Below are 72,089 nucleotides of genomic sequence, written 5' to 3'. Positions count from 1 at the left end.
TCCGCATCTTGTTTGTCTCCTTAGTGATAAATTCCCTCATTTCCTTCGTAGCTATCTTCTCATCATGCTGCCTGTTTATCTCTGTTTCTTGCATCTTCTTCTCCGCTTCAGCTCCGCTTCTTGCACGAATCGCATAAGGGCCTCAAACTGAGAGCCTCCGCTAATACCTCCAGGACAAGACGAAGACGGTTCCATCGCTCCGCCTCGCCGTGCCTGCAGATACTACATGGCGCTCTGCTGCGGTTTCGCCTTCTCTCTGGTTGTCTTACTGAATTAACACGTCATAATCAGAAATTTCTGGGTTCGATATATCCGCAAGGTCAGCTACTACATTCGACCGAAATTTCTCCGCAATTTTATCTTGATCAATGCTACCGGTCTGACATTGATCCATGTGTGGAAAGATACGAATATTCTCACCACTTAGAGCAAGCGTGCCTTGCTTCTAGTGAGCATGCATTCAGTTTCCTACTCCCGAGAGGTTCCAATTGCTCCTCATCGCAATGCCACACAATTCTACCCTATAATTTTCTCTAGTGGGCCACTAATTCTAAATTCCTGACAACGCATATAAATTGAAATCAATCCTAATCTACGGTAATATACATGAGCCTCAAATAAGCTACCATCCCACACGTTACACAACGTCATTCAGAAACAATCAAAAAGTGACACACAAATCACAACAAATGAACAAATATACGAAAAAAACGACTCACACAAATTTAAAAATCATCAATCTGTTTAAAGCCAGGTATTCTTATGGTTTCGTGAAACTAATGTACTTTGTGCACCAAATAAATTTTAACAGAAGAAAACAGAAGCCATCTAGCGGCAGTTGCATCTGACAGTCACAGAAGGCGCCACCAGTTCAGGACCCTAGGTAACAGTCGCCAAATTGATACACTACACGAGTTTGCGGTTTGATTTGAAACGCTACAAGCAACTGTAAGGATAACCCTGACAGCAATCACTTTAACTTGTAGCCCTTCCACGTGTCTACGTGACCATGTGTCTACTAAATTGATTCTGCTCTCTGGCAGTTGTTAGCCTGCGTTGGAGGTTATCACTTTTATCAGAATCTTAAATAAAGTTCGAATGCTGAAATAATTTAATGATATGGTGGCCCTGTCGTTACTGTAGACAATTACTGATGGATGCTTAACATATCAACGTATAAAAACATTGCAAAAGTTTATTGATCATAAAATAAGACAAACAACACAAGTTAAGCGAGTTGATAAATAAGTCATGAACTGTTGGCAACAAAATTTGAAATAACAAATAATTATCACTCCATTGGGTTGGCTTTTTCATGGTAAAGACTTAGGTTTATTTGTTTAATCTCTTTACTCTGGCTCAAAACGTGGGTAACACTATCTGAAATTATTTAACGCTGAATTATTTTGATTTTATTCTTCACAGAAGTTATACTAAGTTGGTGCAGCTGAGAATAAGTGGCGAGACTATGATTCTGTTTGCCCTAACAAGCCGGAGCAGCAATATTATACCCATTTCTTGATGCATAGCACTGTTGCAGGTGATGGTCATGGTGCAAGCGTCTGCAGAGTAGCGATGTGTGGCGCCTTTAATTAGTTATCACAAGCATGAAATATGTGTTATAAGTCGTGGGGAGGCGATCTGTTAGATAACTGTCTGATGGAGCCCTGAAATCTTGGCAGATTCCAGCGTGTGACACTGCAGTTCACTGAGAATTTGACTCACTCATATGGTAGTGTGCACAAGGAGATCAAACGTCAAGGTGGCCGATCTGATACAAATAATATTGTCCTTAGCACAGCGAGTTGTCGGAGGGGACTGAGGTCTAAACTGTTACTACAGCTAAGACTTCACCACATGCTCCCCAGTCAAGACCAGGTTCAGGATGAATGCCACAAGAGCAACCCACTCATAACAAAAGTCTGCACCAGTATCCCCTCTCTAGAATGGAGTCTGAATCAGAAAGCCCCATTTCTCTACTCCTCCCTTTCCATAAAATCTCAGTTAACTAGGAAAATAGCACCTGTGCAACCATCCCCACAAGGGTTTTGTGCCAATCACAAGACTTGACGAGCGCCATGGCTTCCCTCTCGGTTGTCTGCTCTACCCTCCGGCCTATCTTAACCAAGGTTAATAACATTCTTTTCCCTTCTGGAGAAGCAGTTGATCACTGATTCGTAAATTCCCCACAGGGAGGAGAGGACGTTACGCTCCTGAATTGTTTGTCCTGTAGCCACTATAGGCTGTGGATTTTGAATTTCTGTTTAGACCTAAAGTGAACAACATGTTTACCAAAGAGATTTTAATCTGGACAGGCCGAAACGTTACAGCATATCCAAGCAGGCGCCTCAGCTAAACTAAGAAATTTTTGTGTCCCAAAATAGACCATTTCAGAGCTGCCATAAATTTTGCATTCTGTCCTAAAATTCTTCGGAAGGCCTAAGGCTTCCCAAAAAATTCGGCAGACAGAGAGACGACACTACCTGGCAGTTCCACCGATAGTGTCCGTTTCAAGATAAACGTGGAATCTCGAAGATTTCGTGGCCATCGTGTCTTACACAATGGGGATTTAAGACACTTTCGAAATGTCTTGCCCGGGCCACCCACTTCTCTCCTGCCTGCTGCAGTCAGAACAGGTAGATCCAGGTAGGCAGTTTTTCGCCTCTTTGGTCGAAAACACTGCCCCCACACTGGTGTGTGAAGTTCTTGGGAAATGCGTTCTGTCCTCAGTAAGCACTCTGAGATGTTCCTTTCGCTAATGGCTACACATGGCTTCCAAGCCCCAAATGTCGTCTGCAAGATTTACTGTTAAATAAACAAAACAGCTTGCTTGTTCTCAGCTCCAGGAAATACTGTTCAAAGGGGAGCTACCATAAAGGTCCTGCACGCATTAGCAATATACATGCTCCTATCAGTTCCTGCTCACATTGATAACTCCTGGGGTCTCACAAAATGTGATGCCTAAGGTGTGATAATGACATTAAAGTGTAGTCTTGGATATGAAAATAATTGAGAGAGTGACGTGTCCTCTCTCAATATCCTTAGTGTTACCTTGGAAGCATTTGAGGTACAAGTTTGTAATCCTTATCACCATGCTTTGGCCAATAAAGTTGTAAATGTTCTCAGCTGTTTCTAAATACAAGGCAGCTTCTTGATAAGCCTCTTATCCTCTACAGCGCCTTTAAGGATCAAATTTAATTTGTGACTCGTTTGTTTTTTTTGCACACCATTTTCTGTGCCACTCATGATTGATGGTCAGTCATAGCCTTGCCCAAAACATTTGTTCACATTTAGTCTCTTTCATTCTGTATATTCAGTTAACTGATTTTCGTACTTAATGCTGACAGATCTTTGACCTCGGTAAAGATGGTAATAGATTCATATATCTTTAGGGCAAAATGATTTCAAAAACAATATTTCATTATTTTAAAATAGTGAAAGGCTTCTTTTGTCCGATTTTATTACTTTTCCACTTTTCCCTTACATTTTAATTTTTTTTTCTTCCCACATGCACCTTTTTCTCTTTGCGATTGCTCCTGTCATCATAGTATAACTATGCCCCTGCTGCTATCACTGTATAGTTACCCTAATTGTGAGGTGATTATTTTTCACATTTCCTGTTACAGTGTAACAACACCAACTTAAGTCAAAATTTTAAGGAAATAAAACACCCTTACAAGATATCAGCACAGAAATCGATTCCACATGAAAATTTGGGACATTGTTCTGGCAGTTACGAACTTTTAATCATGCTTGAGCAAAAGTTGTCACTCACTCCACCCTTCAGCAGCTGTCTGATGCCTGAGACTGAAATGACGTTCCATGTCAACGTTTTTATATTTAAATTTAATGTCTAACATTGGTTTGTTTACCGTCTAACTTTCGTTTGTTTAACGTCTTACATTTCGTTAATGTTCGTTTTCTTGTTGTTCAATCTCTTATTGCCACATTCTTTTAATGTTTGTCTAATGTTGCTTTAACATTTAGTAGGTTATTTTTTCATGTTATCTTCATTTCGAATTTAATAAATATAATTTTCATATATATAATTTTAATTAGATTAACTTTTTAGTATACACAATTTGAATTAGATTAAGTAGAAAAACTAATTACTCCTAAAACTATAGTTCCCTGGCAAAAAGATGTAGAAGTTATTATAACAAAAGAAATTATAGGAAAAGAATGATGTTATTATTTAATTATTTAGGATATAATATTTACCATATTTATTGTGCAGAAGATGAAAATTTAATTTGTCCTTGGTATACATTCGGAAATTATTGTATTAAAAAGTATTAGAAAGTTTGGTTGAAACAAATTAAAGCTATCCATGACTAATATTTTGATATTTTAAAGAAAATAATGTAATTATTGCAGAAAAATTTAAAACAAGGTACAAAAACAAACACAAAAATTTAACAAATTTGTAATAATATAAAAATTAAACACCATGAACCATTCTTTCTTGATGTTTATTTGGAGTTGTTTAATTTTATCTAATTTAACTTTTATAATTTAGATCAGTTTTCTAATCTTCCATTTCTTTTTCCAACCAATATTTACAACAATAACAACTTATTAAATTATCAGATTTAAAAATATATCTCTCCTCGTCAAAATAAGTTATAACAGAAATATTGGAAATAATTAAATATAATCCTTCTTCTAAAGTTTTTAATTTTTACAATTTTTATTTGTACTTTCTCAGTTATTTCTCCCACTTTTATGTTTTCTGTTGTTTCTTTGTTCTTGTCGTTGTTCAACAAATTCAAAATAATTTAGTGTATTTAAGTAACCTGTTCTTGGAAAAAAAATTCCCTCAAATGTAATACCATCTGGATTTATTTCCATAAATGTTGTCTGCCTGCTTAGCTGGATGGTAACATGCTTGCCTCCCATGGAAGCAGGCCCATGTTCACTTCCCAGCTGAGTTGGAGATTTTCTCAAGTCATTGACTGGGTGTTGTGTTGCCCTCATCATCATTTCATCTTCATCACTGGCATGCAAGTCGCCCAATATGGCATCTAATGAAATAAGATTTGTACTTGGTGGCTGAACTTCCCTGTTTGGGGCCTCACAGCCAAAAATGCCATATGCTACTTTCCATTTCCATAAATGGTTCTTCTTTAAAACCATAAAAAATTATATTTCTTGTCTAAGAGTTGTATATGGAATACAAATAAATCTTTCTTTTCCTGATCTGTATAAATTTGTTTTTATTTGTACCTTTAACAATATAAATAGATTTTATTTCATTTTGTCTCCTAAATCACAAATGTATGCAAACTTATTTTTGTCATTTACAACTAAAGCATAAATTTTATAACTTTCATTTGCTGGAAAATCAATTTAAAATAATTTTTTATTTTCCTTCTGTTTATTTTATTTTTTGTGCTTTCTCTAAAATATTTTGTACTATCTTTTAATGCCAAAGTTTGTTTCAAATATTCTAATTTTCTTTGTTGTATGCTTATATTTTATAATTCTTGTTTCCTTTTATTCATAGATTGTAAATATGTTGTAAAAATTGGTTTAATTTCTTTAATAGGGTATGGGTTAAGTGTACTAGTAATATTTATTCTTTTTTGAGACACAAATTTGAAAATATTTGAGTTTTTTTAAGACTAATTCTTCTATATTTATATCTTTGGGTATGGAAGAAAATAAGGAGTCAGATATACAAAAAATGTTTCTCTAGATTTTATAAAATAAGTTTGGATTACAGAAATTATATTCCCTGTTTCTTCTAAAATTTCTATGTAATTAATGCGTAATAAATTAAAACTAAAGGCATATAAAACACATAATTAATTTTCCCTTAATTCTTTATTTTCTGTTAATTTTATTTGTATTATTGTTAATTTTTAGTAAGTTTACTGCTCCAATAAACATATTGTAAAAACAAGACAGCAAGTATTTTCTAGACAATTTGTTAATTTTGCCCATATTTTAGAAATTGAAATGGAATAAAAATGACATTTTTCAAAATATTTTCTCCTGTTTTTTATCAAATCTAAACAATATTTTAATGGTTCAAAAACTTGGTATACTTTGTAAACTTTGTAAGCATAATTATAAATTATTGTTTCTAATCTTGTAAATCAATGATTTTTAGCTAAAACAGAAGAAAATGTTCCTCTTGATGTTTTATCTGGGCAGTTTAAAATATATGTAATATGGTTATCTAAATTTTATTTAAATATGGACTTGTTATTTGGCAAATAAATTTATTTTAAATTTTGATTCTACAATTTGAATTTATCCAAGTTAAGCGACCTTTTCCAACAGAATACTTGTTACTAACTGTTATGATATATTTTTCTCTATATTTCTCTCCTTGTAAATGAAAATGAAAATTATTTGTTAATTATTTAATCATTTCTTCTTTCTTAAAAATTCCTCCAAAATCTTGTGTTATTTCTGAATCTAAGAGATATTAATCTTCTTCTTTAAGTTTTGTTAAACTTTCTGGTAATCCCTTCATAATGTATCTAATTTACACCTGCTAATTCTGTTTCATAAGGAATGGCAATAGGATTTTTATATTTTTCTTCAATTATGTTTAGATCTTTACTAATAATTTATTTCATCCCATAAATTGTTTTCTCATTAGAATATGATAAACAAAGAATTTTTGCTTTATCTCCATCTCCTGTTAAATCAAATTAGATGACCTAGTTCTTAAAAAACTATTAATACTTACATATGCTGATTGTTTTTACAAGAAATTTTTCATTCTTCATTTCTCCTTCACAGTCTATAAAATGTTAGTTTAACAACCATTCTATTATCCCAAAAAGGTTCTGTTATTGGATTAAATTCTTTTAAGTGTGTTTCTCCATTTGTATAGATAATACCTCCAATATCTGTAATGAGATTATTATTATTTAAATTTTCTGTAAGTAACCTTAATCCTAATCTTTGTTGGTTGGTTTTACTTTATTTCTCAAAAGTTCTGTTATGAAATATTTTTCGTTTGTAGCACACATTTAAATTTTAGCTCCCATTTATAGAGGAAATGTGGTAGCCAGAATTAGAAAAGATTAAAAAATAGAAAAATTAAAAAGTAGCTAACACTTGGTATCTAAAAGTTAAGTGAAGAGATTTTCTTACCTATCTGGTTTTATTGTTATTTTTATTGGGGTTCGACAAAAGATCTAGAAGATTCAGTTCTTCATTGAACTACATAAATGATACTTTCACTGTTCCTAACGAAGGTAAAATTGTTGTAAAAGGTATGGAACTTCATTTCCTTTTGTTAAATATGAACCAGAATATTCACTTGACTTAGAACAACAAAGTTGGAAAATCCAAACATTTCAATTTCTTTCTTTGAACTTCAAAAAATTGAATTTGCTGGATTAGAAGGAAAAAGAAATTTTGACTTTGATGTATTATTATTATTATAATTCTACAAAATTTGATATGTGTTACTTTATTTTCGATGTTTTTCAAACTAATCAATAAAATAATCAGTTAAGTGATTCTTCTTCATCTGATAATTTTAAATTCCAAAATATATATGTTAAAAATCGAAGAAATGAATTTTCCCACCAAAGAACTTCTTAAAAACTTACAATTCTTTTAGAGATTTTAAAAGAATAACCCATTTAGATAATGATATAAATGTAAGTCCAGTTAATTTTATTCGAAATTATCAACAATGCTGTTATGTGTATTCCTTGAAGAAAATATTCCAAATGATAAAATTGCTTATGATATTATGTATGGTAAAAAGAAGTTCATTTATTATTCACAACACAGAAATGAAAATTTCTGATTATATAAATGAATGAAAAATTACAAGAAACTAAAGAAATTTTAACTTCATGTTTTCTTTTCCTTTTGAAATATTTTTGGAAAACTAGAGAAGATAAAAACTGAAAACTTAAGTTCTTCAAAGATTAAAAAGGTTTCAATTTTTTATTCCTTAATTTTTTCTATATAAATAAATATCTCTGTGAATGGCAGCATTGAAAATCTATTAAATGAACTGAACAATTATAGTAATGCTTGCTCAGAAGTGTTCAGTAAATTATCAGAACTTAAAAAACATAATTCTTATAATAATTCAGAGAGTGTAAATGTTACCAACTAAATTTGGTAAAAAAAATTTACTACTTTTAGATGATATATATAAAATTACTCTTCCAGACCAACATACTAAAATCTTTACAAATGATAGCAATAAATTAAATAAAATTATTGGATTACAATTTATTTATCATAGTAAAAGCACAAATAAAGGTTATCCAATTCATGTTATTAACTTGAATAAATTTTAAAATGTTTGTATTTTTCTTTTAATTTAATTAATATTTCCTTTACTATAATTTTCTAAGTTCTTAAATAGTTCAAATTTATTTCCATTTTACTTTTTGTAGTTTTTATGTAGGATCTGTTTGGGCAATACAACAAAATTAGATTCTTGGGTTGCAACCCAGGAATTTTATCTCGAAAATGCTCTTTGGTCCAGAACTCTCATCAATATACTACTCTCGCTGATGGAGACAATGGAGTGCCAGATTCATCTGAACAGCAACAGCAGCAGAATGAAGTCAGCATACAGACACACTCCATGATGTTGAAGCAGAAATCAAGTGAGCATGTACAATTGCTTCCAGACATCGAATGTCCACTACATCCATCCTGGGAACCACTAATCAGCATGTAGACGAGAGACGAGCTCTCTAAGTCAGTGCCCAATATATCAGCGCAGGACATGGAACTGTGTTCAGACTTTCAGTTCCCACTATACCCAATGCCTGCACCACTCATCTAGCCTCAACTAAGTCGATTCAGAAAGCTGTTTTTCAGAACTGCTTATCTGCTGCCCATCTGTGGATCGAAGTGTGTTAATGTTGGTTTAGCACCTGACGTTGACTTCGAAGTTATTGTAGAAATAGAGACTATCCATTGAGCTAAACAGCTGCAGCTCAGTGATACGGAGTCGGATAAACTTTGCAGCAAATTGAAACATCCAAGTGTTACGAATCTGTACAGTGCAATATGGACCCACATGGAGGGACTCATTTTGTGGTGAAAGTATGTTAAACCGCTCTTCAATGATGTTGTCAAGTATGTATAGGAATACAGAGTTCATGAAATGAAGGAGAAATTTGATGTGCTTGTATGTGTTCCGTACTTACTCCTATAAATAGAAATTCCATTAGTCTGTGATGCACAAAGTTATGCAAAATAACGCGCTGTTATAATATCTACTGAAAAATCAGGGTCTAAGCTGAACGATTCTGAAAAATTTTCCTTTTGTTGCACAATATTAAGTATAAATAGACGAAAAAATTGCTTTTGAAACTTTTGAATAACATATTTCTCTCTTCCCCCATTCCCGCTGTAATTAGTACCCAATGTTTTACGATATGCTGAGTAGAAATTATCAAGATCCTGCCATGTACTGAAATAGTATTTTTTATTTTATTTCATTTATCTGAGAGCTACACCCAGGATTGGTATAAGCTGAATAGATTCTTTGAAGAAGGTACTCTTGCGTTGTAGTAAATGCTTCAGTAATCAATGTACTTCATTGAATGTTGATACAATCATTTTAACGTATAACTTCTCAATATCCCTACTCAGCTCTTGAAATAGGAGTGAAATACCGCGATCCCTTCCTTTTCAAATTAATTGAATGAATGCAGTTTCTCCCTCTCTTTACGCAATGGTAAACTGAAACACATTCTAGCATTTCCCTTTGAGGGGGGCTGGGAAAGAAGAAAATGAAGGGAACTGCCGTGCTGTGAAGCGCACAACAGGAATCGAATAAATGGGAAACCACCACGACGGCGTGCCTTGTATACGGTGACGTTTAGATCGCTACTAGACATGTGTGTAGGGGCTGAGGTGCGTCTTCTCTGAGCCGCAGCTAAAGTAGGAATATGCCGTCTAATCACATAACTACCCTTATGATTTTGTTTCGTCGGTCGATGATTCAAGCGTAACTATATTCGGGCACAGCTGATAACCGAAACGCTATTTATTACTGCTTTCTAAAAAGCGAATACGATCAATGTTTTCAACTCCTTTTTCGATACTTCTCCTTCATAGGAATTTAGTTATTGAAACTGAACCTTACGTTGATGAAAACAGAACTTCGTATTTTTACTGTTAGAACTGGAATGGGAGAGCAATGTGATCTTAAGCAATCGCAAAAAAGCAGGTCACATATTCAGTGGTGGGGAACTCTTACTATGCAGTTGTCTAATATATTTCACTTACCTGCACGTGTTCGTATGGAAAGTTTAATTTTCAAGAAATTTTTTATCATGTAGATTGAAGCAGGAATGTCATTTCGCATTCATTCCTGTATAAGGGGCATCGACCAGCTGTGTTCATAGAATTTTAAGAATAATATGCAACGCTGTATCGCATAGATAAGATATATGAATTGCACATGAACAAGGAAGCTCCCATCAGTTAGTAGAATAAGCTTATTATCAGTGCCTATTGATGATACATTTATTCCTATGACAATTTCATCCTCTCCCAGTAGCTGTATAATATACTTCAACTTGATGAGTGCGTTTCATTTGGACACAGTATAGTCGATAAACATTTTTTTTCTTTTTTGCTACTTGAGCGGAAGACAGCTGGAGGGTGTCATGTTATGCGTTAGAGGTCAAATGTTTTCAAACAAGAAGTAAATTACTTGGAAGGTTTCAGGAATTTTATGTTTAATTTAAAAACCAAAGTTTGGAAACACACTTAACCACTTCGGGTCTGAAAGTCTCAAAAAACATTTCATCCTGCAGTCCCTGCTTCTAGAAAGACCGCCAAACACAGTTAGAGGTAATGTCAAGTCGCCGAACGTGTGACAACCCATCTAGAATGGCAAAGAGAATGTTATGGGCCGTGCCATGCTGTGATACGAATCTGTATAAATTTTGGTGGAATAGCTCTGCGGAACAACTTTAGCCTACAACTTCAGTAATCTATCGGTTGTTCTGTTGGACTTTGATGGAATATCTGAAACAGATTAGTTCTAGCTGGTTTAAATATCTATGTTCCCAGTCAGTGGGGAAACTGATGTAAATGTTGCTGGTACTTAGTCAAGAAACGTTCAGCTTATGACGTTATTGTCACATCTCACTATGTGATATTAATTTATTTTCTCCCGGTATTTCCTGAGTATTTTAGTGAGAAAAAATGGAGCTTCGCAAGGTAGCCTTGCGCCTTCCACGCCGAGATTTTGTGTCACCGGAAATCTCTCTACTCTCCCTTTTTTGAACAGAAGGCAATCTGTGATTCTCATTAGGTGAAAAGAGCCTCACTGGAGTATACGGGCAATTTTTGCAGAAGTCGGGTAGCGACCCACTCCACAGCTCTTGACTGATGGACTGGAGCCTGCACCTCAATGTAGTCAGTAAATGCTGCGGCCACCCTACATTCTCCAGAGAATAATTGAGCGTGACATATTTGCAGTTCTGCGTGAATATCAAAGAGCAAGATATCGGAGAACCATCCGACCAGCTTGGGAGAGTCATCTTCGCTCTCTCCAAAAATTTGGTTCAGCCAGTAGAATTGGCCCAAACGGCTGACCAATCGTAAAGACACGACTTCGGCCCAGTACCAACTTTGTGTTTAAAAAATGGGTGCCGTGTACACAAAAGGAGGAAAGTTACGTGTGCTTTCCTTCGCTTTTTTCATGAATTTAGCTACAATTATAGCCTGTCAATTGGTAGGAGCACACAGTCGTTGCAAGTAAGAGCGGGAATCAACGGCTGGCGACTTTCTGGAGATGTACGTTTGAAAGGATTGCATCTTAACGGGCGTCTGGTGCTGTTCGTCACACTTCGCTGTTCTTGAGGAAATTTAAATTCGCAGTCTGGGGTAGAGAGCTCGATATTCTGAGAAGGTCTTACTTGTTTGTTTGGACTAAGCATCTTATATTGCCGATCTATTTTATTGTCAACTGTAATTTTGGATTGTTTAACTTTGAATTCACGAGCTGCACAAATAAGAATGTTGGTGCATGCGATCTTCTAGGTAACTTTAGCACCTCCCACAGTGTTAGCGAAATTTAAATCAACTCTGCATGTACCAGGAGTTTATTTGCTCTGTATGCTTCTAGAAATTAACAAATAATTGACAGAGAGCACAGTTATGCGAATATTTAATTAAATTGACCAATTTTAATGAAATATTGACATAACTGTGCTCTCTGTCAATTTTTTGTTAATTTCTTGAAGAATGCAGAGCAAATAAACTCTTGGTATATGCAGAGTTGATTTAAATTTCGAGACCTTTTAAATTGTCCTACAACTTTTCCTGTTTAGTCGACCCATTAATAATAAATACAACCTGTTGTGTACCCAGTAGGTTATCTTCAGTGTGTCGTCATTGTCGTTGTGCACAGTGTCCAAGTATAAGAATGGTTTCCTTATTATTTTGTGAAAGGAACGAACATTGCACTCGCTCGTCCGGTATCCGTAAGATTTAGTTTCACTCGTTAGTCTGTGACAACAAGGGACGTTCTACTCGCTCGTATTGTATCACTACGAATTGGTTTTGTTAGCTGGGGAGAGTTGAGGAAACTCCACTAGATGTATAAGGTGATCGAGGGCAAGCATTAGTTCACAATTCAACTAACGGACATTCAAGCTATATTCTCTCTCGTAAAATAAACAAGAATTATTTTGCATACCACAACTGTGTACCAGAATTGTGACGAACATATCCTAGCAGAAACGCTCTGTCCACATATTGGATGGGGAAACGAACGCTGCTACGCTTCAAGCGGCAAACAGCGCAGAGTGGCGGTGCGAACGTGATGAGCTGCGTTATCTGGCAGCGAGCGGCGCGGCTGATTAGATTGAAAAGCGATTACCCGGCCAGCCGGAGCCGCTGATAATTTCCCCCTCCGATTAAAAGCGAGGACGTAATATCCGCTTCGCGAGAGTGCTTCACACCGAGGCTGCAGTTGATTCGCAGCTGCGAGAAGAAATAGCGCACATCGCAGGCGCGGTGATTAAAAAAAATTGTTCCAGCAGTCCCTTCCGACATCCAGTTTCTACAGTCATTGTGACTGTAACGTATCAATGCTCTCTCACTTCAGTTCAGAAACACGTAATGTAAATCGCGTCATGCTTCTAAGGGGAAACAAATAGCAATATGTGTGCTCTTGCCAGTTTGTGGTAGCGGGACAAGCAAGCGGTGCAGTCAACCGAGCGGCCTGAAATGAAGTACGATGGATGTCCAGTGACTAATTCAACTGTTTCTTTTTCTCGGCCAATTTTGGCTTTAAAAAAGCCAATTTGTTGTGGGACATCGTTTTTCGTTGCGACGGGATCTTATCATGAAATTTCAATCACCAGTTTTCTCCTCCGATTGCGAAAATATTCTGTTGGCACTCACCTACTTAGGGAAAAATGGTCATCACAATAAAATAAGAGAAATCAGGGCTCGCACAGAGAAATTTAAGTGCTCGTTTTTCCCGCGTGCCGTTCGGGAGTGGAACGGTAGAGAGACAGCCTGAAGGTGGTCCATTGAACCCTCTGCCAGGCACTTTAATGTGAATAGCAGAGTAATCACGTACATGTAGATGTAGATCGTGGGATATTGCCACTTCTGTCCCTATAGTTTCATGAAGTGGCGCCACTATACGTAGCCTTCAAAATACCGTCTGTGACGGAGGTGCGTTCCAAACAGAACGCTGTGATTGTCTTTTGGCCGAAGATAAGAGCATTTTAGATATTCATAGACTCTGGCAGAATATCTACGGAGACCCGGCAATGAACAATAGCACGGCGAGTCGGTGGGCGAGGCGTCTGCTATCATCGCTACAAGCTTGCAAAAACGTGTCCCGTGTGGAGACTGGTCGAGCACGGCAGTGACTCCTGCACGGTTGGAACTTGGGGACACTCTCATTCGAGATGATCGACGGATCACTATCAAACACTGCGCTGCACAACTGGACTCTGTTGGTAATGTTGACGCACTCACCCACAAGTTGGGGCACTCAGAGGTTTGTGACCTGTGCATTTCACGCAACGAAGGGCCATCTGTGGGGGAATTGCATGCTCGCTACGATGCTGATGGTGACAATTTTTTGTCGAACATCGTCACAAGCCATGAAACATGGGTTCATCACTTCGAACCAGAAATAACACAAAAATCCATGGAGAGGCGCCACCCACCTCTCCTCTGAAGGAAAAGTTCAGGGCCGCACCTTCCGGATGTAAACTCGTGGCGACGGGGTTAATCTGTTTGATGCTCCCTCATGACGCAAGGATCAACTGTGAAATGTATTGTGCTGCCCTCAGGAAAGTGAAGAAACGAGTTCAGCATGTTCGTCGCCACAAAAATACTAATGAACTTGTGCCTCTCCATAACAATGCAAGACATCACACAAGTCTGCCCTCCCGAGAGGCGCTCAAGAAACTTAAGTGGACTGTTGCCCCTCAACCACCTTATGGCCCGGATCTCGCACCATCTCTCTGGCTCAATGAAGGAGGCATTCATCGGGAAACAGTACGTGGATGAAGGAGAGGAAAACGTAGTCTCCGACGTCGACCAGTAGAGTGCTACCACGTGGGCGTAAAGGCCCTCTCAGTAAGGTGGCTTAAGGCCGTCTCATTGAACGGGAATTACGCTGAAAAATAAGGTTTTGCAAAAACGATGGGGAATAATATGGTGTATTTAAATCCTCAATGAAAGCAACCTACTTTACTACGTTACTTACTGAAAGCCCCTCGTACATTTGGAGCTAGCCATACGTAAAATCAATATGGCTGGGCGAGAATATGTTTGTCATATTTTAAATATGTGATCTTATTAAGGATTTTATTAATGTGTGTCAAAGAAATATTATGCTTTGTATTTTAAAGTTCTAAGTCTTCTTTGTGCTCAAATCTATGTATAGTTTTTGGTGTTGTGAGACTGTAATAATCTCGGGAACACACTGTATTAGAATAATTTAAAAAATGCTGCGAAGGGTTTCGCGGACGGGAAAGCTCCGTTTGTAGGCGCGGAGTTCTAGTGTGGGAAGGGTTCATGAAAAAACGTTCCAAAGACTCGGCTGGTGCTCCCTGAAATTTAGTCCAAATTCGACATATGAACTATCGGAACAAAAGCGATTTGAGTGAGGTAAGCATGTAAGTAGGTTGTCTAGGATTGATAATCACTGACTGTGCTGTGTGCAATCTGTGGCTGGTTGGCATTGTTGGAATATTTGCTACTGTAGTGTTGGGCAGTTGGATGTGAACAGCGCATAGCGTTGTGCAGTTGAAGGTGAGCCGCCAGCAGTGGTGGATGTGGGGAGAGAGATGGCAGAGTTTTGAGAGCGGACGAACTGGACGTGTGTCCGTCAGAAAAAGGAAATTTGGAAGACTGGATGTCATGAACTGATATATATATATATATATATATATATATATATATATATATATATATATATATATATATATACTCCTGGAAATTGAAATAAGAACACCGTGAATTCATTGTCCCAGGAAGGGGAAACTTTATTGACACATTCCTGGGGTATATATATATATATATATACTCCTGGAAATTGAAATAAGAACACCGTGAATTCATTGTCCCAGGAAGGGGAAACTTTATTGACACATTCCTGGGGTCAGATACATCACATGATCACACTGACAGAACCACAGGCACATAGACACAGGCAACAGAGCATGCACAATGTCGGCACTAGTACAGTGTATATCCACCTTTCGCAGCAATGCAGGCTGCTATTCTCCCATGGAGACGATCGTACAGATGCTGGATGTAGTCCTGTGGAACGGCTTGCCATGCCATTTCCACCTGGCGCCTCAGTTGGACCAGCGTTCGTGCTGGACGTGCAGACCGCGTGAGACGACGCTTCATCCAGTCCCAAACATGCTCAATGGGGGACACATCCGGAGATCTTGCTGGCCAGGGTAGTTGACTTACACCTTCTAGAGCACGTTGGGTGGCACGGGATACAAGCGGACGTGCATTGTCCTGTTGGAACAGCAAGTTCCCTTGCCGGTCTAGGAATGGTAGAACGATGGGTTCGATGACGGTTTGGATGTACCGTGCACTATTCAGTGTCCCCTCGACGATCACCAGTGGTGTACGGCCAGTGTAGGAGATCGCTCCCCACACCATGATGCCGGGTGTTGGCCCTGTGTGCCTCGGTCGTATGCAGTCCTGATTGTGGCGCTCACCTGCACGGTGCCAAACACGCATACGACCATCATTGGCACCAAGGCAGAAGCGACTCTCATCGCTGAAGACGACACCATTCGTCCCTCCATTCACGCCTGTCGCGACACCGCTGGAGGCGGGCTACACGATGTTGGGGCGTGAGCGGAAGACGGCCTAACGGTGTGCGGGACCGTAGCCCAGCTTCATGGAGACGGTTGCGAATGGTCCTCGCCGATACCCCAGGAGCAACAGTGTCCCTAATTTGCTGGGAAGTGGCGGTGCGGTCCCCTACGGCACTGCGTAGGATCCTACGGTCTTGGCGTGCATCCGTGCGTCGCTACGGTCCGGTCCCAGGTCGACGGGCACGTGCACCTTCCGCCGACCACTGGCGACAACATCGATGTACTGTGGAGACCTCACGCCCCACGTGTTGAGCAATTCGGCGGTACGTCCACCCGGCCTCCCGCATGCCCACTATACGCCCTCGCTCAAAGTCCGTCAACTGCACATACGGTTCACGTCCACGCTGTCGCGGCATGCTACCAGTGTTAAAGACTGCGATGGAGCTCCGTATGCCACGGCAAACTGGCTGACACTGACGGCGGCGGTGCACAAATGCTGCGCAGCTAGCGCCATTCGACGGCCAACACCGCGGTTCCTGGTGTGTCCGCTGTGCCGTGCGTGTGATCATTGCTTGTACAGCCCTCTCGCAGTGTCCGGAGCAAGTATGGTGGGTCTGACACACCGGTGTCAATGTGTTCTTTTTTCCATTTCCAGGAGTATATATATATATATATATATATATATATATATATATATATATATATATATATATATAAAATGACTTTTGAACACTATTAAGGTAAATACATTGTTTTTCCTCCATCAAACTCTTTCATTTGCTAACTATGCCTATCAGTAGTTAGTGGCTTCAGTAGTTAGAATCTTCTATTTAGTTGGCAGTATTGGCGCTCGCTGTATTGCAGTAGTTCGAGTAACGAAGATTTTTGTGAGGTAAGTGATTCATGAAAGGTATAGTTTATTGTTAGTCAGGGCCATTCTTTTGTAGGGATTATTGAAAGTCAGATTGCGTTGCGCTAAAAATATTGTGTGTCAGTTTAGTGATGATCAGAATAAGTAAAGAGAGAAATGTCTGAGTACGTTCAGTTTTGCTCAGCTGTTTGGAAATCAAATAACGTAGAGGTTTACCAGCACACTAATTTATAATTTTCCAAAGGGGACGTTTCAAGCATTTGGAACACTGCAGCGGGAAAGCTCAAACCCAGTACGAGCACTTATAGAAAGTCATTTCTACAAAAGCCTTGTATTGCCGGCATTTAGAAGCGAACGCAAACGGTTATGCCACACTAAGGAAAGTGTTTAACGTGAACACATTGTGTTTCACACCAGGAGCTAAACAAAGAGTAGGCGAATTAAATAATGTGCACTACTGGCCATTAAAATTGCTGCAGCACGAAGATGACGTGCTACAGAAGCGAAATTTAACCGACAGGAAGAAGATGCTGTGATATGCAAATGATAAGCTTTGCAGAGCATTCACACAAGGTTGGCGCCGGTGGCGACACCTACAACGTGCTGACATGAGGAAAGTTTCCAACCGATTTCTCATACACAAACAGCACTTGACCGGCGTTGCCTGGTGACACGTTGTTGTGATGCCTCGTGTAAGGAGGATAAATGCGTACCATCACGTTCCCGACTTTGATAATGGTGGGATTGTTACCTATCGCGATTGCGGTTTATCGTATCGCGACATTGCTGCTCGGGTTAATCGAGATCCAATGACGGTACTTTGAACAGTGGAAGTTACATTTCAAATGTGTTACGACCCGTGGCTCTACCCTTCATTCGATCTCTGCGAAACCCTACATTTCAGCAGGATAATGCACGACCGCATGTTGCAGGTCCTGTATTGGCCTTTCTGGATACAGAAAATGTTCGACTGCTGCCCTAGCCAGCACAATCTCCAGATCTCTCACCAATTGAAAACGTCTGGTCAATGGTGGTCGAGCAACTGGCTCGTTACAATACGCCAGTCACTACTCTTGATGAGCTGTGGTATCGTGTTGAAGCTGCATGGGCAACTGTACCTGTACACGCCATCCAAGCTCTGTTTGACTCAATGCCCAGGCGTATCAAGGCCGTTATTACGGCCAGAGGTGGTGGTTCTGGGTACTGATTTCTCAGGATCTATGCACGCAAATTGCTTGAAAATGTAATCACATGTCAGTTCTAGTATAATATATTTGTCCAATGAATACCCGTTTATCATCTGCATTTCTTCTTGGTGTAGCAATTTTAATGGCCAGTAATGTACTTTATGTTAGTGTGCTGAACTTCCTGCTCTCAATAACGTTAGTGACGGGATGTAAATATGCTTCTCAGCTGCCGTACATTGCAAATAATCATTTTCCTTTTATTATGTTTCGGCGGTCATGTCAGAAGATATCAACCTTGTAGCACGTTTAATCGCTTATATTGTGAAGAGATGAAAAGTAATGAAATTAATTTATTGTCTTGCCTGATACTATTTCCCCTTTAGGAGACAAAATAAATATCTTCAAACCTTTTGTCCGTTGATGAGGAAACATCTGACATCTTACTGAAGCTATTTCCGTTGTCAGAATAAGCCATATAATAAGAGAGGGGAAAGCTACAAACAAGTGCCAGCAAAACAGTTTTTTCAAGGAATATATTGATCATCAAGAACAGATAAAAAGCGAGGTAACTTCGCTTACAGCATGGGACGACATCAATTCACAATTCCGGATTGCTCGTCGGTAAGCCGGTCTTCCGTAGGAAATATAAATAATACAATAAAAATAATAAATCAATAAATAAGCGGCCGTGCAGTCCCTAGAGAACCCAATTTAGTGAAACGAGTTGAGCTGTCAGAAGTAACTATCAAGAGAGGCCGTGTTTGGCCGTGAGAAATATATGATAGGACACAAAGGACGCCAAGCACCCGAGTTCTCATGTGGAAGCAGTTCGCATTGAAAGCTGCATGCTAATGGCGGCGGGCGAAGATGGCTCATGTGCGCTCTCGTGGCGCGATCAACTACTGACGTGAATGTTCGGCACACAGTAAAAGTACTTATGAGTTTAGCTGTTTGTGTAGCAAAATAATCGATGATGTCCGATGTAGAGAGAATAGGAAATGCTGACTGGCGATAGTAAGGAAAGCACTTCCGGAAATAAGGAGTTTGGTAACATTAATTATAAATTTAAATATTGGAATGTCTTTTATTAAGGTATTTGTCTGGAGTGTTGCCTTATATGGAAGTGAATCGTCCACGTTGAGCAGTGGAGACGAGAAGAGAATAGAACAAATTGAAATGTGGTGCTGTAGAGAAATGCTAAAGATTAGGTAGGTAGATCGAATAACAAATGGAGAGGTACTGAACAGAATTGGGCTGAGAAGAAACTTGAGGCAAAACTTGACTAAAAGAAGGGATAGACCGATGGGACACATCCTGAGCCACGAAGAAGTAGTCAATTTGGTAATGGAAAGAGGTGCAGAAAGAGCATGGGGGTACAACATGTAGAGAGAGAGCTAGGCAAGAATACAATAAGCAGGTTCAGGTGAATGTAGTTTGCAGTAGTTATCCAGAGATGAAGAGGATTGCACAAGATAGAACAGCACGGAGATATGCATCAAGCCGGTCTTAGGACTGAAGACTACAACAGCAAACAAAATGCTGTTATCTAAGGAGTATGCGGATCGATAGTATACTGCAAATTTTACTGAGTACGGGTTTGTGGTCCAAGAACTGTTTCAGAATTTTACAATGAAATACTTACATTTTTTTATTATTATTATTAACTGAAAAGCGCACAATGTGCAAACAGAAATTACAAATTACAAATGAGTAGTTATTCCAGAGCCAGTTTTATAATTGAGGTTTTCCTCATTTTGCAGTTTTGACCATGGTATCTCTCACAATGTTTCTTACGCAAATCATAAACACAGTGTTCGTTCGGCTGGTGAAATCTCTTGTATTGGCAGAGTTTATGGTGAAATCCATATGTGGTGTAACGCGTTACTACGTATCGTAGCTTGTAGTTTGCTTGTTTCCATTAGTCCACCATTATGGCGTCTGTGGAGTAGAAATCGGGCCAGATGGCTCTGCACTTCTCAGTGGGGATTTGACATGCTTTCTCGTAGGGCATGGTATTTGGCAGCCAAAACTGCATTTTGATGTCGTCGATGAAATGAAGTAGTTTTCCTTCGTTAATACATATGTTAGCCTTGACGGTACTGACTTCCCAATGTCTAGAATCCTTTTAACGTAGCGAGCTTTGAATTTTTCTAATGTTACCAGGTCGCTTAGGGTGGGTTTTACCCATATGATGCTGACCTCATAGGTAGCTATTGGGAAAAAGGCTCTCTTGAATAGTAACATTGCTGTATCCAGTGATATTTGCTGAGACTGTTGGATGTGGTAGATGTCTTTTATTGCTGCGGCCGCTCTTACTTGGACATGGTTACTGAAGGATGACAAGGTGGTTTTGCAGGGTGACTCCAAGACACTTTTGTGCGCCCTAAAACACTAATCATCATCATCATCCAAGATACTTGAATTTTGGCACTACCTCTAAAGGTTTATTGCGCAGTGTCATTGTATTTCTGGAAGCGTGTTTCCCTCCTTCCCTAAAAGTCATTTGTTTGGTTTTCCTGTGGTTTATTTGCAATCAATTTGTTTCCGCCCACGATGTAAGCCTGATGAGGACCTCTTGGAATTCTGCTAGATTTTCTGAGCCTTTGACATGGCGTCCGCATAGAGAAAAAGTGATGCTGAGGCGTCTCTGATAATGTCTGTGATGTCTGTGGTCATGATGTTGAATAACGCTGGGCTAATTGGATCTCCATGTAGAACTCCTTTTGTCTGGATTATGTTCGTGGATATTGCTATGCTGTCTGATATTCGGATATTGTTGTATCTGAGGATATTTCAGACTGTGATTGCCATCGAGTGTCTGGCTCCTATCAGATGATTGAGTTTTTGGACTAGCGTCGCTCTGTCGATGAGGTCAAAGGCTCTGCGGTAGTCCACGACGACTACAAAGAATTTCTTTCTTGGATGTCTGAGTGTATCTTGTGCTTGCTCCATTAGGTAGCTTAGGCATGCAGGGTGCTTCTTCCTTTTCGGAAGCCGAATTAATTCTCCGTTATTTATGAGTCTATCATTTTTGTGAGTCTGTTTGTTAAGATTTTCATGAATATCTTGAAGAGTGTATTTTCGAGTGCTATAGCTCGATATGAGTCAGGATTGCAGGGGTCTCCTTTCTCTTTGAACATCAGCTTGATTACTGATGATCTCCATTGCTCTGGTATTTTCCCGGAGTGGATGCATTCGTTGAATAGTTCTACCTAGTAGTTTTGCATGACGTGAAGTGATTCCTTTAGGTGTTAGATATAGATGCTGTCTGAGCCTGGGGCCTTTCCGGTTTTTGCAGTTGTTATTGTCTCTAGTATTTCCTGTTTCGTTATGGGGGTGTGATTTGCCGTCGTTGTATCTGGAGTTAGTTCAGAAGCTGTTGACCTACTTTGATGGTTGAGGATGTTTTTGAAGTGGCTTTCCCACGATTCCATTAAGACAATATTTGTTAGTGGGACTTTTAGTTTCCTGAGCGCTATGAATGGGTCAATTTGGGCGCTTGTTACGCGTCTCCTGGCGTCTTCTTCAATATATTCTGTTCTCGTCTTCTTGATTAGTGTCTTATATTTCCTTCTTTGCTGGGCGTATTGGAATAGATCATTGGGGTGATTTGTATCCTTCGCTCGATGTAGTGCTAGCAGGGTTTTTTCCGTTGGTTATAGCAGTACTTATTGAACCATGTTTGAGATTTTCTTTCTTTCTTTTGAGTTTGGCAGGCTTATAGAGTTCTCGTGCATATTTCTACTGCTTTAGTTAATTCGTGTTGTTGTTTTAACAGTCTTGCTTTGTCTATTTCTTCGGTGTTGTGTCCAAGTTTCTCCATATCAGTTTCCTAGATATTTTCTTCTTTGGCTGTATGGGCGCTTGTTCTCGGCGAGCCGGACGAAGTGGCCGAGCGGTTCTAGGCGCTTCAGACCGGAACCGCGCGACTGTTACGGTCGCAGGTTCGAATCCTGCCTCGGGCATGGATGTGTGTGATGTCCCTAGGTTAGTTAGGTTTATAGTTCTAAGTTCTAGGGGACTGATGACCTCAGATGTTAAGTGCCATAGTGCTCAGAGCCATTTGAACCATTTTTTGTTCTCGGTGAGTGATAAAGTTCGTTGAGATTGGTAGATGCTTTGTAATCGGAGCCATGGCCGAGTTCCATAGTGCGATTTGGTTAAAAGACATGATGTATGTTTCTCTGTAGAAGACTAGGTCTATGATGCTGGTTCCATTCGGAGCAATGTAAGCTTTCATGCTGGGATGGTTAATGAGAGAGTATCCAGCTTCAAGTGTCTCCGTAATCAGTTCCGTTTTTATGGTTGGTTTATCTATCCAAGCGTTGACGTCCCCTGCGAGAATTGCTCTGTCACCTGTTTTCGTTTGTGATAGCGCTTCTGTAATTCTTTCAGTTATGTCTTCTGTTGAAATGAGTGGTTGTGCGTACATGCCGTTGATTGATAGTTGGTTAGTCTTTACGATGATTGCGTCTTCTTCTTTTATTATTTGTTTTATTGATCCTATGCTCGGTTTGAAAAAACTTGAGGCCCTCCTGCTGGTCTTCCTGCAGTCTGACGGCCGAATGAGTGGATTCCGTAACATCCTTGTATGTTGTATTCCTCTGTTAGGAAAGTTTCTGTCAGTACGATGACGTCATAGCTTCTTAGCGTTTCTATTGGGAAGAAAGGCAGGGCGTTCTTCAAACCTTCGATGTTCAATACGTGAATACTTGTGAGTTTATTGTAATTCTCCCCCTTCGGCGTAGCGTGTCCTCCGAAAACAGAAACGTCTTACGACTATTCCAGAACTCTAGTCGCTGTGTGTTTGAGGAATTCGAATGGGAATCCAATTTTGAAGGCCTTTTTCCCCCTAGTGAGTGTAGTTCTCCACGTTGGACGTTGTCTTTAACTCCATTTCTCTCTAAATACTGTTTAACCTTTTCTGCTGTGGCGTTTCCCTTCAAGTTGCCTAGATGAAGCCAGGCTACTTTGCTTGCAGCTTGCAGGTCGTCTTCTACTACCCTCATCCCCTGATGGATTGATTATTTCTCTTTTTAGTTACCAGTTTCCGTTCTCGTTCTCTTTGGTAATTGCAGTATCATATTCCTCCTCGTCTTTCTGTGTGTAGGCCGCTTCAGGATCCGGCTTATTTTATCCTCTATAATTGTACTTAGCTTGTTAGTTATGAAGTCCATTATCAATCCCATGTTTCCTTGCATATTTGACAGCTCCTTGTTTTTACTGTTCACCTTTTCGTTTTGTTGTGTGCGCGATTTTCTTATTATGTCAACCATAAACCAATTTCCGTGGAACATCCGACTGATTTGCTGTCTCCTGATAGTGAAACTACCAGTATTTTTTAAGACATTATGACATATCGAATCTAGATTACGTAAATTTAACTATAGTCAAAATCAACTTTTCAAACATGCATTGCATCAGAATCATCTGGTATATCTGTTACATACAAGCTTTCAACCATTTCTGAGTATAACACAGCAAAATGAAAGTATGGCAGATGTTCATCATTGCCCAGCTGTCGAGGCTATTAAAATCGCTTTACGTATTGTAACATGTATTAGTATTTTATCATGATCAGATATGGACCTTTTGTTCAGACTAGAAAGTCATTATGAACGACACCACCTTCAGTGTTTCATTTAACAAACTGAATTCACTCATTGTCTGAAATGAGCTGTAATTCTGCTCTAGTGGTTTTCAGTAGAGCGTCAAAATACAGCATACGTATTGTTTACCTTGCACTGTAAGTATCTTTTTTATCTTTAGACTATTTCTACGTCACATCTATAAATTGTGTGGCTAATTCACTTCATTATTAACAGTGCAAGCTGCAGCCTATTCTTTCGGTCACCACATATGCTGCTGCGGAAAACCTCCAATGATCGCTTCTCAAAACAGCTATGTAAAACGAGTAGCGTAAGAAGCAAAGGCTTTGTGACTGACGCAGAATTATTTGTTTCTTCATTTTAATTAACAGCCGCAATCCTCACAAATAGTCCATAGCGGATGAAATTTATATTGGAACATTACTGTAAAACTTTCATTTCTCCCCATTTGTTTATTGCTATCGAAGAAACATGCTCCAGGTTTGTTTTATCTTCTTCATTCCTGTTTGCCTCCGTTCGTTCACATATGTTTGTGAGTAGATATTGGGCACCATAGTTGCTCGAGCGGCGAACACTATCGTATTGTAAAACTAGGATTACATTTTACAGTGTAGCCGACAATGTGCATCTCTGTGATGCCTAGGACTGAGACTTGACTTCTTGACTTAATTCCTTTGGCCCCTATGGGGGCATAGGGCATCCACGAGAACTCGCCATCCGTCTGTCTTTGGCCATTTGCCTCAATTCTGCCCAGGTCTTGCCAACTCTTTTTGCTTCCGCTTACATTGTCCTCTTCCATGTGCCCCTAGGTCTTCCTCTCTTCCTTGTTCCCTGGCGATTCCATTGCAATGCTTTTTTGTCGATGGCTCCATCTGGTTTTCTCAATGTGTCCCAAGCACTCCCAATTTCTCTGTCGTATGTAGTCTACTGTAGGTATCTGGTTCATTATTCACCAGAGCTCCTTATTACATATATTTTATTGGCACCAGGTATTCATGATGCGTCAGAGACACCTATTTATGAAGCTTTGTAAATGGGATGTTATCTTTTTATCCATTTTTCAGCTTTCACTGGCATACAGAATGACAGTCTTCAAATTTGTATTAAAATGAGGATTTTGATTTTGTACCTGATATTTCTATTTTTCCAAATTGTATACAATTCTATGGAGGCAGCAGTTGCCTTTTTAATGTGATTTTTCACGTCATCTCAAGCTCCACCATCTTCCATCACTATACTACCCAGATACAGGAATGAGTTGACAATCTCCACCATCAGCTCCCCTATTAACAGTGGCACTTCCATGTTCCCTGAATTTACTCTTATTCCCTTTGTTTTGCCTATATTTATCTCGAGGCCAGCAGTCTCTGCTTCTTCTTTCAGCAATAATTTAGCTTGCATATCAGTCAGCCTTTGAGCTAATAAACTATACCGTCTGCAAAGTCCAAATTTTCCAGACGTTCATGGATCCCCCATTGGATTCCTGGTCTCCTGCCTGCTGTGACTCATAACTGAGTCTAGAACAAGTAGAAAAAGTGTTGGTGACAAGTACTGGGACGACAGTGATTATTATGTTTCATGTCAATATGGTTCAAATGGCTCTGAGCACTATGGGACTTAACTTCAGAGGTCATCAGTCCCCTAGAACTTAGAACTACTTAAACCTAACTGACCTAAGGACATCACACGCATCCATGCCCGAGGCAGGATTCGAACCTGAGACCGTAGTGGTCACGCGGTTCCAGACTAAAGCGCCTAGAACCGCACGGCCACACCAGCCGGCCGATCGGCCACTTCGGCCGGCTGTTTCATGTCACCTTGCTTAAATAATTAATTATAATGTGACAAATTTACGATGCTTCCTCAAGACTAATTCAGATCCTTTTATATTGCAATAACTATTCTTACGCAACAGCAGCAGATAGCTACAGCGTCCAAAGGAAATGTCGTTTCATATGACATGTGGTGGCGTTTGCAAGACGGGCTAGTGTAGGATGTGGGTTGAATGAAAGAGATGCTGTTATCTCGGGCGACTGAAAGTCGTACATTGATAGAAAATGACTGAGTTTATTGTAGTTTGGGGTTTACAAAGGGATCCTCCAAAAAGGATGCAGTTATACAGTATGTCAGTCATAGTGGTAACAGGGATGGATGGCCAAAAGTCAAAACATGTTAAAAAGAAAGAGTGAAGTTTCAGGGGCGAAGCTGAATAACAAACAGAGGAACAGAAAGCAGTGACCGGAGCGCTGGTCCGTCTACCGTGGTTGAGAGCTGCAGCGCAAGAGACGCGCCGCCAGAAAGCAGGAAGTGGTCTGCCCTGTAGGAGGCGCCAGACACAAGGGCGCGGCTAACGAGTCTCTCCCTGCTGGCAGCAACGGGAGGCAGTCACGTGGTCTCCCTCCTACGCTTCCTGGTTGGTTATTCAGAAAATGCTGTACTACGCTGCTTCTTAGTACGGCCTCTGTACTGCCCTTGGACTTCGGTCCTTCACTTCAGCACACATCTGGCGCACCTGCAGATAGGACTCGGTAGTGATTGTAATATGTTAACGAGATAGAAAGACAGCAATAGTATTAATTTGTAGGTATCCACGATGCGACTGACAACTGGGGCTGTGCAAGTGATGCAGTCTATTCTTTTGGTTACACAACTAAACACCCTTTTATGAGCTTGATATGACGCTGGGAAAGTGGTTAACGGAGAATTAGAACCAGCAAAGCATCAGCTCAGTGGACGTGCGTTTGGAGACAGTACAGAATAGGTTACGAGTAGTTATACCCACACACACCCACTGGTCTGTCGTCACGGTGTGAAATAGGCCTGAAAGTTGGGGCCCGCACGGTAAAGACAAAGGCTCTTCAAGGACTGAGAATGATGGTGGGAGACGTAGCCCCCTCCAATAAGCAGTTCCTTTACATCTCGTCTTCAAGGCGCTCAGCGGTTGTACATGCACGTATCCAAAAATACACCACAGCCAGTCATCGTGGCTAAATAGTGAGTTATTGTTAGTAAAATACACTACTGGCCCTTAAAATTGCTACACCAAGAACTAATGCAGATGATAAACGGGTATTCATTGGACAAATATATTATACTAGAACTGACATGTGATTACATTTTCACGTAATTTGGGTGCATAGATCCTGAGAAATCAGTACCCAGAACAACCACCTCTGGCCGTAATAACGGCCTTGATACGCCTGGGCATTGAGTTAAACAGAGCCTGGATGGCAGGTACAACCGCCCATGCAGCTTCAACACGATACCACAGTTAATCAAGAGTTCAAGAGTAGTGACTGGCGTATTGTGACGAGCCAGTTGCTCGGCCACCATTGATCAGACGTTTTCAGTTGGTGAGAGATCTGGAGAATGTACTGGCCAGGGCAGCAGTCGAACATTTTCTGTATCCAGAAAGGCCCGTACAGGACCTGCAACATGCGGTCGTGCATTATCCTGCTGAAATGTAGGGTTCGCAGGGATCGAATGAAGGGTAGAACCACGGGTCGTAACACATCTGAAATGTAACGTCTATTGTTCAAAGTGCCGTCAGTGCGAACAAGAGATGACCGAGACGTGTAACGAATGGCACCCCATACCATCACGGCGGGTGAATACACGAATACACGCTTCCCATTTACGTTCACCGCGATGTCGCCAAACACGAATGCGATCATCTCCTTACACGAGGCATCACAGCAACGTTTCACCAGGCAACACCGGTCAACTGCTGTTTCTGTATGAGAAATCGTTTGGAAACTTTCCTCACGTCAGCACGTTGTAGGTGTCGCCACCGGCGCCAACCTTGTGTGAATGCTCTGAAAAGCTAATCATTTGCATATCACAGCATCTTCTTCCTGTCGGTTAAATTTCGCGTCTGTAGCACGTCATCTTCGTGGTGTAACAATTTTAATGGCCAGTAGTGTAAGTAAAATACATATGATCTAAGAGGGATGAACAGTTTAAGTTTAGAATAAAATTAATTATTAAGATTTCGCTAGATTGTATCACACAGGTGTACTGTACACCCTCTGAAACCGAGAGCAGACATTATTCCCCATTTACCTCGCCGTCTGCCAATATATTTATATATTATTTATATATTAATGTCAGTCAGCCGTTACGAAAACAGCTTTGTGTGGCTCCTTCTCGCTAGTGTGGAGACATCTGTGTTCTCAGGAGGTGACGGGAGGCAGAGAAAACATTGGGTGGCAAAACTTTCACTCTTCCGGTTAAACGTTATGCTACGCGCTATCCTCAGTTAACGCTGGTCAAGAAAAATAGACCTCCTCCCCGGTAGTCTGCTGTTTTCTTAGAATAACGAGGACACAAAAGAGAGAGGCAATGTCTTCCTCTCCTTATGTTAGACGATCGTCTCATGCTATTAGCATCGTCGTCCAGTCACTACGTGAACACACACAGAATATCTACGTGACAGCCATGTTGCACCTCGCATGTCACCTTGCTTACAGTCGAAGGCGCATCAGCGAACGCTTGATATCTTTTGATAAAGTTTTGTTATGAACGCCACATTGGTTCGCGCAGTCTACCTTGATTTCTAGAGGAAAGACGACTTTTGGGCTCCACAGATGTAAAAGCAACACGTGGGAACGGCCAGATAACGTGGAACACGGACTCTTACATCTTTATCGCAATCAGTAGTCTTTTCTCTGGCCTGTAGCCAGTCCCAAGGCAGAATGACTAATTGGAATATGGTTAAACGTCATTTTAAATTGTGTTTCTTTAATAGGTTTGTGTTTCGGCTATCTGTCATCTTACTGTATTGGCAGCTGTGATCGGACGATATACTTCTTACACTATTTGTAGTTAGTTTAGTGAATATATCAGTACTGCGTAGTGCTGATACTGTGTGGTAATCTTTGGATATTATGAAATATACCGTCCTTTTGTTTTGATCTTACTTGAAAGATATAATTTGACTGTTGTGCTGCGGCCACTGTTGTTTATCTATGTTCCTTATCCAATCGAGCGGTTTGTGATTTGCGGAGACGTTACGTGCTTCATGTATGAAATGACGTCTGCAGCTAAGAGCAGAAGTTGCGTCCATTTTAGCTAGACAGACTAGCATGATGCCGGATTGGTCAGCTCGTCTGAAGTGGAGTAAACTGTGCTCATGCCTCATTCTGTAATACCTGACGTGGACGGAATCCCGCATCAAAAGACAAAATAATGGACCCTATTGCCAATTGTTAGATAGAATAGTATTATTAACAGTTCTGTTTACGTACACTGCTCAAAATAAACATTTTGATGTTGTGATCTTCAGCTCGAAGACAGTTTGATGCACCATTCCATCTAGTCAATCCTGCAGAAGTCTTTCCATCTCCTTATAACTACTGCAACTTGCATCCTTCCGAATCTGCTTACTGTATTCATCACTTGGTCTCTGAGATTTTTATTCTTAACACTTCCTTTCACTACTAAAATGATGCTTCCTAGATGTCTCAGAATAAGTCCTAGCAACCGTTTCCCTCTTCCAAACAGGCTGCAACAGGAATTTATTTTCTCTACAGTACTATTCAGTACCTTCTCATTAGTTATGTGATCTATCCGTCTAACCTTCAGCAGTCTTCTGTAGCATCACATTTCAAAAGCTTCTATTCTCTTCTTGTTTTACCTCCATACATGGCTACTCTTCATACAAATAGTTTCAGAACAGACTTCCTAACACTTAAATCTATATCCGAGGTTAAGAAATATTCCTTCTTCAGAGACGTTTCTCTTGCCATTGCCACTCTACATTTTTATCCTATCTATTTCGGCCATCATCAGTTATTTCGCTGCCCAAACAGCAAAACTTATCTACTTCTTCAAGTGTCTCGTTGCTTAATCTAATTTCCTCGCACTCACCTGATTTAATTCGACTAAATTTCCTGCCCTTCTCCACCTCATGAACCATGGACCTCGCCGTTCGCGGAGAGCCTTGCGTGCCTCAGCGATACAGATAGCCGTATCATAGATGCAACAACAATGTAGAGGTACCTGTTGAGAGGCCCGATAAACGTGTGGTTCCTGAAGAGGGGCAGCAGCTTTTCAGTAGTTGCAGGGACAACAGTCTGAATGATTGACTGATCTGGCCTTGTAACATTAATCTAAACGGCCTTGCTGTCCTGGTACTGTGAACGGCTGAAAGCAACGGGAAACTACAGCCGTAATTTTTCCCGAGAGCATGCAGCTCTACTGTGTGGTTACATGATGATGACGCTCTCCTGGGTGAAATATTATCCCATTCGGATAACCGGGCGGGGACCTCTCAGGAGGACGTTGTTATTAGGAGAAACAAAACTGGCTTTCTACAGATCGGAGCATGGACTGTCAGATTCCTTAATCAGGCAGGTAGTTTAGCAAATTTAGAAAGGAAAATGGATAGGTTAAAGTTAGATATAGTGGGAATTAGTGAAGTTCCGTGGCAGGAAGAACAGGATATATGGCCAAGTTAACACAGGGTATCGCGCAAGGCTCCCAGGACCGACAGTAGACCCGAGTTAGCGTTCGAGTGTGGATTCGTCGAGCGTTATATCCGGAGCGATATTGGGATGCGGATCCACAATATGCCATGCACGGGGTAGGATTTGAAGATGGATCCGCCGCGCACTATGTACGAAGCGGTGTTGGGATGCAGATCCACAATATACCATATCCGAGTTAGCGTTCGAGCGTGGATCAGCCGCGGACTATATATCCGGACCGATGTTCGGAGGCGGATCCACAACACGTCACATCTGGGGTAGGGTTCGCAGGTGGACCAACAACTCGTTACTTCCGAACACGTATTCTACGTTCAAAGTTTGGTCCACCAGCGGGGAGAGGGGGAAGGGGACGACTGGGTCCTGGGAGCCTTCCACGACACATGTATATACACAGACATACAGAAAACAGAGTAAACGCTCTCCAAATGTGGAGGTTACTACTAGAGACAATCGAGCGCAGTCGGACGCTGCTCTATGTGTTTATCTGTTTCCCCCCCCCCCCTCCCCGTTACTGCCGATCATTTTATATAGGGCTGATGCAGGCATAGTATAATTTCCGAACCGTGATCGGATGTGAACAGTTAACTTTATACATCTCCAGAAAGCTATATTGTGCTCGTATTACGCAGAATAAATGTTTTAAGGAAGTAGTTTTTTTCGTTTTACGGTTCGATAACATAGTTTATCACAGAGAAACCGGGAAGAAGGATGTATGTCATGCGCTTGAAATATATTTCTTACATCGGAATATTAACAGCGCTACATTCCATATGACTGATAGGTTGGAAACGCAACGATCTAACATTATAGTCCCTTTTAAGTGCAGAACGTTGTAGCCTTTGGAGTGCATGTGTTTATGTTCTCTCTTACCAGTACCTTCCAGGTACTGATCCTGGATTCTGGAATAATACATTAAAATTGATAGCTTGGTTGATTTACATAAAAATGCTTCAAACTCCATCCGTCTGGAGCTACATCGCGCATAAAAATCATCCGTTTCTTGTTCTTCTTAACTGTCTGCTATCACATAACGACACTTTCAAATCTGCTACTATACATCGATGAGAGTGTTAACCTCCTCGACATGGGCACAGCTCGAGAAATCTTGTGCATTGGATGGGTGAGGACTTGGCAAGCTCCATTCATTCACAAGTCGTGGAATGTAGCGGTCCACTTCTTTCCGGTTGTAGATTAAATCGGTAACGGTGCTACAGGGTGGGTTGGTCAACGACAGTATGACGGGGGACTTTCACTCTCTAATTTTACCCTCAGACACATCGCAAGTTAAGCACTATGTTCGAGGTGTTAGAAACAAGTAGAGCGCTGTCTGATATACTTTGATGGTGTATGTGTTCGAGAATTAACAATGAATGGACGTACTGCACAGTCATCGATCCGCATTCGCAATGATACTCGCAAAGTGGAGAAGGGGTGGTTTAGCTATGATACTGAAATTGGGAAACATGCTATGCCATCATTGGTCGGTGTTGAAATTATTGTAAAACTGCTAAAATTGTTCGCACTATCAACTTTGATGCTTATTATTAGAGTACATCTATGGTGTCTTTTCCATCCCATCCGTCCACTGGCACGCTATTCGTTACCAAATAATGATTGAATGATATCGCTTGGTTGCGTTGGAGAAAGAATTTTGGTGGAGGCACAGCAGCTTCTGGGGTGGATAGCACCGAAACAGTGATCACGTACATGACTGAAATATGATGATTCAGTCGTTATGGAACGTAGAGTCATCAGCTATTCGTTCACTATGACAGATGAGTTTAAATGTAGAGCTCGTGGATCACCTTCGGACTGTAGTTTGGAAACTCTCCACAACATGACCAAACTCTTCCAGTTTCCTTGTGTTGTAACTGTCTTTTATTTAAAATTATCCAGTGCGTGTGGCGTGTTATGGTAGCTGCAGTAACAATATGGTTTACGCTGTGCAACATCTAGTTTTCTGTGAGAGGCCGTGGGTCAGAACGTCTTAATGTCAGTTTATAACCAGACACAGACCTCGAAGTCATGGTAGAAAAACAAAATGCATGGCAGTGTACAGAGTGTGCTACAGCAAAATGGCTCTGAGCACTATGGGACTTAACATCTGTGGTCATCAGTCCCCCAGAACTACTTAAACCTAACTAACCTAAGGACATCACACACATCCATGCCCGAGGCAGGATTCGAACCTGCGACCATAGCTGTCACGTGGTTCCAGACTGAAGCGCCTAGAACCGCACTGCCACACCGGCTGGCTTGTGCTACAGCAGAAAAAAATAATGTTTCAAACAATGAGACAGAGCCACAGGGAGTTTCTCCTGCGATTTACAGTATAGTCCACGGGGTACGATCATCTTCCTACAGTACAGGTGATGAAACTTTAAACTGGCCTCTGCAGTGGATCACTACCTGTATATTTAATAGGATTGTGTCTCATACCGGCAGCAGCAGCAGCAGCAGTTTGACGGGTGAATTCAGTGACGGACGAGCCCTGTTACGATTGCTAGGAGGAATGCACCCTGTGCTATTCTGCGAAGTATTGCGAGATCTCTCTCTCTGCGCTGGACCCCTGCCGCAGCTATGTGAGTTCTATATCAGATGAAGTTCGTGGAGTTTTTATTGTTCGTAATTTTTCTCTGTTGGATGGTACAGAATAATGAGAATAATGATGATAGCATTTTGGGCTGTTAGTTGTGAATGGACGCAGATCTGCTTCAGACTGTAGTATCTGTATCTGGTTTGGAGACGCACCGCAATGCACGCATTTCAGTTGAATGGTCAAAACACGGTCCTGTTTCACTAACTCTGGTCATTCTGTTTCTACACAGGTTGTAGGTGGTGGATATAGCTTTCTTGGACTTCTATTCAGTTCCGATTTACATTGGAGCAATCACATGTGCAAAGCTACAGGGACAGTAGCATAGAGTCTGAGGGGTAGTTGCAAGATGCATAGGGGCTACCTAAAACCATGTTGGAATTTTACTGTAGCAAATAGGTTCGAGAAAGGTGGCTTGTTTCGAGATATGAGAGTGCCAGAAATATGACTCACTAGTGACTGTAATCATTAGAGGACTTCTCCATAGGATCTAACACAGGTTTGTGGTTGAATGGAAAGACTTGATTCCAAATCATAGACATTTCTAGCAGACAGCATAACACTAGAGATTTGAAAAGCTAGTGTACATTTCTTATGACCTAAATCAGCACACCATCTACTAATGTTTGTGATCCTTCTCAATCAGTCATCGCCTATAACTCAGTGGATATAGTGCAGAACCTCTGACATAGTATTGAGACAGAATACGTTACAAATACTGGAGAAATATCTAGTGGCGGCGGCGTGAGGGGGTTGCAAATTGCGGTTTCATACCACGCTCCTTAGCCGAATCACTTTCAAAATTCGGTAACTTTATTACGAGGGTGCACCGCCAGCTACATGTAACTGCACTGCTGGTCTGATAATATATACTCTGGCGATCACTGTCTATATTCAGCGTCACGATATTTGTCTGGAAAAAATACGTCATTTGTAGGTAATGCCATACATGGATTTATAAAGCCAGTATAGCTTTAAACATGGATACTTGTGTGTACATGTAGAACCAAGACCGCTTGTGACAGTAACAAACAGTAGATGTTGGGATCGGGTTTTTTTTTAACATCTGGCAGTTTGTAAGACAATTAAACCTCTTTTTCTAAGACAGTTGCACTTGCAAGAAAAACTTATGAGACATGCACATCCATTGCTGATTTTCGGTATGTATTAATTCGTATCGCCAGCGATCAGTTATTGACAAAGTATCATACTTAGTAGTAGGGGATCTGTGATAGGTTTGCCTTGAGCATAAGACCAATGAAGTATGTATTTGTGTTCACACATGTGCAAAGGAAATGACTATGTGCATTCATAAGGAAGTACTGTGATAGCAAAGGGCAGAGTATGTCAAGTCATAAGAATGGTACTGATATTTCTATTTCCAGAGTCACAGCCGTCAACAGGGTATATTCCTGATACTTCGCTCATTGTCAAATGTCATTCAACTGAGACCGTTATTGTAACATTTAGTTGTATGTACAGGGATAAATATATATGTCACTGGTTTCTTAGGATGATGATTCCAGCTGTGCGCGCCTGGCGTGCAGTGCTGGTGACCTATACAGGGATGATTCACGTTTCTCTTTATTGGTAGGAGCTGTCTGAATGTAGAAGCCTGTTGGAGTTTAGGAATGTAGACAGCTTAACCGGGTTGTCCACTAGACGACCGAATAGCGAGCTAATACTTAGTAGGTATGTGTTCGATAGATTTCGTGACCGTGTGGAAATTTGAGAAGATTCAATATGGACGTGTGTTTTCCCTGGTCCATTATTCTGAACCATGTAAATGTCCGGTTGACTGCTTCTTCACATTTTGCGTCTTTATTTAGTTGAGAGAACATTGACGGTGGTGTATGCATCTAGCAGGTGGAAGACACTTTAGCTGGTTCTCTAGACATGAGAAACACATGATTTGAGTTTGTAAATTATAGGGATGATTTGTAATCTGTTACATCACTGACACTGATATTAGCAAATGGATATATCAGTTTACTCGGATTTTCTTTTGTCGATTTTTTTCATGTAAAGGTCTTCACAGATGGGTTAAGTTTCTAGTTACTCTATGGTTTACAGCACTCTCCACTAAGCTAAAGTTTTGGGTTTCTAGAGAAATAATTTCTGGTCTATATCTTCGGAATTATGTTGCATGAGTGATCGGTAAGATATTGCTGTGTGCTTGATATTGAGAAGTACTGTGAAAATTGTGTGATATTCTAGCAAACAATGCGAAAATACGTGTGTTCTTGTAATCCCAGAGTCTGGAGATGGGTGTAGAAAAGCGAGCAAGCAAGGAAGCAGGTTCGGACCAGAAACAGTAATGCATTTGTGCCAAGGGGAAACGAGCCCGAATTTGTAGAACAGTTCTGAGAGTGACTTCAGTCCACTGAGGGTGTGGTCGCGTGTTGGGAGTGGATGACTTGTGACCATCAGCTGTGGAAAAATATCTGGTGCTGTGAGGAGTATGTACGGTGCTGTCTGTCTTCGCAGTATATGTGTGAATGATGTAAGACGGATGGTTTTGTTTGGCACAGGATACGAACTGTATGTTTACTACATTGACATGATATGTGATGATATATTGCTGGGTTGGAGATCGGTTTCATGCTCTAATATTCAGGCTCCTGTCCTCAGTGGAAGAGCAGTGTAATTGAGTAAGAGTCTTTCCGTATTTGACGATATGTAGGGGCACTTTCCAGGGTTTAATTGTCAGAGCAATATGGCGATATGTGTAAAACAGTTTTTTTACCACTGAAAGTCTCATCTGCAGAAAGAAAGAAAAGGTGGACAGTGTTTCAACACTGGCTGCATCAGTAATTTGGTGGGTAAATTCGATAAGAGCGCATCATAATGCTCAATTCATTCACATCACATCCTTTGTGCTGGGATATAGGAGTCTCTACATAGCAGTGAGAATGTTTGCGTATGTTGAAAGCAGGAAGGGTAACATATGATGGATGTGGTGGCACATTAGGATCACGAGGAAGAATGCATTCGGCATTATTCCGAGCTATTTTTGTAAACAGGTTATATTAAGGCAAGAATTTACATGCATACAAGCTGAGACATCAAGAAAGTGAACGTTAATTATTTCTGGGACACTATACAACATCCGAGAGGTCGACTTGATTCTTATTTTACACAGCCATGTGATGTCAGAACAACATGGAGCACCTTTTAGATGGTGAGTCACCATGCACACGTTTCGAGGCGAGGTGTCAGTTATGCTGGAGCAGGAAGCAGGGCTAGACACAACTCATGTGTTCTGTTAGGATCACTAGGAAGAAAGCAGCCTGTGCTATTCTGGAACAGATTTCTATAGTGTGATCTGTGACATCAGTATCCATAGGTACAGCGTCAGCAACAGCAAACACCTATGTTCCCCGGAGGCGTTTCGCATTTGGGATCAGTGTGAGCCCTGGAGTTCTGTGGTGAGGTGTGCAGGGGTGTGTGCTGTACCTCACATGGTCGATGAGGACATGATGGCGGAGGAGGAGAAACTGTGGAATTGGGCTGCTGCGAGTAGCCTGGTTGCTGCAGCCCTAACCCGCTAACCTGAGGGAGGGCAGCCCATGGATGCCAGACCGATGTTGTGGCAGCTGTGGCAGGGATGGGCTCGGGGCTGGGGGCAGCGGCGGTGGCGGCAGTGGCTGCTGCGGCAGCGTCGGGCGTCTAGTAGTAGGATGAGTGTTTTTATTAGCGATCTTTTGTTTAAACTGTATTCCATCAATTTCACTGACCAATAGGATGCTGCGAATTAAAACAACTACCCCATACATGTGAAAAATATCGATTTAATTAATTTCCATAATTTTTTATACCTTTTTGGTGTTAGCAGTACAATAGTTAAGGGAAGGGTGTGTGTGAGTGGGTGACATGGAGCAGAACAGCAGGTTAAGTGCACAACACTAGGTTAATTTGCATAATTTCTATGTAAAATGCAATATAAAAGTTTAAGAGGGTGGGTGACAAAGATGAATGCGCCAGAAATGGCGTTCAAAAGCATGTGAAATTCAAAAAGCATACCAGAAAATGGTGGGAGCTCATAACTAATTACTTAATTTGGTGTCATTGGTGGTACAATAGTTTAAGGAAATGGGCGTGACATGGAAAATGACTTGACAGAACAATAGGTTAAGTGCCAACAAAGGGCCAAACATTAGGTTAAGACACCTGGAGTACATTGCCAAACATTAGGTTATGCATCATGTTTGCTTCATGTAACTACTTCTTACAAGACCTACATGTTTCCAAACAGCAGAGAATGATGAGCAAGAGAAATCCAACTCCCACAAACAGATTTTTTTTATAAATACTATGTACTAGGTGAGTTTGACTCCAGATCCCATGGCGACCACACTGTTTCCTGCTATTTCCCCCCACCCCAGATCGCCATCTTGGCTTACGTCATGGAACAGATGACAGCGCCCTCTGGTGCCAGTACTGTGTACTAGGCATTTGGACTCAGGACCTCATGGCGACCATCTGGATGGTGGTAGTGCCTTAAATTTTTTAAATAAAGACTGGTGCATGCATAATAAAGACTTATGTCCAGCACAGGTTGGGTCCTCTCCCAGCCATTTCCTAGGAAGAGATGGAGTTGGCGGTTAGGTGACTTAGATTAGTGGAGGTGGCCCAACTGCCCTTTCTTTCTTGTGTTATCCAAGGATTTCTACTAGGCTTTGTCTTTCTACCTATTATATCCTCTGCTTGCCTTTATATTTCATCTCTCAAAGCTACTCACTCACCTTCTACCATATTCCTTTCCCCTCTTCTAGTGAATAGTTGCCTAATACTCCATCTGAAACTCTCAAAAACATCTGGTTCTTTCAACTTGTCCAGTTCTCATCTTAATTTCCTATCTTTTTGCAGTTTTTTCAGTTTTAGTCTACAACTCATAACCAATAAATTGTTGTCAGAGTCCACATCCGCACATCCGCCCCTGGAAATGTCTTACAATAAGATCTGATCCTGAAGTCTCCGTCTTACCATTATACAATCAATCTGAAGCCTTCTGGTGGTTCCAGGTCTCTTTCATGATCCTTAAACCAAGTGTTAACGATAATTAAATTATTCTCTCTGAAAAATTCTACCAGTGGCTTCCTCTTTGATTCCTTTTCCCAATTCCGTATTCACATACTATGTTTCTTTCCCTTCCTTTTTGTATTATCGAATTCCAGACCCCTTTCACAATTAAATTTTCGTCTCTGTTAACCATATGAATAATTTCATTTATCTCAACATATATTTCTTCAGACTCTTCATCATCTACAGAGCTAGTTGGCATATAAACTTGTAGTACTGTTTTAGAATTTTCTTACTCATTATTAAAACTGCTCCTACGCTAACCCTACTTGGTTTTATATTTGTAACCCTGATCATATGGCATGTTCCTGGTGCCGCAGAACTTCCCTCTGGATCCAACTTCAAACTATTCATTTCCATTTTTAAATTTTATAACCTATCCATCCGATGAAGGGATCTAACATTCCCCGCTCCGTTCCGTAGAACACCAGTTTTGTTTCTTCTGATGACGATATGACGACATCCTCCTGAGTAGTAACCTCCCGGAGATCCGCATGGGGCACCATTTTACCGCTGGAATTTTTCACCCAATAAAGTACCGTCATAATTTAACCATACAGTAGAGCTACTTGTCCTCCGGAAAAATTTTGGCTGTAGTTACCCTTACTTTCATACATTCGCAGTACCAGCACAGCAAGGCCGTCTTGATTAACGTTACGAGACCAGATCAGTCAGTCATCCAGACTGTTGCCCCTGCAACTAATGTAAAGGTTGCTTCCCTTTTCAGGAACAACACGTTTGTCTGGCCTCTCAACAGACACCGCTCCGTTGTGATTGCACCTATTTGTATCGCCGAGGCACGCAAGTTACTCCACCAACTGCATGGTCCATGTTTCATGGCAGGCACATTTTGATATAACTGCTGATAAAGTGTTATGAATGCAACGCACTGCTTACAGGGCGTACCGTAGGTGTGAAGTTATTGCAGAAGGATTCAATATATTCATCAAGCAAATTTAATCGACGTAACTGTAAAATCCAGATACATTTCTGGGTATAAACATTTAGTAATGGTCACTTACGTTTTCTCTAAATAAGCAGGGTTACTGCTCTAAGCCACGCATAAAATTGAGCATAGCAATATGGAACCCATACGTGTGTGTGTGTGTGTGTGTGTGTGTGTGTATGTTTACTTACCTCAACTTGCCGAATTAAGGTGCTGTTATGCTCTCATGTCCTGCATCTCTCTCCTCTACTGCGTCCCCCTTAAACATCCCAACAACCACCACCACCATCCTCTATTGAACTATATTTCTCTGTTGGGTGTAGTCACATGTGTTTGTTATATGTGAAGGAATTTAAATGTAACACATTATTACCACAATCAGATTAATGGTTCGTGTTGAGCTGCCATTCTGTGCGTGAAATCCCTGTCGTATCACGAGATGGATGTACGAAAGGAGTTCAAAGAGTAAGTTACACATGATTATGGCAGGTCAAGTAACTCTTTATTGAACGCTGTACCACATGTCAAAGTGACACAGGCACAAGAAGCTATTTTTCAGCAAAGTAATCAGTCTCTGGAAACGGAGGTCAACCGTGTATCAACTGTTGAATTCCTCCAAGACAGAAACCTGCTCCTTGGTGACGGAGCAAGTTGAGAAACACTGTGACCGGCCGCTGCGGCCGAGCGGTTCTAGGCGCTTCAGTCCGGCATCGCGCTGCTGCTAAGATCGCAGGGTCGAATCCTGTCTCGGGCATGGATGAGTGTGATGTCCTTGGGTTAAGTTAGGTTTAAGTAGTTCTAAGTCTAGGGGACTGATGACCTCAGATGTTAAGTCCCATAGTGCTTATAGCCATTTGAATCAGAAACGCTGTGTGAACGACAACATTGTTGAAAAATCTTTCATTCCGGATGTTCTTTAAACTTACCGAAAAGATGGAAATCGCGTTGTGCAAAACCTGATCTTCCTGTTCAACATCTGTATGTGTGGCCTGGGTCCAATCATTATTGGTACTATTTTGCCACGTCTGGACGGGATATTGCATTTGGTCCATATACCGACAGAATGTCACTGTGAATCTGTGTGCAATTTAGATGTTTTGCACACAATAATCGTAATGTTCCGCGTACTTCAACTTTAGAGTATTTTTTCAGCTGCCGGGCCATTTCAATTGGACACTATTATACATCTGTTATTCACATCGCAGCAGAATTACTGTATGTGTAGGAACATGTCGTCTCTCTTCTGGCAACGCACTACGTTTGTTGTCGTTTGTTGTGGAAAGGTCTTAACGTGGAATGACATCTGTAACCCACTTTCTGAAGTCTCCATGTATGTTGTTGAAGGTGTTGCTCACTGACAAACTGCTTCTAATTGCTGAATAGTTAATAGTAATAGTGAATAGTAGTTTAGCAAACTTGGTTAGTGTCAAATCGAAATTGTTCAAATGCCTGTTGATCTCTAACCTGTGATGCTGGGTAGCCATACAAATGTGCACTCGCAGTCTGTATGGTACTGACTCGAGAAAGTTAAACACAAAATGCAGCTGCTTACTTTGAGGCGTTGCTTTGAGAATGCACTTTGGATTTCATATGATAGATGATTATTGATACAACGAAGGTTAGCTCCTTCACATCGTGTTGTCGTCAAAGACCGAGTTAGAGCAATGTCTTTTGTGGAAAAGGGAGAGGGAAAATGCAGCTCTCAGAACTGTGTAGACTTCCCATTGTTCTACTGAGGTATTTAAAAGGTAAAATTTCCTTGCGTTGGCTGTCTTTTTTTTTATTTTAAAAATACGCGGTCTATTTCATTGTTAAGGCTTACGTAATTTCGCTCCCTTGGGTAGTATCAGTCTACAGCACAAACCAGATTAAGGTTTATTTACAGCATGGTTTAATGCGCACAGAAGTAAGCAAAAATGCAAGCGATGGAGTACCTTATGGTTTTTCAGCACAACTATTGTAGATTATGGGACAATTGTCGCAGATGTGACATTTAACTGATCCTTGCGATATAGCTGTGTTGGTCTTCAGTGGGCGTAGCTTGCTTCCCCACCCTCCCGCACCCTGAAGAAAACTTTTAACAAATGGTAGAATTGTTGCCACGCTATGTTGTGACACAAAATATTTGATAAGGCATCCACGTCTGACAATCGTATTGACAGAATAAAAAACCACTTGAGTTGCGAATAACTGTTAGTTACTGGACGACCGTTATCGAAGCGTAGAAACTTCATTTTCAGGTGCCACAAAATAATTATGGGAACATAAATCTGTGGGGGTCGGGCCAGTCAGCCACGGGATGTCATACCCACGTCGAACAAAGGCACGGGAGCGTAGTGCCAACAACCGCGGCGCCGGCCTCGACAGCACAAGGTTCAAATGGTTCAAATGGCTCTGAGCACTATGGGACTTAACATCAGAGGTCATCAGTCCCCTAGAACTTAGAACTACTTAAACCTAACTAACCTAAGGACATCACACACATCCGTGCCCGAGACAGGATTCGAACCTGCGACCGTAGCGGTCACGTGGTTCCAGACTGAAGAGCCTAGCACCGCTCGGACACTCCGGCCGGCAGCACTACAGAGAAGTGAGTATATTGTAAGACTGAAAACACGAAAGAAGACGATCAGTGCAACTCTTTTATTAGATCAGAAGCAGTTCGAGGTACAGAGTTCAGTGGAGGCGGTGGTAAGGAATTCGGGGCAAGAGGCTAGGCATGGGGCGGATGCGGCGCTGGTGCTGACGCAGGCGAGCCTGCGGCGGGTTGCGGTCGGTCACCTCGCCGTCCACCAGGAAGCACGTCACCACCGCCTCCGTCTCGTCCACCAGCGACAGCTGCACCGTCAGGTTCACCTGCAACACAGCCGCGCACGCCGGGATAACCACAACAAGCAAGCTACAGCCGTGCAGTCACATCTTCGTTGTAATTAGATGGCGGGCGATGTGTGGTGAGTGGTGGGTGTACATTTGATGTGCGGTGGGTGCACAATAGGCAACGCAAGTGTTCACCTCATGATTTCTATCATTTTGTCATATACATCGTTGTGATACAGACAGAAAGTAAGTATAATATCATGCACAGAACATCACTACTGTTGTTCTTTTCTGTACCAGTATTTGAGGAGGACATCCCTGCTTCCCTCTGACAAACATGCCCTGGCGTTACGAGATGCTACTACTACTACTATGGCCGTATAGGTGGAATGCATGAGGGTGTCAGCAAATTTTCGGAGCAGTCTAGGGTCGTATTGGTAAGGACTACTACTACTAGTAGTAGTATCTAATTTTGGGATGAAGACAGCAAGAATGAGAAGAGAGGGAAGTAGTAAACTGAGGTCAATTCTATGGCGCTCAGGAAAAAGTGTGTACATCTTAGGAACTGTCAAAATGGTGTTAAACGGACCACGAAGCAAACAAACTAGGCATTTTCATTTGAGTAAAGAAAGAAACGTGTATCGTACGTAGTAGGCTTCCAGAGGCATTTAGCAACAGATATCCATGCATACGTGACGCTATTTGCATACATTACGGCCCGGTGTTTGTCGGCGCAAAGGATTTCGTCATCAAGTGCAGACTAGCTGCATTTGGTGACCAACCCGATGCGAATCCACTCTCAAGCTCCTCAAACCATGGGAACACGATTGTAGGTTTACGAGTTACCTGCTAGAAGATACCATCGCTGCTATCGCACTAGTGCTTTTCTAAAGGGCGAGGTCGGTGGGACAGGGGGGTGGAGCGGGGGGGGGGAGGGAGAGGGGGGCGGTTGAGCCACAGCTAGTGGCTCTCGGAGGTGAGAGGGGCTCGAGATTTTATTGAAGTATACTCGTAGGTAGTTCTGTAGATACCTGGTAGTATCTTGTGGTGAGTGGATGGTGATTTGAGTAGCTGTAGAGAATATTTAACTGGGTGCTATGTGGGTGATCTTAAGGCTAAGAATTGTCTTAGTATCCTGTAGTTAGCTGCAGAAGAATTATTTATTGTCTCTTCCTGTCTTTGGCCAAGGGCCATTTACAGTACTTATTATTGTTGTTGGCCGACTTTCTTTGCTGCGTGCTGTTTCATTATATTAGGTTTCATTGTGTTGTAGGCATTTTAATTGATATTCTCCTCTTTGAGCCATGCTTTCAAGAGATGTAGCCTATTGCGATGCACATTAAGTTCTGTTTGGTTGTTGTTCTGTTGTCAATAAGATTTCATGTTTAATAAATTACTTGTTAAAATGAGCCCACGGAGGCAAAAGCCCCAGCTCGAACCCCACTCCATCCAAATTCCACGCTACAGCAGTTTCTTATAACTTTAACCCTCTAAATCTACATCTAAGTGACTACTCTACCATTCACAATTAAGTTTCTGGCATAAAGTTCATCTGGTCATCTTCAAGTTACTTCTCTGCCGTTTCACTCTCGAGCAGCATATGGGACAAACGAACCCTCAGATATTTCCGTGTGAGCTCTGATTTCTCCTATTTCATTATGATGATCATTTCTCTCTACCTAGGTGGGCACCAACAAAATAGTTTCGCATTCGGAGGAGAAAGTATTGTGAGTTCAAGCCACAACAAAAAACGCCTTTGTTTTAATGATTGCTTCCCCAATTCGCGCATCATATCAGTGGCACTCTCTTGCCTATTTCGCAATAATACAATACGAGCTGCCCTTCTTTGAACTTTTTCGATGTCCTCCGTCTGATGCGGATTCCACACAGCGCAACAGTATTCCAGAAGAGGACGGACAAATGTACTGTAGGCAGTCTCTTTAGTAGAACTGTTGCATTTTTTAAGTATTGTGCCAAAACATCACTTACGCTATAACATTATGTATGTGGTCGTTCCAATTTAAGTTATTCACCACTGTAATCCATAGGTATTAAGTTGAATTAATAGCCTTCACATCTGTGTGATTTATCGTATGACGAAATTTAGAGGATTTCTTTTAGTACTCATATGGATGACGTCACACCTTTCATTATTAAGAGTCAATTGCCACTTTCCGCATCATACAGATATCTTGTGTAAATCATGTTTCAACTGGTTGTGATCACCTGATGACTTTACAAGACGTTCAATGACAGCATCAACTGCAAATAATCTAAGAGTGGTACTCAGATTGTCCCCCAAATCGCCTAAATCGTTTATATAGATGAAGAACAGCGGAGAGACTATAGCACTTCTTTGGGGAACGCCAGATATTACACCTGTTTTACTCGGTGGCTCTCCCTCGGTTACTAAGAACTGTGATCTGTCTGACAGGAAATCACAAATACAGTCGCACAACTGAGACAATACTCCGTGGGCACACAATTGATTGGAAATCTCTTGTGGCAAAATATTTCTGGAAATCCAAAAATATGGAACCAATTTGACGTCCCCTGTAAGTAGCACTCGTTACTTCGTGTGCATAAACAGTTAATTATGTTTCACAAGAACAATACTATATGAATATCTGTTGGCTATTTGTCAATAAATCGTTTTCTTCTAGGTAATTCATAATGTTCGAACACAGTATACGTTCGAAAATCCTCCTGCAGATCGACGCTAGTGATACGAGTTTGTAATTCAGAGGATTACTCCTAATTCCGTTCTTGAAAACTGGTAAGACCTGCGCAACTTATCGGTATTTAGGTATATATCTTTTGACGAGCAAGCTGTTGTATATGTTTGCTAAGTATGGAGCTATTGTAGCAGCATACTCTGAAAGGAACCTCACTGGTATACAATCTGGACTGGTGGCTTTGCCTTTATAAAGTTATTTAAGCTGTTTCGCAATATCGAGGTCATCTACGTCTTCTCATCTTAGCAGTTGTTCTTCACTGAATTGTGGAATGTATACTTCGTCCCTTTGTTGAAGAAATTTTGGAAACCCGTATTTGATAACTTCACTGTAGTGGCACTGTCATCAGTAAAATTACCATTGCTATCGTGCAGTGAAGGTATTCATTGTGTCTTGCTGCTGGTGTACTTTACATACGACTAGAATCTCATCTGATTTTCTGCCAGATTTCGAGACAGTTCTTTTGTGGAAACTACTAAAAGCATCTCGCATTGAAGCCTGCGCAAAATTTCTAGCTACAATAAAGAATGGCCAGTCTTGAAGATTTTGAGCACTTTTAAATTTAGCGTGCTTTTTCCATTGCTTCTCTTTTAATATGTACCTCATTATATCTTTGCATTTCAAAAATAATATGTAAAATTACTTATATCATCCATAGGTCCACATCCACAGATTTGTTCCAGGAGCCGTGTCATAAGTTTTTGCCAAGTCTACATAGACAATTTGTATCTCTAACTGAACTCTATGGATTGCTCCAACAGCTGTTTAAATAAAGAGTTTGCCTGTGGAGGACCTGTTGTGTACAAACGAACTCCGGTCTTCCCCATCATGGTGACCAACATTCTGCTTTATTTTGTTGTACATAATTTTGCCAAATAAGCGGGTCATTGTTCAGTTGACACTAATGCCTCTCTAGTAACTAGTGTCTCTTCCGTAACGAAACCATATATGATTTTACATTCTGATGGTATTTCAATCTGCCGACAACGCTTGTTCAAAAAGAGTATTATTCTCTTCCTTAAAGGGTGTTCTCCAGTTGTCAATAATTTCTCCGACATATTTCCAGGGCCAGGTTGTTTTACATTTTAGCTAATGCGATGTTCACCTACTTTATCGTAATGGTCATATTACGAACAGGTTCTTTATTCTTCCTCTTTTCTGAACTGGCGTCTGTCTTCAATTAGAAAATTAATATACTGCTCTTTACATTCCCTTAAAAAAACTGAATTGTCCACTGCTGTGTTTAATGGTGTTTTCTTCATACCTGTATTGTTCTTTACACTCCTGTAGTTTATGATCCATCCACTCAACGCTCAATCTGAATGCATTTCTGTTCTTTTCTCATTTAATTATGTTCCTAAGCTTATGAATCACTGTCTGGTATTTTTAGCTGTGTTGAGGTCATTTGGTTGATAACCATTTTTATATGAGTGTATTCTTCGTTTCCCAAACCAGCTTCTTATGATCTACCATAACTGTTGATTCTGACATCGAAATAAAAATTTTCTTAATCTACTAAAAATGAAATAGTTGCCAGAGAAAGAAAGAACTGTATAAAGATAAACCTTATTATCTGGGATATATTAGAAGTAATTAACATCTGTGCATTTACGTAGCTTTTCCAAAACGCAGCCAGTTCGTTATTCATTTTTTCTTCAGGCGTATATGGACGACAGCGTTTTACTACTGGTCAAACACAACACAGTCTGCATACAAGCATATGGGTGCGCAGTTCATAAACAACTGGACACAATATTTTAATAAAGACACTTCCCAGATTATGTGCATATTGACGTTCATGTTCCACCTGTCTCCCTTTAACACGACATGAATGATGTACACAATTAAATCTTGCCTTGAGTCCATTTGGGCCATATATCTTACTTTTTATATAACTGGTTCCAAGGATATAAGGCCACAGATACACGTGCTGTATATTTTGAGCAAGCAGTAAACTACGTCGAGAGTTCAATAAAATCTGGTTCAATTGGCTCTGAGCACTATGGGACTTAACATCTTAGGTCATCAATCCCCTAGAACTTAGAACTACTTAAACCTAACTAACCTAAAGACATCACACACATCCATGCCCGAGGCAGGATTGGAACCTGCGACCGTAGTAGTCCCGCCGTTCAGGACTGCAGCGCCTAGAACCGCAAGACCACCGCGGCCGGCATAAAATCTGGGCAACGGTAGATAAGAGATGGTTTGAAAGCTCGATCACGAATTAATTGGTTTTCGAGTTGACATGCCACAACAAATTTACATGGTGCAGCTGAATGAAATAAAGAGGCCATCACTGTTCATGTAAGAGCATCACAGAAGCAGCCCAGAGTGGTGCCAGCCAAGTGAAGTTACATCAGGAGCGGCCTGCTGACGCAACAAGCACTGTCGCCACTGCGTCAAGCACTCACCGCATAGCGTGGCTCAGCAGAGGGACCAGATTCAAACCCGTGTCCGGCCATCCTGATTTAGTTTTTCCGTGATTTCCCTAAATCGCCTTAGGCAAGTGTCTGAATGGTTCCTTTGAAAGGGCACGACCGACTTCCTTCCCCACCCTTCTCTAATCCTATGGGACCGACGACCTGGCTGTTTGGTCCCTTCCCCCAAATCGACCAAACAACAACCCAGTTCCGCCACCCATCGCAGAAGCCAATCACCCCCGGCCTTTGCAGAGTTTCTGCCCAGTAAAATGGTGTTTGTGTTTGGATGGAGAAACACTGTACACCTCGGATTTAACTGAAAATCTAATGCGACAATGCACAAGAGCTGGATATCTTCCTACTTGTATGGCTAAACACTTAGCGTATTAAACTTCGAGACCGGGAGGTACAGCAGATTGCGGGCGAATTGACAAAATGAGTGAAAGACTATTGGAATCGCACACCAGGTTGTACGCAGCTATTGGGCAAGTGCCGCACCAACCGTGGTATATCCTTAACTGGTTCCTTGTCTTCGTCTCAAAGATTCAGTACAGAAACATATACAACAAACAAAAACCCTATGCGAAGCTGTTAGGTTAAAAAGACGAAATAGTGACAGGAATGGCTCCAGAGCAAAGAAATATAGTAATGACCAGAAATCCAAGACGGGTCAGCCGTCGTCTCTTTGAGCCAGCTACGACAACTGGAACTAGTGTAACACAACAATGTTGGTGTGGAAACGGTACGCACCTTGGGGTACATCTCGAGGATGTTGATGACGAGCGAGTAGACGGCGGTCTGCCCGGCCTGCAGCGGGCAGCTGCCGCTGACGAGCGACTGGCAGGCGTCCTGCTGCGGCAGCTGGTAGTTGACCTCCACGCCGCCAATGTTGGCCAGCACGTCCGGACGTAGCGAGGTGGTCGCCCGCTCTGCAACAGACAGGCGGCGCTAGGCGCTTCCTGCCACCACTACGTTAACTGTGGTCAGGGTGAGAGGAGGCTTTGCCTGAACATCTCTGTTCTGCTCCGATACCTGATATCTTTAACTACATATCCCACGCCCTTCTTTACGGTATAGTGTACACAGTCTTTTCGCGTCAGTAATCCAGTCACGATACAATCCCAACTTGCCAGCATATTTATTAGAAATGCGCATAAAAGATTTGACGCTCTGTTTGCCTCACGGACTAGAAGGGGAACTCGCAAATCTTATATCCACTGTTGTGCAAAACCTAATGACATTAGCAACTTCCACATGATGTGTCAATGAAACTTGGATCATACATACAAAGAAACACTACAGTATAGTACCGAAGGTAACTCAAAGAAATACGCAGTAAGAAGAACAGAAGTGACACTTTCATTCAAACACAACAATTACACATAAGTCACCGAGATTTACAATGGTTGGGTGGTCATCACGGATGGTAATCATGCTCTGTAACATGCTCTCGTGGAGGCCACAGTGTTGATGTGAAGTTATTGTGGTGGGGCGTTTCATTCCTCCACCAGCGTGATTGACAACTAATGGATAGTCCTCGGTACACCACGACGTGCCACAATTTGTCTCGCCAACGCATCCCACAAGTACTCGGTGTCATTTTAACCAGGGGAATGGGCAGGCAAGTCCATTTACCAAATACCCTCCCACTCAGAGAGCTCCTGTACCTGCGTTTTTCCACGCGGTAGCTCAAACTCATCCAGTGCCTAATACCTGTTGAAAAGATGCACATGGGGAAGGAGTACAGTGTCACAGTAACACTGAGTGTCACACGTTCAAAGATATTGACATCCCTCAAATATTATGCCTATCCACACCAGAACACTTCAACCATCAAAACAATCATGATCGATAATGTCTAAGGGCGCATTACGTGTTCCTACCTCTTGCCGTATGAGGCTACGTCGAACATTCTCGAAAATGATCGTTTCGTGTAGAGTACTTCTAAGGTGTGGTTTGGTTTTGCTTATTCTAGAATAGAGAACAACTGTGTAAGGTGAAATGACAAGTTTAATATCGTAATTTTTCTCACAAAATTACAGCTTTCACACAGTTTTCAACTCGACAACATAAAGAAATCAATGGATAATGCATCTTGCCAACATCAAAAAGTGAAATAATTTTATACATAACAATGTAAAATATTAACTCTCTGAAAGAACATTATTCCTAAGCACAATATTATGCAAGTTTAATTGGAAGTTTCTTTACATTAACCCTAAGCACAATAATATTGAATTTTAATTGGAAGTTTCTTTACAAAACTGCTCCTACACATATGTTATGATGTTGGTCAGCACTACGAAAATCGTCCAATTCTGGTTCAAAGTTCGGTACTATTTAGGATGACAATCAAGTCTATGGTGGATGGTTAGTTATGTGACAAATTTGAGCGCAAGATTACCCAAGGCCACTCTAGTTTACAGTGGACGCAAGCTGGTGAACCAACAAAGTTTACCCCTCTGCATGTGGTATATACCTTAAGCTGCGACGTGCTGCTGACTGCAATGCCGTTCTCTCCCACTTAAATTCCTATAAAACTAATCTGGCCTTCACTGAACTTTCCAGCAGAAACTTTCCCTATGTTTCTCGATATGCGAGAAAACATGTACTCAGCCCTAGTCTTTTTATGTGGCAATATACACGCACATGGTTGGAGCAGCGTGCATATTGTAGTGCCCTCTCAGTTCTCACAAGAACAATTAACTATTTGGCTGGTTCGTTTCTCCACAGTTGGAGGTAAACGTTGCTACAGCTAATTTCTAGCTGACGTGCAGCCGCTGTCAATGCAGTGCCTACACAAATTTCTTCTCTGCATCATAAGAAGCGTTAAGCGCTCCATTCTGCACTTGACGCCAGTTTAGAGAAGAGTCCCCTAAAAATTTCTCTCTTGTCCTACTCATGACATAACTGCCGCACTCCACTTGAGTTCCTTTTTCACGTCACAGCTTTTTGACCACAAGGAGCATACCTCTTATTTTGTAAAAACTCTCTCTACCAATTGCAATGTCCCTTCTATCTATCTGCGTCGAAACGTCAGTATTTTTCTCCTTCCTAGTGCGTTTCGGTGCCAATCAGATGTTTTGTGCCCATTCCAGATGCCTAACATACATTGACCTTTCCATGTGTCACACCCGCTGGCCAAAATGCGTCACTGGATTTTGTTTGTACCCCGTTGGAATTCCGAAACGCAGCTTTCTAAAGCTTTTTTTTTTCTTTCCCTTTTTCAGAGGTGCTGCTACACGCGTCCTCTGGTCTGAATCACCTGGCCCAGGGTCACTGACCTTCCTCTTGCCACCCCTTTAAGTGGTTTCTGTCGTAACTCCCGCAGTGCAGCTTCGCTACCCCATTGTGGGGCTGGCTTTTTCCCTGTTCCACCTTCCGCTCAAAGACATGCATTGTGTAGGAACGGTGTGTTAATTATCGTCGATTGCCTGTCATCCCTTTTTGCATTACACACTGATAGACAAATATTCTCATAACCACGAATTACGTGGTGTTATCTTCACCTTCTCGTTGTGATGCGTGAAGGCCTCATGTAAGGTGCAAATATGGGCATTCATTCTGTCACCTTAATACTGATTCACTGGTCAATGTTATTGTCACATAGTGTTCCTTCTGCAACTGCATCTCTTCAGGGGTGCATTAGGCCCTGACTTTGTATGCGGGACCGCATCGAACAGTGCAGGCAGAAGAGCTCTTGGTACAAGAGGATAATGGCAAATGGACTTTCCTGCCTGTTCCCTCGGCTTAAATACTGTCTGTCACATGTAGGATGCATTGTGGAGACGTACCACAGCACGTCTACAAGCACGAACGACCACCAACTCGTTGTCAACCACTCTGGGGGAGGAATGGACTACCCTACTACAGGAACTCCTTGCCAACCTTGCAACCAGCATGGGAGCACATTGCAGAGCAGGCATTACCATCTGTGGAGGTCACACACCTCATTAAGAACAATCTCTTGCCTTTTCTACTCGTAATGTCCAGGAAACAGTCGTAAACCACGGAGAGTTCAGTGTAATTACTGTCTTTAAATACAAGTGTTATTTCTGTTCGTCTCATTGCGTATTTATTTCAGTTATCTTCCTTACTATACTGCAGCACATTTTTGTATGTATGGTCCAAGTTTCATCGAGATTTGTTACTTGGCAGTGACGTATCATTAAGATCAGAGGCGATGTTACATGGTACTGGCGTGCTGTCTCCTGGGAGGATGGCGGAGGATGACTAATCTTTTGATCGTTGTGTTTCTTTATGCAATTCCCAGGGGAAGAAAGAAAAATTACAGATATTTAACATGGCAGTATTAATTTCGGACATGAGGGTTTTGAGGACTGTGACGTTTAGGGAACAATACATGAAGTAGATACATGAAGGATGAGCCTGTATTTGCTGTCCAACAATATGGAGACAGATTCAGAGAGGGGTATGATGTCATCTATGCAGAAGATACCTTGTCAAACAGGTCTCCTGGGGGTGGCCGTTGGCCGCTATACCAAATAAATACACAATCCTGCAACTGGATCGGCATCATGATCGAAGCATCCGAACGCCGATCCTCGAGTATGAGAGTTTCCTTACTTTCTGGTCCTGCACTTTAATTCGAATTCTGATTGTGTATGTTGTGTTTAAGACGACTTTGACGTTGCTCGTTGGTCCTCATTTGAGCTCACTTCACTTGTAGCCGTAACATTCCTGCTGCATTCCCAGTTGTTGGATTATCGTCTATATGATTTTCACAGGAATATCCATCACTACCTTTCAATGTAAATACTGTATAGCTACGTTTTCCTCATCAAACTACCCGCTGACTATCAAAAGCTACTAGTACAAATATTATATCTCTGATGCGAGTCCTTCGTCAAGCGTTTGTCTTTAGCGGAGCGAAAGTCTTTAGCAATGAGTATTCATCCTTCAGGTTTTAGTCTTCGTACGAACAGTATGCAAAATTCGATTGTTCCCATCGTCGCACATCGTAAGTTACAAATAGAAATATATGTTGTGCTGAGGTATTGTCTCAAGAACGACATGTTATGTACGAATAAAACTTTAATTAGTCTTTGAAAGTGGAATTGTTGCTTTGGAACACGTTGGACTTGTGTAAGTAATAAAAATATTATGACTGTAGATGGTGTGCTCAAAAATGTTCAGATATGTGTGACATCTTATGGGACTTAACTGCTAAGGTCATCAGTCCGTAAGCTTGAGAGGTGGCAGGAGCCCCCTCTCATATTTCTATCTTACTCTGAGTAATTCGATTTTCTTCTCTAATTGCATGCCGTGAAAAGTTGCTATTCCTTTACACGCGGACTTCCCACGCAGCGTCTCTCATCACCCGGGTGGTCCGGTGACAGGCAGGTTCTGCCGATCTTGGAAGGGTTAAGCCGACGGGTGTGAGGGAGTCAAGTGGATGCTTTCCAGATGCCGACATTGTCATAAGAGCGGGGGCGGCACACCCACAGGGGCCTGAAGGAGTGGCTGGGTTAGAGATTCCGTTACTTCGCAGAAACTTAGTGAAAACACTTTCTGGCGGGTTACCAGTGAGGTGTGGGAATGACTTGTGTTCCCAGGCAGTCTTGGCAGGCAAATTCCCGCGTTTTCTACAAAACAGTAACCGATATTGGCTTGCTCAGGGCATAGCTCAGTGACGTAGCAAAATCGATGCAGAAATTGGCGCCAAGAATCTCCATTGGTGGAATGGTAGTGCTTCGGCAATAGAGTGGAATTTTCCGCCGGTTTTCGAGTTGCTGATTGGAACGTTTAACCACGGCCACTGTTGTGGGGGCGGGAATGTTCTGTGTTCGGCTTGTACGGGTGCTCTTGAGGGGGTCGGCTCTCGCCTTTCGGTCAGAGTAGGTTACAAGACTGAGCTCTCGCTGCTCTGGACAGCCTGCCTTCCGTTGGCTGTTTAATATACTTTCATTTATTTGTAACTGTTTGACGAATTTGCTGAAGTTCCGACTTCAAAGTAACTTTCCGAGTACAGTTGGCAATTGAGAGTTCCGCGTACAAGCGCATCACAGAGTATATTACTCTCCTATGTTAGTCACTCTGTGCCCAATGAACGTTGCGTTTACTTGTACAATGTTCGTTGAAGATTACTACAAATACAAAATATCTTCCCTCATAAAACTCTACCTATCAGGAGACTGTGTTTGCACAGTACTGTTGCGTTCTTAGTTGACATAATGGCTGCTGCACCTTTTATGTACTGTACCTGTGACAAAGGTGACGTTCCCCGACATGCTCTCGCCCCTGTAGAACACGCAGGGCGGCACGTCACAGTCCAGGATATCTACCGACACTGGCGGCGTTCCCGTCTCACCTGCAACAGGAATGGAAAGTGTCAGTATAGCTTCCTCCAAAATGCTAACCACCCTTCAGTACCAGAGAAAAAAACGAGATCAACTGATGAATGTTTTAGTTTGTGTTTTCAAGTGGTTCCGACAACCGCGATTAGGCGATGTACTTTTGAATTATTCGTTTAGTCATAATGAACCGTTTCGAGTCACACTCGGGCATTGGCTATGCCAGTATACGAATGAAACTAGAGCACCGTCTCGAATGTGACAATAGGATTTTTGATCACCACAGATGTCAAAGCATGTTTTGGAGTGCACTCCCATGCTGACTAGAAGAACCTGATAAGGAATCCTTGCGGTAGACGGTTCCATTGCTCCACCAGTGCAGTTGAGAATCGATAGATGGTCGTTGGTTCATGAGCATATGCTGCAATACCTGTCCACAATGCATTCCACGCGTGCTCAATGGGATTTCAGTCTTTGGAACGGACAGGCCAGTCCATTCGCTGCATATCCTCTCGTTCCAAGAGCCCCTCCATCTGTGCTGTCCGATGCAGTCGCGCATCCATAACAGTGAAGTCAAAGGTGAATGGACCCGGAAAAGACGCGAATGGGGTAGGAGTGCAGTGTCACAGTAACGTTGACCGGTAAATGTACTGTGTCGGAACATACTGTGTACGACATTATTGCCATACAATCTTATGTCTCCCGACAACTTAGTACCGGGACTCCAAACAGATAGTGTTCGACAACGCTGGATGTAGCCTCATATGGAGAGAGGTTGGAGCACATAATGCACTCAGGAACAGACCCTTGTAGTTGAAACTAAGTAGCTGAAAGTTAATAAACATCGTTTTCACCTATATGAAGTATAAAACAAACACGTCTATACATAAAATGAAACGTCCCGACTGACTGACTATATGACTCCTCATCGCCCAGCCCAAACCACTAAGCACAGAAACTTGAAATTGCAGACTCTCTATTGAGGCAGTTCTGAAGCTAAAACTACGCAAATTGGTGTTTGGTTCCTTAGTCAGAAATAAAATAAATACTTGTCTCATCATTTTCGGAAATTCAACCACTAAGGCAGTAAAATAGTTGGTGAATTTGCTAGATTAACTTTTGTCGTGAATCTGGATGAGGAATCGCATGCCGACCTCCAAGTGCGGGATTTTCTCTTCACCCTATTGGGAAAACCAGTTTGACGAGTGCAAGCTGCTGGTGCTGCAGCTCGTGTGTATCCTGCACGGTACCCTCAAAGTTGCAATTCCGATAACAATTTTTTTCGTCGCCTTCAGGAAATCGATAATCTTCGTCCCCAGGTAATGGACAAAGGTCGTCCAGGGACTAGTCGTACTCCGCAAACAGAGAATGCGATTTTTAAACCGTTCACCAATCACCTCGGCAAAGTATCCGTGATATTGCAAAGCAGTTACGGATGTCTCAAAGACTTATTGTTGAAGTGTTGTAGACGAAGACCACCTTCGATGAGTACAGTTTCGTGAATGGTTTTTGTGCCAACTGGAAGATAACGGACATGTTATAAATAACTTGACATGGACAGACGAATCTAGCTTCACTCGTGAAGGTATTTTCAACTTCCGCAACAGCCATTTTTGGCCGTTGGGAACACAACCCACCACTCAGCCATGAACGTGGCACGCTTTGGCACAAACCTGTGGGCTAGAATCGTGGGTGGAGTGCTTTTGGGTCCTTACCTACTGCCAGACAAGTTGAATGCGCATCATTATCATACGCTTTTTTGCAATACGTTGCCTGACGCATCAGAAAACGTTCAGCTTGGTGTTCGAAGCTATGGTTTCAGCATGATGGTGCTTTAGAATGAATGTGCGTAACTATGTAAATGAAGCGTTTCCAGGGAAGTGGATTGGTCTTTGAGGTCCAATGTTCTGTTGTCCATGTTCCCTGGATCTTAATCAACTACATTTTTATTCGTGCAGAAGCTTAAAGGAAAAAATTTATAGTACTCCACCCACAGATGTACACGACCTAACAGCTCGTGGGATGTAGTTGTGCCGCGTAGGGTCCATCAGGGTATAATCCAGCGAGTAGCGAAGTGTTTGCGGATGCAAGGTGACTCTGAACATCTTTCCTAAAGTGAACGCTACTCGTAGTCGTAAGTACTGGCTCTCTGAAGACAAGCCTGGATGTCAAACGTACAGGATGGAATTATCGTGCGTAGTGTGATGTGCAATCTAGTGCAGCTCACGATTCTGCTGTATCCAACATTATTTTCTTGTGGCTTTATTTGTTTCATGGACGAAACAAAATGGTCGTTTCCGTCTGTAAGAAATTCGTGTTATGTCTTAATGTTTAAATAAAGATAACAAACACAAAGAAATATACAAGATAGCGTATTACGAAGGTGTAAATTGGATATAGTTTTTATGTTTTAACTGAATATAAAAAGGTTGGCGCGAACGCGATTCGAACATCGGCGTTCTCCACGGCATTTTCGTCTCACAGAGCTAACTGGACAGCTCCAGCAGAATGCAGAGCTCATGCAGCCTGTTCTTCACCACGCTGCACACAGTTACAGCGTTGCCAGAGCTTCGTTTTTTAAATCAAATTTCTATTAAAACTGTTGGCGGGACTAGGTTTTGCTGGATACACTTTTGTCTTGAATTTGGATAAAAACTACTTGCCGACCGTCGAGTGGGGCACTTCTTCTTCACACAGTATATGACGCTCCTTTTTGGGAAGTGAGTTTCACGATTGCACGCCAGGGGAATGCTGGTATTTAGTTCAAAAATTGGTAGCCAGTAGGAAAAATAAAAGTGTGACTACAGCTTCAAGCAAATAATTTTTTCTTGCCCTCTTCCTAAATATAATTTCTTGCTCAAGCGCTGATAGCTGGTATAGGTACAAACACAGGTAATGAACACTTGTATTATTACGCTAAGGACACAAGGTGAACTCTGCCTAAGTATTTCAGTCGAGGCGTATGATCCACCACAAATCCCTGCTGCGACTAATGGGTTTCTTCCTAATTCTTCTCTTGTCCCCTTACCCAATACGTATTTTACAGTCATTAAGAGTGAAGCTACAGTGGAAGTATTCATCATCAGGAGTATCTTTGCACGCTAAACAATATTACATTGGATGCAATGCTTTTTTTCCGAAGACTACGCCTAATGGTAACAGTACACTGAATATGCTGCCTTATCATTCGTTACAAATTAAGTGGCTGTATTGAACGAGAGATGGTACGGGCGTTTGTGGATTTGCCACTGTCTGAAGACTCCACACGAACGAAGGGTGACTCCTGTTCTGCTCTGTGTGTGTGACTCTCTAGGACCACAACTCTGCACAGATCAGTATTTAACTGCTCTTCTCTTCTACTTCTCCTGATGGGAGGGGTCTTTGGTGCTCAGACAGATTAAATCATAGAAATAATTAATGAAATAATACTGCGTGGCACAAATGATGAAGGTTTTTTTAATATAAGAAAATTTGCTAGTATCAAATATTCATGTAATGTTCTTGAAGATATAATTCTGGAACAAAGAATTTTATCAGAAACCATCGGAAACAAGCGAAAAAGAAAAATTTAAATAACTCTACTAAATATATATATATAGACGTAAACTAAGAAATGAAGAGTTACCTATGTCTCGTTGTGAGAAGTACTGTGGAGAGAGAACTGTCGAAAGCAGCAAAAGTGGCACCACGTCTTTTAAACATTTCGTGGAATTGAAAGTTCGGCAGGCAAAGTTCGCACCACACTGCAGGCCGAACAACAGTGACTGGACAGATGTAGGAAGAAGTAAGAAACACACAGGACAACTTCTGTCGGAATGAAAATTAAAACTCCACCCAGTAGTATGCTAAAGTGTTCTGATGTTCCTTCAGGGAACTTGGAGGTGTGAACTGAAAGAAGAAAGCTCAGAAGATGGCCAACTACCGCTTCGACTACTGAAACTACCCTTATTATTGCTGATCACCCCTCCGACAACAGCCAAATAATTCTCTGACTGTTGACGACTCCATCTCAGACTAACACCAGCTACTTCTATGACACTTATACGCAAAATTTTCAGTCTGTATCGCACTTTCTTTCTTCTAATTACCTGTTTCGACCGTTTGACATCATCACACCAATAAGTTAATCAATCAATACAATGTATTACGTCAAATACACTCAGTATAAGTACATATAGCCGGTACGACTAAGTACAATTTGACGTAATACGTTGTACTGATCTTTTAAAATTTTCGATAAGGTGATGACAGTCTGCCGAAATGCGTAAGTAGATGAAACAGAGTAAGATCTAGCCCGAGAGTCTTGTGTAAAAATGCACCACGGTCGCCGACCTCTACAAAGCCATCTTGTGTTACATTATTCACTTCTCTTACAAATGGCGACTTATCTGACTACTGTTGACCACTTCTCTTACTGCGGCTTACTACTCGTTTGACTACATCTGATTATTATTCAACTACAGGTGACTACTTCCGTGCATGATTCTGCCTGCTTCTCTGACCGCTGATAACTACATCTCCACTTCCTAATGACTGCATCTCTGACTACTGCCGACTACTACCACTGACTACTTCTCGGACTACTTTCAGTCTACTAAAAGCTACTTCGACTGCTGGTAGTTACAGTGACTAGAACCGATTATTTCTTTGACAACATTCGACTTCTTCTCTAACTAATTCCGAGTACTTCTATGACTAATATCGACTACAGCTACTACTGTTGGTACAACAACAGACTTTTCCCGTCATTAGAGGGAACTGCTTCGGCCTCCTACTCCGCAGAATGCACAGAGATCCAAGGTCCTTCCATAATGGGGGTCTGTGGATACTGTTAAGATGTAGTCAGAAGCAGACAATCGCAACATCTGCGCTTTTTGTATCCACTCACCTCATCTCGGTGGCTTTGTCACGGCACTGCCAATAAGAAGACCACAACCACAGCAGAGGGTTCATCTCAACAATATGCTTCGCTCTACACTTTGCTGCTAAGATTCTCCCTGAAGCCACATGTTACACTATGCGTAACTACAAATAACTCGAAGCAGGATGTCATCATACAGCCAAGCAAAAATCTCTCAGATTATTAATCTCACTATTGAGTATAATTGTTTCTATGTATTGCGAACACATAGAAAGAAAGATCCTTTGTTGTATGATTATATGATAGCGGAACAAACACTGGTAGCAGTTACTTCTGTAAAATATCTGGGAGTATACGTACGGAACGATTTGAAGTGGAATGATCATATAAAATTAATTGTTGCTAAGGCGAGTGCCAGTTTGAGATTCATTGGCAGAGTCCTTAGAAAATGTAGTCCCTCAACAAAGGAGATGGCTTACAAAACACTCGTTTGACCTATACTTGAGTATTGCTCATCAGTGTGGGATCCGTACCAGGTCAGGTTGCCAGAGGAGATAGAGAAGATTCAAAGAAGAGCGGCGCGTTTCGTCACAGGGTTATTTGGTAAGCGTGATAGCGTTACGGAGATTTTTAGCAAACTCAAGTGGCAGACTCTGCAAGAGAGGAGCTCTGCATCGCGGTGAAGCATGCTGTCCAGGTTTCGAGAGGGTGCGTTTCTGGATGAGGTATCGAATGTTTTGCTTCCCCCTACTTATACCTCCCGAGGAGATAACGAATGTAAAATTAGAGAGATTCGAGCGTGTACGGAGGCTTTCCGGTAGTCGTCCTTCCTGCGAACCATACGCGACTGGAACAGGAAAGGGAGGTAATGACAGTGGCACGTAAAGTGCCCTCCACCACACACCATTGGGTGGCTTGTGGAGTATAAATGTAGATGTAGATGGAGATGTTCAAGTTATAATAATCAATTCCAAGTAAATGTACATCCAATTAAGGGGGAACGTCGTCGTTTACATGCTTTTAGCCTAAATCAAGCTTCCTCGTGTCTGACAAGTAATTTCATTTCCGGTACCTAAATTCAATAGTTACTGCTTACTTAGGAGTAACTACGTTTCGATTGGAACCCTATTTACTGATTAACTACACACTCCTGAGAACTGGACTGTGATATCATAAATACTGTAAATGCGGGAGCACTTTAACGTAAGTCGAGTTATTTTCTTACAATCACCATTTTAATAGCGACATCCGAGATGATACAGCTAACCGTGGAAAACGGAACTAGATAACCGTGTAGTCCCTTGTACATTCCCTTAAACAACGTGATCGACGTCGAAAATACGTGCGTTCATCCCACAGAAGATTAAAGTATGCTCCGAATGAACAAGCAAAGAACGTGTACGACTAAAAATGTGGCTCCGTTTGTGACTCGTTGCTTTGCAGAGGAAGCTGATTCTGTTTCACATATTTCAGTGTGTATCTGAGATGCAGGTCCTCCTCTTCAGTATCTGATACTTGATACAACTACCGGAAACTACTAACACTGTGGCCGGCCGAAGTGGCCGTGCGGTTAAAGGGGCTTCAGTCTGGAACCGCAAGACCGCTACGGTCGCAGGTTCGAATCCTGCCTCGGGCATGGATGTTTGTGATGTCCTTAGGTTAGTTAGGTTTAACTAGTTCTAAGTTCTAGGGGACTAATGACCTCAGATGTTGAGTCCCATAGTGCTGAGAGCCATACTAACACCCTGTCAGTAGAAACAGTAAAATTAGCAACACTGCACTTGAGGTGGCTTGATGCGCGCAGCTGTGTACACAAAGGAGGGATGCACGTGTCCCGACGTCAGACATACTCACATGTTTGCACTGTGGTGGCCGATGCGGTGCTCACCAGCAGAAGCAGGCGGAAGGCAGTCCAGGCAGCAGCGGCACGCATCTTGCTCTATTGCTCAACTTTGCTTTTGTCCACCCATTTAAAGCTGAGATAAGTGGACCCTGTTATCAAGAAACGCACTGATAGAGCCGTCCTTTTCTGTCTTGCGCAATATTTGTCGTCAAATCAACGTGCTCTTCACCTGAAAATCTTCCTGAGGGGTCAGGTGACACCTGGCCCGGTTGATAGAACACTGTGAGAGGTCCTCTCTAGGGTGACAACGGAAACCCCCACGATAATGAAGGCGGAGAGATTGGATTTCGATATGGTGGCAAGTGTGACCGAAAATTTAATTTCTGAAATTAACTCGTCCAGTCTTAACCACTTGTTTCCTTTTTATACACACGACCCTGTAATTACAATTACACGGTTCAGTCACATTAATGTGACCACATGTCAAAAGCTCGAATAACTACCTTTTGCGTCCGTCCCTGGTAGTTGAGTGGTCACCTAACGGCTCGGGTTCGATTCCCGGCTGGGTCGGATATTTTCTCCGCTCAAGAACTGGGCCGTAGAGTCTACCAATTTTTTACAAACATCAGGGAACGTCTGAAGATGAATCATCTAAACCCAAGTAAGGGCATGGTTCACTTTCTCTCGGGTCATGGCCCGTACCCCATGTACCTCCACCGCATGGAGCTCACTCAAAGTGATAACTGCACATGTGGCGTAAATGGGTCACCAGAACACGTGGTTTTTCACTGCCCATTACACATCGAAGACATAACACCTGCACAACCACAAATACAAACGCAGGACGACATAAATACAGCCATCAGGAATAAAGACACGTGGGAGGAGATTAACCGGGTGACAAACGAAGTATCCCAGGTGCTGCACAAATCCTTTAAGCAATCAAGGCTGTACCACCGATTGCGACCAGAGACACAAAACACACGAGAAACGGAACCGTGGGAGACTACCAGCTCTGATGAAGAGAACGATACAGATGTTGGGGAAAACACAGATTCGTAAAACAGCAACAATATGTCACTCACTCCAACTCAATGACGACTCTCAACACCAAGAATCTTGCCTAGCTAAGCACCAACCCAACACAGTCAATTACGAATAACGCTTTAAAAGTGCGATGCGGACAGGGAATGGATGGCTCGAAGTACATTCCGAGCCCTCTATCCCCTGTTGGCTAGACGGGGAGAGTGAGACCCCTTTTCCCGAACACCTCCAAAACCTCTCCACTACCCTCACAAATCCACAAATCGAACTCACATTTCAAAGTCTCATTAGGTTAAGTATAGCAGATAAGTTAGATTAAGAATTCCCTGCATGATTTTCTTTAATTTGTTTCCTTTCGTTATTTTAAACTATTTTTCGTAAAACATACCGAGATTAAATTCCAAATTGTGTCTAAACTGTTAAAGCGTGTACATAGAAATGTGATATCACTCAACAATAAAAGATAAAGGTGAACAAAGCGGAAACTGGTCCGCCTCCACGCGGCAGGGACGGGCAACATCGAGGGTGGCTGGAAGCTAACAAACTTGCGGCCACTCACGATGGCTAAGAGACCAGAAAACCTTGTTGGGTATATCACAAAATTACTTTTTGTGGTAAAAAAAAAGGACCAGCCATATACCCACAGGCGGCTGGTCACCCACCTGGTTTAATGAAAAAAAAATGTCCTTATCATCATCATTTCATCCCCATCGACACGCAAGTCGCCCAAGTACCGTCAACTCGAATGACTTTCACCAGGCGAACGGTCTGCCCGACGGGAGGCCCTAGCCACACGACATTATACCACCTTTTGCAGCAAGGAGGTGTAGGAAGAAAGTCAGTGAGGTTCTGGAAGACACGGACATGGATGTAGAGTCATGTTGACTCCAGTACCGTGGACAGTCCTGCTAGGTTTCTACGTTGAGGATCCATAGCGAGACCAGCCCGATAGAAGTGATCCCACAGATTCTCGATTGTTTTAAATCCGGGGAGTTGGGGCCTGGGGAATACGGTAAACTCACATTCCTGCTCTTAGAACCACGCACGTACACTGCTAGCTGTGTGACGTTGCATTGTCCTGGCCGTAGGTGCCATCGTGCTGAGTAAAAAACAAACTGCTTGTAGCGGTGAATGCTTGCTATGCATTGTGCGTTCCAGAATGATGAAATCACCCAGATAGTGCCGAGAAAACAAACCCCAGACGATATCGCTCCCTCCTATAGTCCTTATGAATATAGTTGCAGAGCCGTACACGTTAATAGCCACCTATCCGATGAAGCATAAAATGTGATTCATGTGAAAAGACCACTTGTCACCATTCAGCGGGCGTCCAATTGCTCTACTGGCGTGCAAATTCCAGTCTTCATAACCGATAAACAGCAAACAGCATGGTTGCATGAATCAGGTATCTGCTGCGGAGGCAACTCAGCAACGTTCGCTGAACGGTCATTGAGGGGACACTTTTGATAGTCTCTTTGTTCATCTGGGCGGTCAGTTGCTCAACAATTGCACTTCTATTCGTCCGTACACATCTCAGCGGCGATTGTTCAGCGGTCTCATCTATGGTCCATGGTGCACCGTAGTTGCCTCGGCGTCGATTTTGTGTAGCGCCATTTTGCCAAGCTCGGTATTCTTTAAGCACAGTGGCGCGCGAATACACTCCTGGAAATTGAAATAAGAACACCGTGAATTCATTGTCCCAGGAAGGGGAAACTTTATTGACACATTCCTGGGGTCAGATACATCACATGATCACACTGACAGAACCACAGGCTCATAGACACAGGCAACAGAGCATGCACAATGTCGGCACTAGTACAGTGTATATCCACCTTTCGCAGCAATGCAGGCTGCTATTCTCCCATGGAGACGATCGTAGAGATGCTGGATGTAGTCCTGTGGAACGGCTTGCCATGCCATTTCCACCTGGCGCCTCAGTTGGACCAGCGTTCGTGCTGGACGTGCAGACCGCGTGAGACGACGCTTCATCCAGTCCCAAACATGCTCAATGGGGGACAGATCCAGAGATCTTGCTGGCCAGGGTAGTTGACTTACACCTTCTAGAGCACGTTGGGTGGCACGGGATACATGCGGACGTGTATTGTCCTGTTGGAACAGCAAGTTCCCTTGCCGGTCTAGGAATGGTAGAACGATGGGTTCGATGACGGTTTGGATGTACCGTGCACTATTCAGTGTCCCCTCGACGATCACCAGTGGTGTACGGCCAGTGTAGGAGATCGCTCCCCACACCATGATGCCAGGTGTTGGCCCTGTGTGCCTCGGTCGTATGCAGTCCTGATTGTGGCGCTCACCTGCACGGCGCCAAACACGCATACGACCATCATTGGCACCAAGGCAGAAGCGACTCTCATCGCTGAAGACGACACGTCTCCATTCGTCCCTCCATTCACGCCTGTCGCGACACCACTGGAGGCGGGCTGCACGATGTTGGGGCGTGAGCGGAAGACGGCCTAACGGTGTGCGGGACCGTAGCCAAGCTTCATGGCGACGGTTGCGAATGGTCCTCGCCGATACCCCAGGAGCAACAGTGTCCCTAATTTGCTGGGAAGTGGCGGTGCGGTCCCCTACGGCACTGCGTAGGATCCTACGGTCTTGGCGTGCATCCGTGCGTCGCTGCGGTCCGGTCCCAGGTCGACGGGCACGTGCACCTTCCGCCGACCACTGGCGACAACATCGATGTACTGTGGAGACCTCACGCCCCACGTGTTGAGCAATTCGGTGGTACGTCCACCCGGCCTCCCGCATGCCCACTATACGCCCTCGCTCAAAGTCCGTCAACTGCGCATACGGTTCACGTCCACGCTGTCGCGGCATGCTACCAGTGTTAAAGACTGCGATGGAGCTCCGTATGCCACGGCAAACTGGCTAACACTGACGGCGGCGGTGCACAAATGCTGCGCAGCTAGCGCCATTCGACGGCCAACACCGCGGTTTCTGGTGTGTCCGCTGTGCCGTGCGTGTGATCATTGCTTGTACAGCCCTCTCGCAGTGTCCGGAGCAAGTATGGTGGGTCTGACACACCGGTGTCAATGTGTTCTTTTTTCCATTTCCAGGAGTGTAGTTTACAAACTTAACCGTTTTGGGAATCCTTCCACTCTTGGCCCGAAAGTCAATGATCATGCGCTGTTGGACGTCAGATAAAGCGCTCCATTTCCGCTTTACGACAACGATGGCAGTTTCCTCGTCGCTCTGGCATGCTTTATATACCATTCACTGCTAGAGCCGTCACCTGACGTCTGTGAGTCGTTATTGCACGTTGACGTCGAACATAGGCGGTAGTCGCATTAATGTAATTAGAGTAATAATGGAAAACATTTGCGAACTGAGAAAATTGCGGAAGAAATTATGGATGACTGGAAAATTGCATTGATACATCCACTGAATCAGAAGCGAGAAAAAAATGTTAATAATTATAGAGTGATCTTACTTCTTAGTGTTCCATATAACATCCTATTTCATTGTTGACGAATATCAAGCTGGTTTTATATCAAATACACCCCACTCCACAATGCTGCGAACATGCAATAAATATGTACCATCTGAAATGAATCACTTAGCGAATCGAAACCGGTAATGAAAAATAAAAATTGCAGAATAAAACAAAAGGCGACTTGTTACAGCAATTTCTGGAAACCTTTCTGGAAACCAAATACAGCTTACGCACAACAAACTTTAGTTCTCATACCAATTCTCAGAATATCAAGAAATTAATGATAATATAGTTTGTATCTTTAACAAAAAATTATAATTCTGAGGACCGTAAGTCTCTATTAAAAATTCTGGAAGAACATGGTATGGATCTCAAAGCAAAATAATAAATGGTACATAATCTAAGGTAAAATTAAGGGAAGAAATTTCAGAACATTTTGAAATGAAAAAAGGAGTGGTATAAACTCACAGACTCTCTGTATTACTTTTGAAGTTTGTCTTAGAAAAAATAGTGCATGAGTGGTAAAAACAGAAATCGTAGCTTGAAACTGACGAATCAATCAAATTAGGAAGAATCAGTATTAGGATAAAATGTTCAAGTTTTGCAGCCGTCAGGACATACAATCAGCTCGAAAACAAATAGAAATTCTTAAAGGAATGGCAGAAAGAGCCGGCCAGTGTGGCCGAGCGGTTCTAGGCGCTTCAGTCTGGAACCGCGCGACCGCTTACGGTCGCAGGTTCGAATCCTGCCTTGGGTATGGATGCGTGTGACGTCCTTAGGTTAGTTAGGTTTAAGTAGTTGTAAGTTCTAGAGCACTGATGACCTCAGATGTTAAGTCCGATAGTGCTCAGAGCCATTTGAACCATTTGGCAGAAAGAGCAGCCCTCCAAATATAATTTGAGGAAGGAAAGCACATATCTAGCAATAACCAGACACCCAAAACTGTGAAAACTAAATACGGGAAAGTCAAGAGAGCTTCCCATTTCAAATACTGAAGCGAAAACATCCAGGAAACTGGAATGGGGGACATTAGTTACACACTTAGTTGCCAGAAAATGGAAGTAAAAGTCAAACTTACAGAAGGTCTAGATTGAGTTTATCACTCTGCAGCGGAGTGTGGGCTGATCTGAAATTGATTGGTTATGTGTGCAGGCCCGAGACTCGAGGCCCCGACCTTTGCCTTTCGCGGACAAGTGCTCAACCGACTGAGCTGCCCAGGCACGACTCACGACCCGTCCTCACAGCTTTACTTCCGTCAGTACCTCCCAGCAGTGAAGTCCTGCAAGTTTCTCAGGAGAGCTTCTGTGAAGTTTCGAAGGTAGGAGACGAAGTACTGGTGGAAGCAAAGCTGTGAGGACTGGTCGTGAGTTGTGCCTTGGCATCTCTGTCGGAAAAGATCGCCCGGTGGATGATATCGTTTGATATAGGTGGATTATGTTTAAAAGAAATTGTTTCCTTTTCAATAACGTTTTGATTCCTCTCCTACTTCTGAGTTGTAAAAACAATAAAGAAGTAGATTTTGTTTAATTTGAGTTGTTTCCGTTCAAAAACCAAAAAAATTGGTATAGCACTTGTCCGCCAAAGGCAAAGGTCCTGAGTTTGAGTTTCGGTCCGACACATAGTTTTAATCTGTCAGGAAGTCACAAAAAAAAAAAAACGCATCTCAACATACACAAAACTGACACTGCAACACAGTCATCAAACAAGAGTGCCTCCGTCGTACTGAGACTCTCGTTTTAGGCAGAAAGAGAGGCGAAGAAATCTGAAAGAGAGATGAAAAGTAAACAGGAAAACTTCACAACCAAATTATACTGAAGAAGAAACATGCTACTCAGAGGAAATTAAAAAAAATTCAAAAGTATACGAAGTTTATTCAGATATCAGAAAATCCAACTAAAATTTTATTTGCTTGCTAAAAGATTGGAACGAAACAGAGTAACTAGTGTGGAATTCTATGAAAATCGTAGTAATGCCAAAACTGAAACAAAGTGGAACGCTGCAGTAGAAGAAGACCTGAATGGAGCGGAAAAACTTTAAGATAGTTGACCTGGTGGAACACTGAACAACGTGCTAACGTAGTCTGACGAGCAGAAAGGAGCCCATTATGAAAGTAGTGAGTTTATTATTCGCATATTAGTAAGTGATTTCTATCATTTATAGTCGCCGAATGGAACTATACAATTTTTCTGCGACATTTGAAAAAAGCTTTTTAGATAACTTCAGTGACATTTCATGAATTAGACTTGATCAAATACACTCCTGGAAATGGAAAAAAGAACACATTGACACCGGTGTGTCAGACCCACCATACTTGCTCCGGACACTGCGAGAGGGCTGTACAAGCAATGATCACACGCACGGCACAGCGGACACACCAGGAACCGCGGTGTTGGCCGTCGAATGGCGCTAGCTGCGCAGCATTTGTGCACCGCCGCCGTCAGTGTCAGCCAGTTTGCCGTGGCATGCGGAGCTCCATCGCAGTCTTTAACACTGGTAGCATGCCGCGACAGCGTGGACGTGAACCGTATGTGCAGTTGACGGACTTTGAGCGAGGGCGTATAGTGGGCATGCGGGAGGCCGGGTGGACGTACCGCCGAATTGCTCAACACGTGGGGCGTGAGGTCTCCACAGTACATCGATGTTGTCGCCAGTGGTCGGCGGAAGGTGCACGTGCCCGTCGACCTGGGACCGGACCGCAGCGACGCACGGATGCACGCCAAGACCGTAGGATCCTACGCAGTGCCGTAGGGGACCGCACCGCCACTTCCCAGCAAATTAGGGACACTGTTGCTCCTGGGGTATCGGCGAGGACCATTCGCAACCGTCTCCATGAAGCTGGGCTACGGTCCCGCACACCGTTAGGCCGTCTTCCGCTCACGCCCCAACATCGTGCAGCCCGCCTCCAGTGGTGTCGCGACAGGCGTGAATGGAGGGACGAATGGAGACGTGTCGTCTTCAGCGATGAGAGTCGCTTCTGCCTTGGTGCCAATGATGGTCGTATGCGTGTTTGGCGCCGTGCAGGTGAGCGCCACAATCAGGACTGCATACGACCGAGGCACACAGGGCCAACACCCGGCATCATGGTGTGGGGAGCGATCTCCTACACTGGCCGTACACCACTGGTGATCGTCGAGGGGACACTGAATAGTGCACGGTACATCCAAACCGTCATCGAACCCATCGTTCTACCATTCCTAGACCGGCAAGGGAACTTGCTGTTCCAACAGGACAATGCACGTCCGCATGTATCCCGTGCCACCCAACGTGCTCTAGAAGGTGTAAGTCAACTACCCTGGCCAGCAAGATCTCCGGATCTGTCCCCCATTGAGCATGTTTGGGACTGGATGAAGCGTCGTCTCACGCGGTCTGCACGTCCAGCACGAACGCTGGTCCAACTGAGGCGCCAGGTGGAAATGGCATGGCAAGCCGTTCCACAGGACTACCTCCAGCATCTCTACGATCGTCTCCATGGGAGAATAGCAGCCTGCATTGCTGCGAAAGGTGGATATACACTGTACTAGTGCCGACATTGTGCATGCTCTGTTGCCTGTGTCTATGTGCCTGTGGTTCTGTCAGTGTGGTCATGTGATGTATCTGACCCCAGGAATGTGTCAATAAAGTTTCCCCTTCCTGGGACAATGAATTCACGGTGTTCTTATTTCAATTTCCAGGAGTGTAGTATCAAGATAACAGCGCCACAAACCGCCGTCAGGAGAAGAGATTACACAAACGTCTGCCCTGTTATACTGAATGCAAGCAAAATGTAACTCAGGTACTGTTCGTGTGTTTATTAGCACGGCTGTCATATCAAGTGCTCAAAATGTTGACCTCGAGCATCGCTACACGCTGCAAATTGATTCTGGAAAAACAATACTTCAATTTGAATTCATTTGGAGTTAACTTCAGCACAGGCTGGTGTTGTAAGGCATTTCATACCTTCGGGACTCGTCCATTTTTCCTAACAGACCTCCTGTTTTACTTTTCGTCGCAGATGAAAGTATGGGATCGTTAACTCTGGCGAGTGTCCAGACCTTATGCGTTTCCCGAACGACCGTTCGAGTGCTCTCCATTTGTTCTCTTAAGAGGGCCTGTCATTACATGTGTGAAATAGGAGGGACATCCTTCTTGTTGGGGCCTTGTGATTAGCTGAAGACCATTCGGATGTCTTCCAACAACTGCGACAGCAGCACATCTTAGGAACTCTAGACACTTGATATAGTTAGATTCTCATCAGTAAAACAAATGGTGCGGGTCTTAAACACGAAAGAACGTTGATAGACCAAGAGCGTTGTTTTTATCTACTTCTTTGAGTCAGTGTGGATTTGCAGCTGACGATTAGTTTTCCACAGTCAGTGATTCACTACCGTGTAATGCTGTGCACAAAACACACATTCTCAGAAATTTCTTCCTCAGATTAAGCCTATGCTTGGTGCCATCAGACTTCTCTTGTTTAGGAATACCCTTTTTGTCTGTGTTAGTCTACGTTCTATGTCCTCCTAGTACTCACGAGCTGAGGGGCAGCACCTGCGTATAATATGTTGTGTCAGTCTATCGATTAACCAACCCTGATATTTCATCTCTGAATATTGTTATAACTCTTACTGCAATTCATGCTTTCATCTCAGTAAATATGAAGCATTTTTTATGAAATGTAATGATTTGTTTACTTCAGTACTTTAAAATTCCGACCGTTACACAGTTGAAAATCTGTTCGTCTAGAAAGAATTTTTACAGCTGATATGCAGACTATAACAACTAATTTTATAATCTTACGTTTTCTTTCTTTATGTTTCTGTCTTTTAGCTTCCTAGTCAAAAATATGATGAGTTTATTTTTCGAGGCTGCAGTCTTGTGCTCCATGATTGAGTGATCTTGTAACCAATGCTAACAGATGTAAATTATCTGAAATAAAACAATATTTATTATAAAGAATGGAAATACCTCATATTCATTCCATGGTTTCTCTTTCCATATTTCACATGTCTATGCGATAGTCTGAATAAATGCTTCATCGTAAAACGAGGATAAGGCGAGACTCCGCCCAAAAATTTAAGTTTTCTTCTATTTTGCCGATTTCAACCTCAAATTACAATCACATCTTTCTTGGGTAATAACCAAGTTTTGAAGTCCAGAATGTCACTAGTTTATGTGTTTTGAATTTTTAATTCTATTTGTAATCCTGTGTACTTTTCGTACCCCCAGACATCTTATTAATTTTCTCTCGGTATTTCAATCAAATTTCAATCTTGAATGGTCTTTAATTATCGGCACGTAAATGTGTTAATAATGTAAACAACCGACATTTTGATAATATTTATGCGTAGAAGTATGAAAATACTGCAAGACTACATGCTAGAAGACTTTTTTAATAAACAGGATAAAAGTAAGCATTGAACTTAGGGAAGCGAACTGAAACTTACTACACTTATCCCTTACTGTCAGGCAACAGTCGCTGTGGAGTTAAGAACAACATACCTATCACACTTACGGAGATATGACGTCATACACTGTTGACTGGAATACTCTCTTTCAAATTCTGAAGGTCACAGGGGTAAAATACAGGGAGCGAAAGTCTATTTACAATTTGTACAGAAACCAGATGGCAGTTATAAGAGTCGAGGGGCATGAAAGGGAAGTAGTGGTTGGGAAGGGAGTGATACAGGGTTGTAGCCTCTTCCCGATGTTATTCAATCTGTATATTGAGCAATCAGTAAAGGAAACAAAAGAAAAATTCAGAGTAGGTATTAAAATCCATGGAGAAAAAATAAAAACTTTAAGATTCGCCGACGACATTGTAATTCTGTCAGAGACAGCAAAGTACCTAGAAGAGCAGCTGAACGGAATGGGTAGTGTCTTGAAAAGAGGATATAAGATGAACACCAACAAAATCAAAACGAGGATAATGGAATGTAGTCGAATTAAATCGGGTGATGCTGAGGGTATTAGATTAGGAAATGAGATGCTTAAAGTAGTAAAAGAGTTTTGCTATTTGTGGAGCAAAGTAACTGATGATGGTCGAAGTAGAGAGGATATAAAATGTAGAGTGGCAATGGCAAGGAAAGCGTTTCTGAAGAAGAGTAATTTGTTAACATCGAGTATAGATTTAAATGTCGGGAAGTTGTTTCTGAAAGTATTTGTATGGAGTGTAGCCATGTATGGAAGTGAAACATGGACGATAAATAGTTTGGACAAGAAGAGAATAGAAGCTTTCGAAATGTGGTGTTACAGAAGAATGCTGAAGATTAGATGGGTATATTACATAACTAATGAGGAGGTATTGAACAGAATTGGGGAGAAGAGGAGTTTGTGGCAAAACTTGACGAGAAGAAGGGATCGGTTGATAGGACATGTTCTGAGGCATCAAGGGATCACCAATTTAGTATTGGAGGGCAGCATGGAGGGTAAAAATCGTAGAGGGAGACCAAGAGATGAATACACTAAGCAGATCAAGAAGGATGTAGGTTGCAGTAAATACTGGGAGATGAAGCAGCTTGCACAGGATAGAGTAGCATGGAGAACTGCATCAAACCAGTCTCAGGACTGAAGACCACAACAACAACATCTGTAGCAACGGAATTTTGATTCGGCTTGAAAATTGGACGTTAATAACTTTTGTGAAGTTGACAAATGATTTTGCTGTGCTGTGCATACAAAAACTCTGAGTCTGAGATATTATTATTGCGAGTAGTAGCGAGCGAACGGTTGTTGAGAAGTGGTCGGACGCAGCCTGTGGTGGAGAGAAACCGCGCGACGGGAGAGGTCGCAGCCTGCCGTGATCGTGCTAGTGGCGCCGGAAGAGACTTTGATATTAATGGAGGACTTTTCGTAATTGTCGTTCAAGTCGTCTGTTCTTACCAAGTTAGCCTTTTAAGATTGTCTTTAAATATCTGCATTCCAAAGGGACTTATATTTCTATTGGTTTTGGATATGACTCTACCTTTTTCCTTTCAGAATTAGTATCTTTGCATAATTAACTCACATGCCCTTACTAATTTTACTCACACTGTGCCCATCAATTAGAGAATAATTTATGAACTTATTGTCTACGATCGGCTGCTGTTTCCCTGAAATCTTGTTGGATACTATAATCTGCACCTTGGGAAGTTTATATTCAAATCCCCACAAATAATCGACCTCACGTCTTTATTACGAACCGAGACTAGCACAGAGCCGATTTTTGTGAGGAAACGTTCCTCCTTCGCTAATTCCCACTATATCTAACTTTAACCTATCCATTTCCCTTTTTAAATTTTCTAACCTATCTGCCCGATTAAGGGATCTGACATTCCACGCTCCGATCTGTAGAACGCCAGTTTTCTTTCTGTAGAACTTTGAGCGCTGGTGTTCCGATACAGCTACATCACATGCAGCTTCAGGAAACAAGCACTGATGAAATGGAATCAGTTATTGCTTCATTAAAGAGTGAGGACTCCTGGGCATGACGGAATTTCAAGTAATGTTATGAAGTTCTCTACTCTGTCACCTGTGTAACGTATCTGTTAGGTATGGTCAGTTTCCTGAAAGACTAAAGTACTGGTTAGTGACAAC

At 42.1% G+C, this 72,089-nt stretch overlaps 1 protein-coding gene across 1 annotated transcript; it reads right to left on the bottom strand.

The window, feature by feature from the left end:
• Positions 1-41,681: 41,681 nt before the first annotated feature.
• Positions 41,682-60,139, bottom strand: LOC126162112 (NPC intracellular cholesterol transporter 2-like). Its single transcript, XM_049918393.1, has 4 exons — positions 60,058-60,139; positions 53,252-53,359; positions 47,779-47,957; positions 41,682-41,909 (listed from the first exon to the last, which is right to left on the bottom strand). Exons 1-4 carry the CDS (start codon positions 60,134-60,136, stop codon positions 41,730-41,732), a joined length of 546 nt encoding a protein of 181 aa, XP_049774350.1. The 5' UTR covers positions 60,137-60,139; the 3' UTR covers positions 41,682-41,729.
• Positions 60,140-72,089: the final 11,950 nt, after the last annotated feature.

The sequence above is a fragment of the Schistocerca cancellata genome, chromosome 1 (genome assembly GCF_023864275.1).
Source record: "Schistocerca cancellata isolate TAMUIC-IGC-003103 chromosome 1, iqSchCanc2.1, whole genome shotgun sequence".
Classification (NCBI taxonomy): Eukaryota; Metazoa; Arthropoda; class Insecta; order Orthoptera; family Acrididae; genus Schistocerca; species Schistocerca cancellata.
Note: the sequence above shows the minus strand (reverse complement) of the source record. Positions and strands in the feature narration are given on the sequence as shown.

Excerpts from the sequence above, each read along its gene's own strand:
- LOC126162112 (XM_049918393.1), bottom strand. The coding sequence starts at position 60,136 with ATGCGTGCCGCTGCTGCCTGGACTGCCTTCCGCCTGCTTCTGCTGGTG. Across the intron at positions 53,360-60,057 it reads GGCCACCACAGTGCAAACAT|GTGAGACGGGAACGCCGCCA; the intron begins GTGAGTATGTCT and ends TTCCTGTTGCAG. Across the intron at positions 47,958-53,251 it reads GAACGTCACCTTTGTCACAG|AGCGGGCGACCACCTCGCTA; the intron begins GTACAGTACATA and ends TGTCTGTTGCAG.